We start from the raw sequence: 72,089 nt of genomic DNA, 5'->3' as shown, positions 1-72,089 counted from the left end.
CAATTGCAGTTACTACAGAAAGAGTGTTTCAGAACGGCTCAATCAAAAGTAAGGTTCAACTCTGTTAGTTGAATGCACAGAACAGAAAGAATTTTCACAGAATGCTACTGTGTAGTTTATATTTGAATATGTTCCTTTTTCCACTATTACCCTCTTAGCGCTCCGAATGTCCACTTGCATTTTCTACAGAAAGTGTGTTCAGAACTGCGCAATCAAAAGTATGGTTTAACTCTGTTAGCTTAATGAACATATCAGAAATAAGTTTCACACAATGCTTCTGTGTGGTTTTTATTTGAAGATATTATTTTTCCCAATAGAGGCCTCTTAGCGCTCAGAATGTCCAATTGCAGTTTCTACAGAAAGAGTGTTTCAGAAAGGCTCAATCAAAAGTAAGGTTCAACTCTGTTAGTTGAATGCACAGAACAGAAAGAAGTTTCATAAAATGCTTCTGTGTAGTTTATATTTGAACATATTCTTTTTTCCACTATTACCCACTTAGCGCTACGAATGTCCAGTTGCATTTTCTACAGACAGAGTGTTTCAAAACTGCTCAATCAAAAGTATGGTTTAACTCTGTTATCTGAATGCTCAGATCAGAAAGAAGTTTCACAGAATGCTTCTGTGTAGTTTATATTTCGATATATTACTTTTTCCACTACTACTCTCTTAGCGCTCCAAATGTCCAGTTGCATTTTCTACAGAAAGAGTGTTCAGATCTGCTCAATCAAAGGTATGGTTTAACTCTGTTAGCTGAATGCACAGATCAAAAAGAAGTTTCACAGAATGATTCTGTGTAGTTTATATTTGGAGACATTCCTTTTTCCACTATTACCCTCTTAGCGCTCCGAATCTCCACTTGCATTTTCTACAGAAAGACTGTTACAGAACGGCTCAATCAAAACTAAGGTTAAACTCTTTCAGTTGAACAAACTGAACAGAAAGAAGTTTCACACAATTCTTCTGTGTAGTTTTTATTTGTAGACATTCTTTTTCCCAATATAGGCCTCTTAGCGCTCAGAATGTCCAATTGCAGTTTCTACAGAAAGAGTGTTTCAGAACGGCTCAATCAAAAGTAAGGTTCAACTCTGTTAGTTGAATGCACAGAACAGAAAAAAGTTTCATACAATGCTTCTGTGTAGTTTATATTTGAACATATTCTTTTTTCCACTATTACCCACTTAGTGCTACGAATGTCCAGTTACATTTTCTACAGACAGAGTGTTTCAAAACTGCTCAATCAAAAGTATGGTTTAACTCTGTTAGCTGAATGCTCAGATCAGAAAGAAGTTTCACAGAATGCTTCTGTGTAGTTTATATTTGAATATATTCCTTTTTCCACTACTACGCTCTTAGCGATCCAAACCTCCAGTTGCATTTTCTACAGAAAGAGTGTTTCAGAACGGCTCAATCAAAACTAAGGTTTAACTCTGTTAGCTGAATGCACAGATCAGAAAGAAGTTTCACCGAATGATTCTGTGTAGTTTATATTTGAAGACATTCCTTTTTCCACTATTACCCTCTTAGCGCTCCGAATCTCCACTTGCATTTTCTACAAAAAGAGTGTTTCATAACTGCTCAATCAAAAATATGTTTTATCTCTGTTAACTGAATTTACAGATCAGAAATAAGTTGCACAGAATGCATCTGTGTAGTTTTTATTTGAAGATAATCTTTTTCCCAATGTAGGCCTCTTAGCGCTTAGCATGTCCAATTGCAGTTTCTATAGAAAGAGTGTTTGAGAACGGCTCAATCAAAAGTAAGGTTCAACTCTGTTAGTTGAATGCACAGAACAGAAAGAAGTTTCATACAATGCTTCTGTGTAGTTTATATTTGAACATATTCTTTTTTCCACTATTACCCACTTAGCACTACCAATGTCCAGTTGCATTTTCTACAGACAGAGTGTTTCAAAACTGCTCAATCAAAAGTATGGTTTAACTCTGTTAGCTGAATGCACAGATCAGGAATAAGTTTCACCGAATGATTCTGTGTAGTTTTTATTTGAAGACATTCATTTTTCCACTGTTACCCTCTTAGCGCTCCGAATCTCCACTTGCATTTTCTACAAAAAGAGTGTTTCATAACTGCTCAATCAAAAATATGTTTTATATCTGTTAACTGAATTTACAGATCAGAAATAAGTTTCACAGAATGCATCTGTGTAGCTTTTATTTGAAGATATTCTTTTTCCCAATGTAGGCCTCTTAGCGCTTAGCATGTCCAATTGCAGTTACTACAGAAAGAGTGTTTCAGAACGGCTCAATCAAAAGTAAGGTTCAACTCTGTTAGTTGAATGCACAGAACAGAAAGAATTTTCACAGAATGCTACTGTGTAGTTTATATTTGAATATGTTCCTTTTTCCACTATTACCCTCATAGCGCTCCGAATGTCCACTTGCATTTTCTACAGAAAGAGTGTTCAGAACTGCGCAATCAAAAGTATGGTTTAACTCTGTTAGCTTAATGAACATATCAGAAATAAGTTTCACACAATGCTTCTGTGTAGTTTTTATTTGAAGATATTATTTTTCCCAATAGAGGCCTCTTAGCGCTCAGAATGTCCAATTGCAGATTCTACAGAAAGAGTGTTTCAGAAAGGCTCAATCAAAAGTAAGGTTCAACTCTGTTAGTTGAATGCACAGAACAGAAAGAAGTTTCATACAATGCTTCTGTGTAGTTTATATTTGAACATATTCTTTTTTCCACTATTACCCACTTAGCGCTACGAATGTCCAGTTGCATTTTCTACAGACAGAGTGTTTCAAAACTGCTCAATCAAAAGTATGGTTTAACTCTGTTAGCTGAATGCTCAGATCAGAAAGAAGTTTCACAGAATGCTTCTGTGTAGTTTATATTTGGATATATTCCTTTTTCCACTACTACTCTCTTAGCGCTCCAAATGTCCAGTTGCATTTTCTACAGAAAGAGTGTTCAGATCTGCTCAATCAAAAGTATGGTTTAACTCTGTTAGCTGAATGCACAGATCAGAAAGAAGTTTCACAGAATGATTCTGTGTAGTTTATATTTGGAGACATTCCTTTTTCCACTATTACCCTCTTAGCGCTCCGAATCTCCACTTGCATTTTCTACAGAAAGACTGTTTCAGAACGGCTCAATCAAAACTAAGGTTCAACTCTTTTAGTTGAACAAACTGAACAGAAAGAAGTTTCACACAATTCTTCTGTGTAGTTTTTATTTGTAGACATTCTTTTTCCCAATATAGGCCTCTTAGCGCTCAGAATGTCCAATTGCAGTTTCTACAGAAAGAGTGTTTCAGAACGGCTCAATCAAAAGTAAGGTTCAACTCTGTTAGTTGAATGCACAGAACAGAAAGAAGTTTCATACAATGCTTCTGTGTAGTTTATATTTGAACATATTCTTTTTTCCACTATTACCCACTTAGCGCTACGAATGTCCAGTTGCATTTTCTACAGACAGAGTGTTTCAAAACTGCTCAATCAAAAGTATGGTTTAACTCTGTTAGCTGAATGCTCAGATCAGAAAGAAGTTTCACAGAATGCTTCTGTGTAGTGTATATTTGAATATATTCCTTTTTCCACTACTACGCTCTTAGCGCTCCAAATGTCCAGTTGCATTTTCTACAGAAAGAGTGTTCAGATCTGCTCAATCAAAAGTATGGTTTAACTCTGTTAGCTGAATGCACAGATCAGGAATAAGTTTCACCGAATGATTCTGTGTAGTTTATATTTGAAGACATTCATTTTTCCACTGTTACCCCCTTAGCGCTCCGAATCTCCACTTGCATTTTCTACAAAAAGAGTGTTTCATAACTGCTCAATCAAAAATATGTTTTATATATGTTAACTGAATTTACAGATCAGAAATAAGTTTCACAGAATGCATCTGTGTAGTTTTTATTTGAAGATATTCTTTTTCCCAATGTAGGCCTCTTAGCGCTTAGCATGTCCAATTGCAGTTACTACAGAAAGAGTGTTTCAGAACGGCTCAATCAAAAGTAAGGTTCAACTCTGTTAGTTGAATGCACAGAACAGAAAGAATTTTCACAGAATGCTACTGTGTAGTTTATATTTGAATATGTTCTTTTTCCACTATTACCCTCTTAGCGCTCCGAATGTCCACTTGCATTTTCTACAGAAAGAGTGTTCAGAACTGCGCAATCAAAAGTATGGTTTAACTCTGTTAGCTTAATGAACATATCAGAAATAAGTTTCACACAATGCTTCTGTGTAGTTTTTATTTGAAGATATTATTTTTCCCAATAGAGGCCTCTTAGCGCTCAGAATGTCCAATTGCAGTTTCTACAGAAAGAGTGTTTCAGAAAGGCTCAATCAAAAGTAAGGTTCACCTCTGTTAGTTGAATGCACAGAACAGAAAGAAGTTTCATACAATGCTTCTGTGTAGTTTATATTTGAACATATTCTTTTTTCCACTATTACCCACTTAGCGCTACGAATGTCCAGTTGCATTTTCTACAGACAGAGTGTTTCAAAACTGCTCAATCTAAAGTATGGTTTAACTCTGTTAGCTGAATGCTCAGATCAGAAAGAAGTTTCACAGAATGCTTCTGTGTAGTTTATATTTGAATATATTCCTTTTTCCACTACTACTCTCTTAGCGCTCCAAATGTCCAGTTGCATTTTCTACAGAAAGAGTGTTCAGATCTGCTCAATCAAAAGTATGGTTTAACTCTGTTAGCTGAATGCACAGATCAGAAAGAAGTTTCACAGAATGATTCTGTGTAGTTTATATTTGGAGACATTCCTTTTTCCACTATTACCCTCTTAGCGCTCCGAATCTCCACTTGCATTTTCTACAGAAAGACTGTTACAGAACGGCTCAATCAAAACTAAGGTTCAACTCTTTTAGTTGAACAAACCGAACAGAAAGAAGTTTCACACAATTCTTCTGTGTAGTTTTTATTTGTAGACATTCTTTTTCCCAATATAGGCCTCTTAGCGCTCAGAATGTCCAATTGCAGTTTCTACAGAAAGAGTGTTTCAGAACGGCTCAATCAAAAGTAAGGTTCAACTCTGTTAGTTGAATGCACAGAACAGAAAAAAGTTTCATACAATGCTTCTGTGTAGTTTATATTTGAACATATTCTTTTTTCCAGTATTACCCACTTAGTGCTACGAATGTCCAGTTGCATTTTCTACAGACAGAGTGTTTCAAAACTGCTCAATCAAAAGTATGGTTTAACTCTGTTAGCTGAATGCTCCGATCAGAAAGAAGTTTCACAGAATGCTTCTGTGTAGTTTATATATGAATATATTCCTTTTTCCACTACTACGCTCTTAGCGCTCCAAATCTCCAGTTGCATTTTCTACAGAAAGAGTGTTTCAGAACGGCTCAATCAAAACTAAGGTTCAACTCTTTTAGTTGAACAAACAGAACAGAAAGAAGTTTCACACAATTCTTCTGTGTAGTTTTTATTTGTAGACATTCTTTTTCCCAATATAGGCCTCTTGGCGCTCAGAATGTCCAATTGCAGTTTCTACAGAAAGAGTGTTTCAGAACGGCTCAATCAAAAGTAAGGTTCAACTCTGTTAGTTGAATGCACAGAACAGAAAGAAGTTTCATACAATGCTTCTGTGTAGTTTATATTTGAACATATTCTTTTTTCCACTATTACCCACTTAGCGCTACGACTGTCCAGTTGCATTTTCTACAGACAGAGTGTTTCAAAACTGCTCAATCAAAAGTATGGTTCAACTCTGTTAGTTGAATGCACAGAACAGAAAGAATTTTCACAGAATGCTACTGTGTAGTTTATATTTGAATATATTCCTTTTTCCACTATTACCCTCTTAGCGCTCCGAATGTCCACTTGCATTTTCTACAGAAAGAGTGTTCAGAACTGCGCAATCAAAAGTATGGTTTAACTCTGTTAGCTGAATGCACAGACCAGAAAGAAGTTTCACAGAATGATTCTGTGTAGTTTATATTTGGAGACATTCCTTTTTCCACTATTACCCTCTTAGCGCTCTGAATCTCCACTTGCATTTTCTACAGAAAGAGTGTTTCAGAACGGCTCAATCAAAACTAAGGTTCAACTCTTTTAGTTGAACAAACAGAACAGAAAGAAGTTTCACACAATTCTTCTGTGTAGTTTTTATTTGTAGACTTTTTTTTCCCAATATAGGCCTCTTAGCGCTCAGAATGTCCAATTGCAGTTTCTACAGAAAGAGTGTTTCAGAACGGCTCAATCAAAAGTAAGGTTCAACTCTGTTAGTTGAATGCACAGAACAGAAAGAAGTTTCATACAATGCTTCTGTGTAGTTTATATTTGAACATATTCTTTTTTCCACTATTACCCACTTAGCGCTACGAATGTCCAGTTGCATTTTCTACAGACAGAGTGTTTCAAAACTGCTCAATCAAAATTATGGTTTAACTCTGTTAGCTGAATGCTCAGATCAGAAAGAAGTTTCACAGAATGCTTCTGTGTAGTTTATATTTGAATATATTCCTTTTTCCACTACTACGCTCTTAGCGCTCCAAATGTCCAGTTGCATTTTCAACAGAAAGAGTGTTCAGATCTGCTCAATCAAAAGTATGGTTTAACTCTGTTAGCTGAATGCACAGATCAGAAAGAAGTTTCACCGAATGATTCTGTGTAGTTTATATTTGAAGACATTCCTTTTTCCACTATTACCCTCTTAGCGCTCCGAATCTCCACTTGCATTTTCTACAAAAAGTGTGTTTCATAACTGCTCAATCAAAAATATGTTTTATCTCTGTTAACTGAATTTACAGATCAGAAATAAGTTTCACAGAATGCATCTGTGTAGTTTTTATTTGAAGATATTCTTTTTCCCAATGTAGGCCTCTTAGCGCTTAGCATGTCCAATTGCAGTTTCTACAGAAAGAGTGTTTCAGAACGGCTCAATCAAAAGTAAGGTTCAACTCTGTTAGTTGAATGCACAGAACAGAAAGAATTTTCACAGAATGCTACTGTGTAGTTTATATTTGAATATATTCCTTTTTCCACTATTACCCTCTTAGCGCTCCGAATGTCCACTTGCATTTTCTACAGAAAGAGTGTTCAGAACTGCGCAATCAAAAGTATGGTTTAACTCTGTTAGCTTAATGAACATATCAGAAATAAGTTTCACACAATGCTTCTGTGTAGTTTTTATTTGAAGATATTATTTTTCCCAATATAGGCCTCTTAGCGCTCAGAATGTCCAATTGCAGTTTCTACAGAAAGAGTGTTTCAGAAAGGCTCAATCAAAAGTAAGGTTCAACTCTGTTAGTTGAATGCACAGAACAGAAAGTAGTTTCATACAATGCTTCTGTGTAGTTTATATTTGAACATATTCTTTTTTCCACTATTACCCACTTAGCGCTACGAATGTCCAGTTGCATTTTCTACAGACAGAGTGTTTCAAAACTGCTCAATCAAAAGTATGGTTTAACTCTGTTAGCTGAATGCTCACATCAGAAAGAAGTTTCACAGAATGCTTCTGTGTAGTTTATATTTGAATATATTCCTTTTTCCACTACTACGCTCTTAGCGCTCCAAATGTCCAGTTGCATTTTCTACAGAAAGAGTGTTCAGATCTGCTCAATCAAAAGTATGGTTTAACTCTGTTAGCTGAATGCACAGATCAGAAAGAAGTTTCACCGAATGATTCTGTGTAGTTTATATTTGAAGACATTCCTTTTTCCACTATTACCCTCTTAGCGCTCCGAATATCCACTTGCATTTTCTACAAAAAGAGTGTTTCATAACTGCTCAATCAAAAATATGTTTTATCTCTGTTAACTGAATTTACAGATCAGAAATAAGTTTCACAGAATGCATCTGTGTAGTTTTTATTTGAAGATATTCTTTTTCCCAATGTAGGCCTCTTAGCGCTTAGCATGTCCAATTGCAGTTTCTACAGAAAGAGTGTTTCAGAACGGCTCATTCAAAAGTAAGGTTCAACTCTGTTAGTTGAATGCACAGAACAGAAAGAGTTTTCACAGAATGCTACTGTGTAGTTTATATTTGAATATGTTCCTTTTTCCACTATTACCCTCTTAGCGCTCCGAATGTCCACTTGCATTTTCTACAGAAAGAGTGTTCAGAACTGCGCAATCAAAAGTATGGTTTAACTCTGTTAGCTTAATGAACATATCAGAAATAAGTTTCACACAATGCTTCTGTGTAGTTTTTATTTGAAGATATTATTTTTCCCAATAGAGGCCTCCTAGCGCTCAGAATGTCCAATTGCAGATTCTACAGAAAGAGTGTTTCAGAAAGGCTCAATCAAAAGTAAGGTTCAACTCTGTTCGTTGAATTCACAGAACAGAAAGAAGTTTCATACAATGCTTCTGTGTAGTTTATATTTGAACATATTCTTTTTTCCACTATTACCCACTTAGCGCTACGAATGTCCAGTTGCATTTTCTACAGACAGAGTGTTTCAAAACTGCTCAATCAAAAGTATGGTTTAACTCTGTTAGCTGAATGCTCAGATCAGAAAGAAGTTTCACAGAATGCTTCTGTGTAGTTTATATTTGGATATATTCCTTTTTCCACTACTACTCTCTTAGCGCTCCAAATGTCCAGTTGCATTTTCTACAGAAAGAGTGTTCAGATCTGCTCAATCAAAAGTATGGTTTAACTCTGTTAGCTGAATGCACAGATCAGAAAGAAGTTTCACAGAATGATTCTGTGTAGTTTATATTTGGAGACATTCCTTTTTCCACTATTACCCTCTTAGCGCTCCGAATCTCCACTTGCATTTTCTACAGAAAGAGTGTTTCAGAACGGCTCAATCAAAACTTAGGTTCAACTCTTTTAGTTGAACAAACAGAACAGAAAGAAGTTTCACACAATTCTTCTGTGTAGTTTTTATTTGTAGACATTCTTTTTCCCAATATAGGCCTCTTAGCGCTCAGAATGTCCAATTGCAGTTTCTACAGAAAGAGTGTTTCAGAACGGCTCAATCAAAAGTAAGGTTCAACTCTGTTAGTTGAATGCACAGAACAGAAAGAAGTTTCATACAATGCTTCTGTGTAGTTTATATTGGAACATATTCTTTTTTCCACTATTACCCACTTAGCGCTACGAATGTCCAGTTGCATTTTCTACAGACAGAGTGTTTCAAAACTGCTCAATCAAAAGTATGGTTTAACTCTGTTAGCTGAATGCTCACATCAGAAAGAAGTTTCACAGAATGCTTCTGTGTAGTTTATATTTGAATATATTCCTTTTTCCACTACTACGCTCTTAGCGCTCCAAATGTCCAGTTGCATTTTCTACAGAAAGAGTGTTCAGATCTGCTCAATCAAAAGTATGGTTTAACTCTGTTAGCTGAATGCACAGATCAGAAAGAAGTTTCACCGAATGATTCTGTGTAGTTTATATTTGAAGACATTCCTTTTTCCACTATTACCCTCTTAGCGCTCCGAATATCCACTTGCATTTTCTACAAAAAGAGTGTTTCATAACTGCTCAATCAAAAATATGTTTTATCTCTGTTAACTGAATTTACAGATCAGAAATATGTTTCACAGAATGCATCTGTGTAGTTTTTATTTGAAGATATTCTTTTTCCCAATGTAGGCCTCTTAGCGCTTAGCATGTCCAATTGCAGTTTCTACAGAAAGAGTGTTTCAGAACGGCTCAATCAAAAGTAAGGTTCAACTCTGTTAGTTGAATGCACAGAACAGAAAGAGTTTTCACAGAATGCTACTGTGTAGTTTATATTTGAATATGTTCCTTTTTCCACTATTACCCTCTTAGCGCTCCGAATGTCCACTTGCATTTTCTACAGAAAGAGTGTTCAGAACTGCGCAATCAAAAGTATGGTTTAACTCTGTTAGCTTAATGAACATATCAGAAATAAGTTTCACACAATGCTTCTGTGTAGTTTTTATTTGAAGATATTATTTTTCCCAATAGAGGCCTCTTAGCGCTCAGAATGTCCAATTGCAGATTCTACAGAAAGAGTGTTTCAGAAAGGCTCAATCAAAAGTAAGGTTCAACTCTGTTAGTTGAATGCACAGAACAGAAAGAAGTTTCATACAATGCTTCTGTGTAGTTTATATTTGAACATATTCTTTTTTCCACTATTACCCACTTAGCGCTACGAATGTCCAGTTGCATTTTCTACAGACAGAGTGTTTCAAAACTGCTCAATCAAAAGTATGGTTTAACTCTGTTAGCTGAATGCTCAGATCAGAAAGAAGTTTCACAGAATGCTTCTGTGTAGTTTATATTTGAATATATTCCTTTTTCCACTACTACGCTCTTAGCGATCCAAACCTCCAGTTGCATTTTCTACAGAAAGAGTGTTTCAGAACGGCTCAATCAAAACTAAGGTTCAACTCTTTTAGTTGAACAAACAGAACAGAAAGAAGTTTCACAAAATTCTTCTGTGTAGTTTTTATTTGTAGACATTCTTTTTCCCAATATAGGCCTCTTGGCGCTCAGAATGTCCAATTGCAGTTTCTACAGAAAGAGTGTTTCAGAACGGCTCAATCAAAAGTAAGGTTCAACTCTGTTAGTTGAATGCACAGAACAGAAAGAAGTTTCATACAATGCTTCTGTGTAGTTTATATTTGAACATATTCTTTTTTCCACTATTACCCACTTAGCGCTACGAATGTCCAGTTGCATTTTCTACAGACAGAGTGTTTCAAAACTGCTCAATCAAAAGTATGGTTTAACTCTGTTAGCTGAATGCTCAGATCAGAAAGAAGTTTCACAGAATGCTTCTGTGTAGTGTATATTTGAATATATTCCTTTTTCCACTACTACGCTCTTAGCGCTCCAAATGTCCAGTTGCATTTTCTACAGAAAGAGTGTTCAGATCTGCTCAATCAAAAGTATGGTTTAACTCTGTTAGCTGAATGCACAGATCAGGAATAAGTTTCACCGAATGATTCTGTGTAGTTTATATTTGAAGACATTCATTTTTCCACTGTTACCCCCTTAGCGCTCCGAATCTCCACTTGCATTTTCTACAAAAAGAGTGTTTCATAACTGCTCAATCAAAAATATGTTTTATATCTGTTAACTGAATTTACAGATCAGAAATAAGTTTCACAGAATGCATCTGTGTAGTTTTTATTTGAAGATATTCTTTTTCCCAATGTAGGCCTCTTAGCGCTTAGCATGTCCAATTGCAGTTACTACAGAAAGAGTGTTTCAGAACGGCTCAATCAAAAGTAAGGTTCAACTCTGTTAGTTGAATGCACAGAACAGAATGAATTTTCACAGAATGCTACTGTGTAGTTTATATTTGAATATGTTCTTTTTCCACTATTACCCTCTTAGCGCTCCGAAGGTCCACTTGCATTTTCTACAGAAAGAGTGTTCAGAACTGCGCAATCAAAAGTATGGTTTAACTCTGTTAGCTTAATGAACATATCAGAAATAAGTTTCACACAATGCTTCTGTGTAGTTTTTATTTGAAGATATTATTTTTCCCAATAGAGGCCTCTTAGCGCTCAGAATGTCCAATTGCAGTTTCTACAGAAAGAGTGTTTCAGAAAGGCTCAATCAAAAGTAAGGTTCAACTCTGTTAGTTGAATGCACAGAACAGAAAGAAGTTTCATACAATGCTTCTGTGTAGTTTATATTTGAACATATTCTTTTTTCCACTATTACCCACTTAGCGCTACGAATGTCCAGTTGCATTTTCTACAGACAGAGTGTTTCAAAACTGCTCAATCAAAAGTATGGTTTAACTCTGTTAGCTGAATGCTCAGATCAGAAAGAAGTTTCACAGAATGCTTCTGCGTAGTTTATATTTGAATATATTCCTTTTTCCACTACTACTCTCTTAGCGCTCCAAATGTCCAGTTGCATTTTCTACAGAAAGAGTGTTCAGATCTGCTCAATCAAAAGTATGGTTTAACTCTGTTAGCTGAATGCACAGATCAGAAAGAAGTTTCACAGAATGATTCTGTGTAGTTTATATTTGGAGACATTCCTTTTTCCACTATTACCCTCTTAGCGCTCCGAATCTCCACTTGCATTTTCTACAGAAAGACTGTTACAGAACGGCTCAATCAAAACTAAGGTTCAACTCTTTTAGTTGAACAAACCGAACAGAAAGAAGTTTCACACAATTCTTCTGTGTAGTTTTTATTTGTAGACATTCTTTTTCCCAATATAGGCCTCTTAGCGCACAGAATGTCCAATTGCAGTTTCTACAGAAAGAGTGTTTCAGAACGGCGCAATCAAAAGTAAGGTTCAACTCTGTTAGTTGAATGCACAGAACAGAAAAAAGTTTCATACAATGCTTCTGTGTAGTTTATATTTGAACATATTCTTTTTTCCACTATTACCCACTTAGTGCTACGAATGTCCAGTTGCATTTTCTACAGACAGAGTGTTTCAAAACTGCTCAATCAAAAGTATGGTTTAACTCTGTTAGCTGAATGCTCAGATCAGAAAGAAGTTTCACAGAATGCTTCTGTGTAGTTTATATATGAATATATTCCTTTTTCCACTACTACGCTCTTAGCGCTCCAAATCTCCAGTTGCATTTTCTACAGAAAGAGTGTTTCAGAACGGCTCAATCAAAACTAAGGTTCAACTCTTTTAGTTGAACAAACAGAACAGAAAGAAGTTTCACACAATTCTTCTGTGTAGTTTTTATTTGTAGACATTCTTTTTCCCAATATAGGCCTCTTGGCGCTCAGAATGTCCAATTGCAGTTTCTACAGCAAGAGTGTTTCAGAACGGCTCAATCAAAAGTAAGGTTCAACTCTGTTAGTTGAATGCACAGAACAGAAAGAAGTTTCATACAATGCTTCTGTGTAGTTTATATTTGAACATATTCTTTTTTCCACTATTACCCACTTAGTGCTACGACTGTCCAGTTGCATTTTCTACAGACAGAGTGTTTCAAAACTGCTCAATCAAAAGTATGGTTCAACTCTGTTAGTTGAATGCACAGAACAGAAAGAATTTTCACAGAATGCTACTGTGTAGTTTATATTTGAATATATTCCTTTTTCCACTATTACCCTCTTAGCGCTCCGAATGTCCACTTGCATTTTCTACAGAAAGAGTGTTCAGAACTGCGCAATCAAAAGTATGGTTTAACTCTGTTAGCTGAATGCACAGACCAGAAAGAAGTTTCACAGAATGATTCTGTGTAGTTTATATTTGGAGACATTCCTTTTTCCACTATTACCCTCTTAGCGCTCTGAATCTCCACTTGCATTTTCTACAGAAAGAGTGTTTCAGAACGGCTCAATCAAAACTAAGGTTCAACTCTTTTAGTTGAACAAACAGAACAGAAAGAAGTTTCACACAATTCTTCTGTGTAGTTTTTATTTGTAGACTTTTTTTTCCCAATATAGGCCTCTTAGCGCTCAGAATGTCCAATTGCAGTTTCTACAGAAAGAGTGTTTCAGAACGGCTCAATCAAAAGTAAGGTTCAACTCTGTTAGCTGAATGCTCACATCAGAAAGAAGTTTCACAGAATGCTTCTGTGTAGTTTATATTTGAATATATTCCTTTTTCCACTACTACTCTCTTAGCGCTCCAAATGTCCAGTTGTACTTTCTACAGAAAGAGTGTTCAGATCTGCTCAATCAAAAGTATGGTTTAACTCTGTTAGCTGAATGCACAGATCAGAAAGAAGTTTCACCGAATGATTCTGTGTAGTTTATATTTGAAGACATTCCTTTTTCCACTATTACCCTCTTAGCGCTCCGAATATCCACTTGCATTTTCTACAAAAAGAGTGTTTCATAACTGCTCAATCAAAAATATGTTTTATCTCTGTTAACTGAATTTACAGATCAGAAATAAGTTTCACAGAATGCATCTGTGTAGTTTTTATTTGAAGATATTCTTTTTCCCAATGTAGGCCTCTTAGCGCTTAGCATGTCCAATTGCAGTTTCTACAGAAAGAGTGTTTCAGAACGGCTCAATCAAAAGTAAGGTTCAACTCTGTTAGTTGAATGCACAGAACAGAAAGGGTTTTCACAGAATGCTACTGTGTAGTTTATATTTGAATATATTCCTTTTTCCACTATTACCCTCTTAGCGCTCCGAATGTCCACTTGCATTTTCTACAGAAAGAGTGTTCAGAACTGCGCAATCAAAAGTATGGTTTAACTCTGTTAGCTTAATGAACATATCAGAAATAAGTTTCACACAATGCTTCTGTGTAGTTTTTATTTGAAGATATTATTTTTCCCAATATAGGCCTCTTAGCGCTAAGAATGTCCAATTGCAGTTTCTACAGAAAGAGTGTTTCAGAAAGGCTCAATCAAAAGTAAGGTTCAACTCTGTTAGTTGAATGCACAGAACAGAAAGAAGTTTCATACAATGCTTCTGTGTAGTTTATATTTGAACATATTCTTTTTTCCACTATTACCCACTTAGCGCTACGAATGTCCAGTTGCATTTTCTACAGACAGAGTGTTTCAAAACTGCTCAATCAAAAGTATGGTTTAACTCTGTTAGCTGAATGCTCAGATCAGAAAGAAGTTTCACAGAATGCTTCTGTGTAGTTTATATTTGAATATATTCCTTTTTCCACTACTACTCTCTTAGCGCTCCAAATGTCCAGTTGCACTTTCTACAGAAAGAGTGTTCAGATCTGCTCAATCAAAAGTATGGTTTAACTCTGTTAGCTGAATGCACAGATCAGAAAGAAGTTTCACAGAATGATTCTGTGTAGTTTATATTTGGAGACATTCCTTTTTCCACTATTACCCTCTTAGCGCTCTGAATCTCCACTTGCATTTTCTACAGAAAGAGTGTTTCAGGACGGCTCAATCAAAACTAAGGTTCAACTCTTTTAGTTGAACAAACAGAACAGAAAGAAGTTTCACACAATTCTTCTGTGTAGTTTTTATTTGTAGACATTCTTTTTCCCAATATAGGCCTCTTAGCGCACAGAATGTCCAATTGCAGTTTCTACAGAAAGAGTGTTTCAGAACGGCTCAATCAAAAGTAAGGTTCAACTCTGTTAGTTGAATGCACAGAACAGAAAAAAGTTTCATACAATGCTTCTGTGTAGTTTATATTTGAACATATTCTTTTTTCCACTATTACCCACTTAGTGCTACGAATGTCCAGTTGCATTTTCTACAGACAGAGTGTTTCAAAACTGCTCAATCAAAAGTATGGTTTAACTCTGTTAGCTGAATGCTCAGATCAGAAAGAAGTTTCACAGAATGCTTCTGTGTAGTTTATATATGAATATATTCCTTTTTCCACTACTACGCTCTTAGCGCTCCAAATCTCCAGTTGCATTTTCTACAGAAAGAGTGTTTCAGAACGGCTCAATCAAAACTAAGGTTCAACTCTTTTAGTTGAACAAACAGAACAGAAAGAAGTTTCACACAATTCTTCTGTGTAGTTTTTATTTGTAGACATTCTTTTTCCCAATATAGGCCTCTTGGCGCTCAGAATGTCCAATTGCAGTTTCTACAGAAAGAGTGTTTCAGAACGGCTCAATCAAAAGTAAGGTTCAACTCTGTTAGTTGAATGCACAGAACAGAAAGAAGTTTCATACAATGCTTCTGTGTAGTTTATATTTGAACATATTCTTTTTTCCACTATTACCCACTTAGCGCTACGACTGTCCAGTTGCATTTTCTACAGACAGAGTGTTTCAAAACTGCTCAATCAAAAGTATGGTTCAACTCTGTTAGTTGAATGCACAGAACAGAAAGAATTTTCACAGAATGCTACTGTGTAGTTTATATTTGAATATATTCCTTTTTCCACTATTACCCTCTTAGCGCTCCGAATGTCCACTTGCATTTTCTACAGAAAGAGTGTTCAGAACTGCGCAATCAAAAGTATGGTTTAACTCTGTTAGCTGAATGCACAGACCAGAAAGAAGTTTCACAGAATGATTCTGTGTAGTTTATATTTGGAGACATTCCTTTTTCCACTATTACCCTCTTAGCGCTCTGAATCTCCACTTGCATTTTCTACAGAAAGAGTGTTTCAGAACGGCTCAATCAAAACTAAGGTTCAACTCTTTTAGTTGAACAAACAGAACAGAAAGAAGTTTCACACAATTCTTCTGTGTAGTTTTTATTTGTAGACTTTTTTTTCCCAATATAGGCCTCTTAGCGCTCAGAATGTCCAATTGCAGTTTCTACAGAAAGAGTGTTTCAGAACGGCTCAATCAAAAGTAAGGTTCAACTCTGTTAGCTGAATGCTCACATCAGAAAGAAGTTTCACAGAATGCTTCTGTGTAGTTTATATTTGAATATATTCCTTTTTCCACTACTACTCTCTTAGCGCTCCAAATGTCCAGTTGCACTTTCTACAGAAAGAGTGTTCAGATCTGCTCAATCAAAAGTATGGTTTAACTCTGTTAGCTGAATGCACAGATCAGAAAGAAGTTTCACCGAATGATTCTGTGTAGTTTATATTTGAAGACATTCCTTTTTCCACTATTACCCTCTTAGCGCTCCGAATATCCACTTGCATTTTCTACAAAAAGAGTGTTTCATAACTGCTCAATCAAAAATATGTTTTATCTCTGTTAACTGAATTTACAGATCAGAAATAAGTTTCACAGAATGCATCTGTGTAGTTTTTATTTGAAGATATTCTTTTTCCCAATGTAGGCCTCTTAGCGCTTAGCATGTCCAATTGCAGTTTCTACAGAAAGAGTGTTTCAGAACGGCTCAATCAAAAGTAAGGTTCAACTCTGTTAGTTGAATGCACAGAACAGAAAGAGTTTTCACAGAATGCTACTGTGTAGTTTATATTTGAATATATTCCTTTTTCCACTATTACCCTCTTAGCGCTCCGAATGTCCACTTGCATTTTCTACAGAAAGAGTGTTCAGAACTGCGCAATCAAAAGTATGGTTTAACTCTGTTAGCTTAATGAACATATCAGAAATAAGTTTCACACAATGCTTCTGTGTAGTTTTTATTTGAAGATATTATTTTTCCCAATAGAGGCCTCTTAGCGCTCAGAATGTCCAATTGCAGTTTCTACAGAAAGAGTGTTTCAGAAAGGCTCAATCAAAAGTAAGGTTCAACTCTGTTAGTTGAATGCACAGAACAGAAAGAAGTTTCATACAATGCTTCTGTGTAGTTTATATTTGAACATATTCTTTTTTCCACTATTACCCACTTAGCGCTACGAATGTCCAGTTGCATTTTCTACAGACAGAGTGTTTCAAAACTGCTCAATCAAAGGTATGGTTTAACTCTGTTAGCTGAATGCTCAGATCAGAAAGAAGTTTCACAGAATGCTTCTGCGTAGTTTATATTTGAATATATTCCTTTTTCCACTACTACTCTCTTAGCGCTCCAAATGTCCAGTTGCATTTTCTACAGAAAGAGTGTTCAGATCTGCTCAATCAAAAGTATGGTTTAACTCTGTTAGCTGAATGCACAGATCAGAAAGAAGTTTCACAGAATGATTCTGTGTAGTTTATATTTGGAGACATTCCTTTTTCCACTATTACCCTCTTAGCGCTCCGAATCTCCACTTGCATTTTCTACAGAAAGACTGTTACAGAACGGCTCAATCAAAACTAAGGTTCAACTCTTTTAGTTGAACAAACCGAACAGAAAGAAGTTTCACACAATTCTTCTGTGTAGTTTTTATTTGTAGACATTCTTTTTCCCAATATAGGCCTCTTAGCGCACAGAATGTCCAATTGCAGTTTCTACAGAAAGAGTGTTTCAGAACGGCTCAATCAAAAGTAAGGTTCAACTCTGTTAGTTGAATGCACAGAACAGAAAAAAGTTTCATACAATGCTTCTGTGTAGTTTATATTTGAACATATTCATTTTTCCACTATTACCCACTTAGTGCTACGAATGTCCAGTTGCATTTTCTACAGACAGAGTGTTTCAAAACTGCTCAATCAAAAGTATGGTTTAACTCTGTTAGCTGAATGCTCAGATCAGAAAGAAGTTTCACAGAATGCTTCTGTGTAGTTTATATATGAATATATTCCTTTTTCCACTACTACGCTCTTAGCGCTCCAAATCTCCAGTTGCATTTTCTACAGAAAGAGTGTTTCAGAACGGCTCAATCAAAACTAAGGTTCAACTCTTTTAGTTGAACAAACAGAACAGAAAGAAGTTTCACACAATTCTTCTGTGTAGTTTTTATTTGTAGACATTCTTTTTCCCAATATAGGCCTCTTGGCGCTCAGAATGTCCAATTGCAGTTTCTACAGAAAGAGTGTTTCAGAACGGCTCAATCAAAAGTAAGGTTCAACTCTGTTAGTTGAATGCAGAGAACAGAAAGAAGTTTCATACAATGCTTCTGTGTAGTTTATATTTGAACATATTCTTTTTTCCACTATTACCCACTTAGCGCTACGACTGTCCAGTTGCATTTTCTACAGACAGAGTGTTTCAAAACTGCTCAATCAAAAGTATGGTTCAACTCTGTTAGTTGAATGCACAGAACAGAAAGAATTTTCACAGAATGCTACTGTGTAGTTTATATTTGAATATATTCCTTTTTCCACTATTACCCTCTTAGCGCTCCGAATGTCCACTTGCATTTTCTACAGAAAGAGTGTTCAGAACTGCGCAATCAAAAGTATGGTTTAACTCTGTTAGCTGAATGCACAGACCAGAAAGAAGTTTCACAGAATGATTCTGTGTAGTTTATATTTGGAGACATTCCTTTTTCCACTATTACCCTCTTAGCGCTCTGAATCTCCACTTGCATTTTCTACAGAAAGAGTGTTTCAGAACGGCTCAATCAAAACTAAGGTTCAACTCTTTTAGTTGAACAAACAGAACAGAAAGAAGTTTCACACAATTCTTCTGTGTAGTTTTTATTTGTAGACTTTTTTTTCCCAATATAGGCCTCTTAGCGCTCAGAATGTCCAATTGCAGTTTCTACAGAAAGAGTGTTTCAGAACGGCTCAATCAAAAGTAAGGTTCAACTCTGTTAGCTGAATGCTCACATCAGAAAGAAGTTTCACAGAATGCTTCTGTGTAGTTTATATTTGAATATATTCCTTTTTCCACTACTACTCTCTTAGCGCTCCAAATGTCCAGTTGTACTTTCTACAGAAAGAGTGTTCAGATCTGCTCAATCAAAAGTATGGTTTAACTCTGTTAGCTGAATGCACAGATCAGAAAGAAGTTTCACCGAATGATTCTGTGTAGTTTATATTTGAAGACATTCCTTTTTCCACTATTACCCTCTTAGCGCTCCGAATATCCACTTGCATTTTCTACAAAAAGAGTGTTTCATAACTGCTCAATCAAAAATATGTTTTATCTCTGTTAACTGAATTTACAGATCAGAAATAAGTTTCACAGAATGCATCTGTGTAGTTTTTATTTGAAGATATTCTTTTTCCCAATGTAGGCCTCTTAGCGCTTAGCATGTCCAATTGCAGTTTCTACAGAAAGAGTGTTTCAGAACGGCTCAATCAAAAGTAAGGTTCAACTCTGTTAGTTGAATGCACAGAACAGAAAGGGTTTTCACAGAATGCTACTGTGTAGTTTATATTTGAATATATTCCTTTTTCCACTATTACCCTCTTAGCGCTCCGAATGTCCACTTGCATTTTCTACAGAAAGAGTGTTCAGAACTGCGCAATCAAAAGTATGGTTTAACTCTGTTAGCTTAATGAACATATCAGAAATAAGTTTCACACAATGCTTCTGTGTAGTTTTTATTTGAAGATATTATTTTTCCCAATATAGGCCTCTTAGCGCTAAGAATGTCCAATTGCAGTTTCTACAGAAAGAGTGTTTCAGAAAGGCTCAATCAAAAGTAAGGTTCAACTCTGTTAGTTGAATGCACAGAACAGAAAGAAGTTTCATACAATGCTTCTGTGTAGTTTATATTTGAACATATTCTTTTTTCCACTATTACCCACTTAGCGCTACGAATGTCCAGTTGCATTTTCTACAGACAGAGTGTTTCAAAACTGCTCAATCAAAAGTATGGTTTAACTCTGTTAGCTGAATGCTCAGATCAGAAAGAAGTTTCACAGAATGCTTCTGTGTAGTTTATATTTGAATATATTCCTTTTTCCACTACTACTCTCTTAGCGCTCCAAATGTCCAGTTGCACTTTCTACAGAAAGAGTGTTCAGATCTGCTCAATCAAAAGTATGGTTTAACTCTGTTAGCTGAATGCACAGATCAGAAAGAAGTTTCACAGAATGATTCTGTGTAGTTTATATTTGGAGACATTCCTTTTTCCACTATTACCCTCTTAGCGCTCTGAATCTCCACTTGCATTTTCTACAGAAAGAGTGTTTCAGGACGGCTCAATCAAAACTAAGGTTCAACTCTTTTAGTTGAACAAACAGAACAGAAAGAAGTTTCACACAATTCTTCTGTGTAATTTTTATTTGTAGACATTCTTTTTCCCAATATAGGCCTCTTAGCGCACAGAATGTCCAATTGCAGTTTCTACAGAAAGAGTGTTTCAGAACGGCTCAATCAAAAGTAAGGTTCAACTCTGTTAGTTGAATGCACAGAACAGAAAAAAGTTTCATACAATGCTTCTGTGTAGTTTATATTTGAACATATTCTTTTTTCCACTATTACCCACTTAGTGCTACGAATGTCCAGTTGCATTTTCTACAGACAGAGTGTTTCAAAACTGCTCAATCAAAAGTATGGTTTAACTCTGTTAGCTGAATGCTCAGATCAGAAAGAAGTTTCACAGAATGCTTCTGTGTAGTTTATATATGAATATATTCCTTTTTCCACTACTACGCTCTTAGCGCTCCAAATCTCCAGTTGCATTTTCTACAGAAAGAGTGTTTCAGAACGGCTCAATCAAAACTAAGGTTCAACTCTTTTAGTTGAACAAACAGAACAGAAAGAAGTTTCACACAATTCTTCTGTGTAGTTTTTATTTGTAGACATTCTTTTTCCCAATATAGGCCTCTTGGCGCTCAGAATGTCCAATTGCAGTTTCTACAGAAAGAGTGTTTCAGAACGGCTCAATCAAAAGTAAGGTTCAACTCTGTTAGTTGAATGCACAGAACAGAAAGAAGTTTCATACAATGCTTCTGTGTAGTTTATATTTGAACATATTCTTTTTTCCACTATTACCCACTTAGCGCTACGACTGTCCAGTTGCATTTTCTACAGACAGAGTGTTTCAAAACTGCTCAATCAAAAGTATGGTTCAACTCTGTTAGTTGAATGCACAGAACAGAAAGAATTTTCACAGAATGCTACTGTGTAGTTTATATTTGAATATATTCCTTTTTCCACTATTACCCTCTTAGCGCTCCGAATGTCCACTTGCATTTTCTACAGAAAGAGTGTTCAGAACTGCGCAATCAAAAGTATGGTTTAACTCTGTTAGCTGAATGCACAGACCAGAAAGAAGTTTCACAGAATGATTCTGTGTAGTTTATATTTGGAGACATTCCTTTTTCCACTATTACCCTCTTAGCGCTCTGAATCTCCACTTGCATTTTCTACAGAAAGAGTGTTTCAGAACGGCTCAATCAAAACTAAGGTTCAACTCTTTTAGTTGAACAAACAGAACAGAAAGAAGTTTCACACAATTCTTCTGTGTAGTTTTTATTTGTAGACTTTTTTTTCCCAATATAGGCCTCTTAGCGCTCAGAATGTCCAATTGCAGTTTCTACAGAAAGAGTGTTTCAGAACGGCTCAATCAAAAGTAAGGTTCAACTCTGTTAGCTGAATGCTCACATCAGAAAGAAGTTTCACAGAATGCTTCTGTGTAGTTTATATTTGAATATATTCCTTTTTCCACTACTACTCTCTTAGCGCTCCAAATGTCCAGTTGCACTTTCTACAGAAAGAGTGTTCAGATCTGCTCAATCAAAAGTATGGTTTAACTCTGTTAGCTGAATGCACAGATCAGAAAGAAGTTTCACCGAATGATTCTGTGTAGTTTATATTTGAAGACATTCCTTTTTCCACTATTACCCTCTTAGCGCTCCGAATATCCACTTGCATTTTCTACAAAAAGAGTGTTTCATAACTGCTCAATCAAAAATATGTTTTATCTCTGTTAACTGAATTTACAGATCAGAAATAAGTTTCACAGAATGCATCTGTGTAGTTTTTATTTGAAGATATTCTTTTTCCCAATGTAGGCCTCTTAGCGCTTAGCATGTCCAATTGCAGTTTCTACAGAAAGAGTGTTTCAGAACGGCTCAATCAAAAGTAAGGTTCAACTCTGTTAGTTGAATGCACAGAACAGAAAGAGTTTTCACAGAATGCTACTGTGTAGTTTATATTTGAATATATTCCTTTTTCCACTATTACCCTCTTAGCGCTCCGAATGTCCACTTGCATTTTCTACAGAAAGAGTGTTCAGAACTGCGCAATCAAAAGTATGGTTTAACTCTGTTAGCTTAATGAACATATCAGAAATAAGTTTCACACAATGCTTCTGTGTAGTTTTTATTTGAAGATATTATTTTTCCCAATATAGGCCTCTTAGCGCTAAGAATGTCCAATTGCAGTTTCTACAGAAAGAGTGTTTCAGAAAGGCTCAATCAAAAGTAAGGTTCAACTCTGTTAGTTGAATGCACAGAACAGAAAGAAGTTTCATACAATGCTTCTGTGTAGTTTATATTTGAACATATTCTTTTTTCCACTATTACCCACTTAGCGCTACGAATGTCCAGTTGCATTTTCTACAGACAGAGTGTTTCAAAACTGCTCAATCAAAAGTATGGTTTAAGTCTGTTAGCTGAATGCTCAGATCAGAAAGAAGTTTCACAGAATGCTTCTGTGTAGTTTATATTTGAATATATTCCTTTTTCCACTACTACTCTCTTAGCGCTCCAAATGTCCAGTTGCACTTTCTACAGAAAGAGTGTTCAGATCTGCTCAATCAAAAGTATGGTTTAACTCTGTTAGCTGAATGCACAGATCAGAAAGAAGTTTCACAGAATGATTCTGTGTAGTTTATATTTGGAGACATTCCTTTTTCCACTATTACCCTCTTAGCGCTCTGAATCTCCACTTGCATTTTCTACAGAAAGAGTGTTTCAGGACGGCTCAATCAAAACTAAGGTTCAACTCTTTTAGTTGAACAAACAGAACAGAAAGAAGTTTCACACAATTCTTCTGTGTAGTTTTTATTTGTAGACATTCTTTTTCCCAATATAGGCCTCTTAGCGCTCAGAATGTCCAATTGCAGTTTCTACAGAAAGAGTGTTTCAGAACGGCTCAATCAAAAGTAAGGTTCAACTCTGTTAGTTGAATGCACAGAACAGAAAAAAGTTTCATACAATGCTTCTGTGTAGTTTATATTTGAACATATTCTTTTTTCCACTATTACCCACTTAGTGCTACGAATGTCCAGTTGCATTTTCTACAGACAGAGTGTTTCAAAACTGCTCAATCAAAAGTATGGTTTAACTCTGTTAGCTGAATGCTCAGATCAGAAAGAAGTTTCACAGAATGCTTCTGTGTAGTTTATATATGAATATATTCCTTTTTCCACTACTACGCTCTTAGCGCTCCAAATCTCCAGTTGCATTTTCTACAGAAAGAGTGTTTCAGAACGGCTCAATCAAAACTAAGGTTCAACTCTTTTAGTTGAAAAAACAGAACAGAAAGAAGTTTCACACAATTCTTCTGTGTAGTTTTTATTTGTAGACATTCTTTTTCCCAATATAGGCCTCTTGGCGCTCAGAATGTCCAATTGCAGTTTCCACAGAAAGAGTGTTTCAGAACGGCTCAATCAAAAGTAAGGTTCAACTCTGTTAGTTGAATGCACAGAACAGAAAGAAGTTTCATACAATGCTTCTGTGTAGTTTATATTTGAACATATTCTTTTTTCCACTATTACCCACTTAGCGCTACGACTGTCCAGTTGCATTTTCTACAGACAGAGTGTTTCAAAACTGCTCAATCAAAAGTATGGTTCAACTCTGTTAGTTGAATGCACAGAACAGAAAGAATTTTCACAGAATGCTACTGTGTAGTTTATATTTGAATATATTCCTTTTTCCACTATTACCCTCTTAGCGCTACGAATGTCCACTTGCATTTTCTACAGAAAGAGTGCTCAGAACTGCGCAATCAAAAGTATGGTTTAACTCTGTTAGCTGAATGCACAGACCAGAAAGAAGTTTCACAGAATGATTCTGTGTAGTTTATATTTGGAGACATTCCTTTTTCCACTATTACCCTCTTAGCGCTCTGAATCTCCACTTGCATTTTCTACAGAAAGAGTGTTTCAGAACGGCTCAATCAAAACTAAGGTTCAACTCTTTTAGTTGAACAAACAGAACAGAAAGAAGTTTCACACAATTCTTCTGTGTAGTTTTTATTTGTAGACTTTTTTTTCCCAATATAGGCCTCTTAGCGCTCAGAATGTCCAATTGCAGTTTCTACAGAAAGAGTGTTTCAGAACGGCTCAATCAAAAGTAAGGTTCAACTCTGTAAGTTGAATGCACAGAACAGAAAGAAGTTTCATACAATACTTCTGTGTAGTTTATATTTGAACATATTCTTTTTTCCACTATTACCCACTTAGCGCTACGAATGTCCAGTTGCATTTTCTACAGACAGAGTGTTTCAAAACTGCTCAATCAAAAGTATGGTTTAACTCTGTTAGCTGAATGCTCAGATCAGAAAGAAGTTTCACAGAATGCTTCTGTGTAGTTTATATTTGAATATATTCCTTTTTCCACTAATACGCTCTTAGCGCTCCAAATGTCCAGTTGCATTTTCAACAGAAAGAGTGTTCAGATCTGCTCAATCAAAAGTATGGTTTAACTCTGTTAGCTGAATGCACAGATCAGAAAGAAGTTTCACCGAATGATTCTGTGTAGTTTATATTTGAATACATTCCTTTTTCCACTATTACCCTCTTAGCGCTCCGAATCTCCACTTGCATTTTCTACAAAAAGAGTGTTTCATAACTGCTCAATCAAAAATATGTTTTATCTCTGTTAACTGAATTTACAGATCAGAAATAAGTTTCACAGAATGCATCTGTGTAGTTTTTATTTGAAGATATTCTTTTTCCCAATGTAGGCCTCTTAGCGCTTAGCATGTCCAATTGCAGTTTCTACAGAAAGAGTGTTTCAGAACGGCTCAATCAAAAGTAAGGTTCAACTCTGTTAGTTGAATGCACAGAACAGAAAGAATTTTCACAGAATGCTACTGTGTAGTTTATATTTGAATATATTCCTTTTTCCACTATTACCCTCTTAGCGCTCCGAATGTCCACTTGCATTTTCTACAGAAAGAGTGTTCAGAACTGCGCAATCAAAAGTATGGTTTAACTCTGTTAGCTTAATGAACATATCAGAAATAAGTTTCACACAATGCTTCTGTGTAGTTTTTATTTGAAGATATTATTTTTCCCAATATAGGCCTCTTAGCGCTCAGAATGTCCAATTGCAGTTTCTAAAGAAAGAGTGTTTCAGAAAGGCTCAATCAAAAGTAAGGTTCAACTCTGTTAGTTGAATGCACAGAACAGAAAGTAGTTTCATACAATGCTTCTGTGTAGTTTATATTTGAACATATTCTTTTTTCCACTATTACCCACTTAGCGCTACGAATGTCCAGTTGCATTTTCTACAGACAGAGTGTTTCAAAACTGCTCAATCAAAAGTATGGTTTAACTCTGTTAGCTGAATGCTCAGATCAGAAAGAAGTTTCACAGAATGCTTCTGTGTAGTTTATATTTGAATATATTCCTTTTTCCACTACTACTCTCTTAGCACTCCAAATGTCCATTTGCATTTTCTACAGAAAGAGTGTTCAGATCTGCTGAATCAAAAGTATGGTTTAATTCTGTTAGCTGAATGCACAGATCAGAAAGAAGTTTCACAGAATGATTCTGTGTAGTTTATATTTGGAGACATTCCTTTTTCCACTATTACCCTCTTAGCGCTCCGAATCTCCACTTGCATTTTCTACAGAAAGAGTGTTTCAGAACGGCTCAATCAAAACTAAGGTTCAACTCTTTTAGTTGAACAAACAGAACAGAAAGAAGTTTCACACAATTCTTCTGTGTAGTTTTTATTTGTAGACTTTTTTTTCCCAATATAGGCCTCTTAGCGCTCAGAATGTCCAATTGCAGTTTCTACATAAAGAGTGTTTCAGAACGGCTCAATCAAAAGTAAGGTTCAACTCTGTTAGTTGAATGCACAGAACAGAAAGTAGTTTCATACAATGCTTCTGTGTAGTTTATATTTGAACATATTCTTTTTTCCACTATTACCCACTTAGCGCTACGAATGTCCAGTTGCATTTTCTACAGACAGAGTGTTTCAAAACTGCTCAATCAAAAGTATGGTTTAACTCTGTTAGCTGAATGCTCAGATCAGAAAGAAGTTTCACAGAATGCTTCTGTGTAGTTTATATTTGAATATATTCCTTTTTCCACTACTACGCTCTTAGCGCTCCAAATGTCCAGTTGCATTTTCAACAGAAAGAGTGTTCAGATCTGCTCAATCAAAAGTATGGTTTAACTCTGTTAGCTGAATGCACAGATCAGAAAGAAGTTTCACCGAATGATTCTGTGTAGTTTATATTTGAAGACATTCCTTTTTCCACTATTACCCTCTTAGCGCTCCGAATCTCCACTGGCATTTTCTTCAAAAAGTGTGTTTCATAACTGCTCAATCAAAAATATGTTTTATCTCTGTTAACTGAATTTACAGATCAGAAATAAGTTTCACAGAATGCATCTGTGTAGTTTTTATTTGAAGATATTCTTTTTCCCAATGTAGGCCTCTTAGCGCTTAGCATGTCCAATTGCAGTTTCTACAGAAAGAGTGTTTCAGAACGGCTCAATAAAAAGTAAGGTTCAACTCTGTTAGTTGAATGCACAGAACAGAAAGAATTTTCACAGAATGCTACTGTGTAGTTTATATTTGAATATATTCCTTTTTCCACTATTACCCTCTTAGCGCTCCGAATGTCCACTTGCATTTTCTACAGAAAGAGTGTTCAGAACTGCGCAATCAAAAGTATGGTTTAACTCTGTTAGCTTAATGAACATATCAGAAATAAGTTTCACACAATGCTTCTGTGTAGTTTTTATTTGAAGATATTATTTTTCCCAATATAGGCCTCTTAGCGCTCAGAATGTCCAATTGCAGTTTCTACAGAAAGAGTGTTTCAGAAAGGCTCAATCAAAAGTAAGGTTCAACTCTGTTAGTTGAATGCAGAGAACAGAAAGTAGTTTCATACAATGCTTCTGTGTAGTTTATATTTGAACATATTCTTTTTTCCACTATTACCCACTTAGCGCTACGAATGTCCAGTTGCATTTTCTACAGACAGAGTGTTTCAAAACTGCTCAATCAAAAGTATGGTTTAACTCTGTTAGCTGAATGCTCAGATCAGAAAGAAGTTTCACAGAATGCTTCTGTGTAGTTTATATTTGAATATATTCCTTTTTCCACTACTACTCTCTTAGCACTCCAAATGTCCAGTTGCATTTTCTACAGAAAGAGTGTTCAGATCTGCTGAATCAAAAGTATGTTTTAACTCTGTTAGCTGAATGCACAGATCAGAAAGAAGTTTCACAGAATGATTCTGTGTAGTTTATATTTGGAGACATTCCTTTTTCCACTATTACCCTCTTAGCGCTCCGAATCTCCACTTGCATTTTCTACAGAAAGAGTGTTTCAGAACGGCTCAATCAAAACTTAGGTTCAACTCTTTTATTTGAACAAACAGAACAGAAAGAAGTTTCACACAATTCTTCTGTGTAGTTTTTATTTGTAGACATTCTTTTTCCCAATATAGGCCTCTTAGCGCTCAGAATATCCAATTGCAATTTCTACAGAAAGAGTGTTTCAGAACGGCTCAATCAAAAGTAAGGTTCAACTCTGTTAGTTGAATGCACAGAACAGAAAGAAGTTTCATACAATGCTTCTGTGTAGTTTATATTGGAACATATTCTTTTTTCCACTATTACCCACTTAGCGCTACGAATGTCCAGTTGCATTTTCTACAGACAGAGTGTTTCAAAACTGCTCAATCAAAAGTATGGTTTAACTCTGTTAGCTGAATGCTCACATCAGAAAGAAGTTTCACAGAATGCTTCTGTGTAGTTTATATTTGAATATATTCCTTTTTCCACTACTACGCTCTTAGCGCTCCAAATGTCCAGTTGCATTTTCTACAGAAAGAGTGTTCAGATCTGCTCAATCAAAAGTATGGTTTAACTCTGTTAGCTGAATGCACAGATCAGAAAGAAGTTTCACCGAATGATTCTCTGTAGTTTATATTTGAAGACATTCCTTTTTCCACTATTACCCTCTTAGCGCTCCGAATATCCACTTGCATTTTCTACAAAAAGAGTGTTTCATAACTGCTCAATCAAAAATATGTTTTATCTCTGTTAACTGAATTTACAGATCAGAAATAAGTTTCACAGAATGCATCTGTGTAGTTTTTATTTGAAGATATTCTTTTTCCCAATGTAGGCCTCTTAGCGCTTAGCATGTCCAATTGCAGTTTCTACAGAAAGAGTGTTTCAGAACGGCTCAATCAAAAGTAAGGTTCAATTCTGTTAGTTGAATGCACAGAACAGAAAGAGTTTTCACAGAATGCTACTGTGTAGTTTATATTTGAATATATTCCTTTTTCCACTATTACCCTCTTAGCGCTCCGAATGTCCACTTGCATTTTCTACAGAAAGAGTGTTCAGAACTGCGCAATCAAAAGTATGGTTTAACTCTGTTAGCTTAATGAACATATCAGAAATAAGTTTCACACAATGCTTCTGTGTAGTTTTTATTTGAAGATATTATTTTTCCCAATATAGGCCTCTTAGCGCTCAGAATGTCCAATTGCAGTTTCTACAGAAAGAGTGTTTCAGAAAGGCTCAATCAAAAGTAAGGTTCAACTCTGTTAGTTGAATGCACAGAACAGAAAGTAGTTTCATACAATGCTTCTGTGTAGTTTATATTTGAACATATTCTTTTTTCCACTATTACCCACTTAGCGCTACGAATGTCCAGTTGCATTTTCTACAGACAGAGTGTTTCAAAACTGCTCAATCAAAAGTATGGTTTAACTCTGTTAGCTGAATGCTCAGATCAGAAAGAAGTTTCACAGAATGCTTCTGTGTAGTTTATATTTGAATATATTCCTTTTTCCACTACTACTCTCTTAGCACTCCAAATGTCCAGTTGCATTTTCTACAGAAAGAGTGTTCAGATCTGCTGAATCAAAAGTATGGTTTAACTCTGTTAGCTGAATGCACAGATCAGAAAGAAGTTTCACAGAATGATTCTGTGTAGTTTATATTTGGAGACATTCCTTTTTCCACTATTACCCTCTTAGCGCTCCGAATCTCCACTTGCATTTTCTACAGAAAGAGTGTTTCAGAACGGCTCAATCAAAACTTAGGTTCAACTCTTTTATTTGAACAAACAGAACAGAAAGAAGTTTCACACAATTCTTCTGTGTAGTTTTTATTTGTAGACATTCTTTTTCCCAATATAGGCCTCTTAGCGCTCAGAATGTCCAATTGCAGTTTCTACAGAAAGAGTGTTTCAGAACGGCTCAATCAAAAGTAAGGTTCAACTCTGTTAGTTGAATGCACAGAACAGAAAGAAGTTTCATACAATGGTTCTGTGTAGTTTATATTGGAACATATTCTTTTTTCCACTATTACCCACTTAGCGCTACGAATGTCCAGTTGCATTTTCTACAGAGAGAGTGTTTCAAAACTGCTCAATCAAAAGTATGGTTTAACTCTGTTAGCTGAATGCTCACATCAGAAAGAAGTTTCACAGAATGCTTCTGTGTAGTTTATATTTGAATATATTCCTTTTTCCACTACTACGCTCTTAGCGCTCCAAATGTCCAGTTGCATTTTCTACAGAAAGAGTGTTCAGATCTGCTCAATCAAAAGTATGGTTTAACTCTGTTAGCTGAATGCACAGATCAGAAAGAAGTTTCACCGAATGATTCTCTGTAGTTTATATTTGAAGACATTCCTTTTTCCACTATTACCCTCTTAGCGCTCCGAATATCCACTTGCATTTTCTACAAAAAGAGTGTTTCATAACTGCTCAATCAAAAATATGTTTTATCTCTGTTAACTGAATTTACAGATCAGAAATAAGTTTCACAGAATGCATCTGTGTAGTTTTTATTTGAAGATATTCTTTTTCCCAATGTAGGCCTCTTAGCGCTTAGCATGTCCAATTGCAGTTTCTACAGAAAGAGTGTTTCAGAACGGCTCAATCAAAAGTAAGGTTCAATTCTGTTAGTTGAATGCACAGAACAGAAAGAGTTTTCACAGAATGCTACTGTGTAGTTTATATTTGAATATATTCCTTTTTCCACTATTACCCTCTAAGCGCTCCGAATGTCCACTTGCATTTTCTACAGAAAGAGTGTTCAGAACTGCGCAATCAAAAGTATGGTTTAACTCTGTTAGCTTAATGAACATATCAGAAATAAATTTCACACAATGCTTCTGTGTAGTTTTTATTTGAAGATATTATTTTTCCCAATATAGGCCTCTTAGCGCTAAGAATGTCCAATTGCAGTTTCTACAGAAAGAGTGTTTCAGAAAGGCTCAATCAAAAGTAAGGTTCAACTCTGTTAGTTGAATGCACAGAACAGAAAGAAGTTTCATACAATGCTTCTGTGTAGTTTATATTTGAACATATTCTTTTTTCCACTATTACCCACTTAGCGCTACGAATGTCCAGTTGCATTTTCTACAGACAGAGTGTTTCAAAACTGCTCAATCAAAAGTATGGTTTAACTCTGTTAGCTGAATGCTCAGATCAGAAAGAAGTTTCACAGAATGCTTCTGTGTAGTTTATATTTGAATATATTCCTTTTTCCACTACTACTCTCTTAGCGCTCCAAATGTCCAGTTGCATTTTCTACAGAAAGAGTGTTCAGATCTGCTCAATCAAAAGTATGGTTTAACTCTGTTAGCTGAATGCACAGATCAGAAAGAAGTTTCACAGAATGATTCTGTGTAGTTTATATTTGGAGACATTCCTTTTTCCACTATTACCCTCTTAGCGCTCTGAATCTCCACTTGCATTTTCTACAGAAAGAGTGTTTCAGAACGGCTCAATCAAAACTAAGTTTCAACTCTTTTAGTTGAACAAACAGAACAGAAAGAAGTTTCACACAATTCTTCTGTGTAGTTTTTATTTGTAGACATTCTTTTTCCCAATATAGGCCTCTTAGCGCTCAGAATGTCCAATTGCAGTTTCTACAGAAAGAGTGTTTCAGAACGGCTCAATCAAAAGTAAGGTTCAACTCTGTTAGTTGAATGCACAGAACAGAAAGAAGTTTCCTACAATGCTTCTGTGTAGTTTATATTTGAACATATTCTCTTTTCCACTATTACCCACTTAGCGCTACGAATGTCCAGTTGCATTTTCTACAGACAGAGTGTTTCAAAACTGCTCAATCAAAAGTATGGTTTAACTCTGTTAGCTGAATGCTCAGATCAGAAAGAAGTTTCACAGAATGCTTCTGTGTAGTTTATATTTGAATATATTCCTTTTTCCACTAATACGCTCTTAGCGCTCCAAATGTCCAGTTGCATTTTCAACAGAAAGAGTGTTCAGATCTGCTCAATCAAAAATATGGTTTAACTCTGTTAGCTGAATGCACAGATCAGAAAGAAGTTTCACCGAATGATTCTGTGTAGTTTATATTTGAAGACATTCCTTTTTCCACTATTACCCTCTTAGCGCTCCGAATCTCCACTTGCATTTTCTACAAAAAGAGTGTTTCATAACTGCTCAATCAAAAATATGTTTTATCTCTGTTAACTGAATTTACAGATCAGAAATAAGTTGCACAGAATGCATCTGTGTAGTTTTTATTTGAAGATAATCTTTTTCCCAATGTAGGCCTCTTAGCGCTTAGCATGTCCAATTGCAGTTTCTACAGAAAGAGTGTTTCAGAACGGCTCAATCAAAAGTAAGGTTCAACTCTGTTAGTTGAATGCACAGAACAGAAGGAATTTTCACAGAATGCTACTGTGTAGTTTATATATGAATATATCCCTTTTTCCACTATTACCCTCTTAGCGCTCCGAATGTCCACTTGCATTTTCTACAGAAAGAGTGTTCAGAACTGCGCAATCAAAAGTATGGTTTAACTCTGTTAGCTTAATGAACATATCAGAAATAAGTTTCACACAATGCTTCTGTGTAGTTTTTATTTGAAGATATTATTTTTCCCAATATAGGCCTCTTAGCGCTCAGAATGTCCAATTGCAGATTCTACAGAAAGAGTGTTTCAGAAAGGCTCAATCAAAAGTAAGGTTCAACTCTGTTAGTTGAATGCACAGAACAGAAAGAAGTTTCATACAATGCTTCTGTGTAGTTTATATTTGAACATATTCTTTTTTCCACTATTACCCACTTAGCGCTACGAATGTCCAGTTGCATTTACTACAGACAGAGTGTTTCAAAACTGCTCAATAAAAAGTATGGTTTAACTCTGTTAGCTGAATGCTCAGATCAGAAAGAAGTTTCACAGAATGCTTCTGTGTAGTTTATATTTGGATATATTCCTTTTTCCACTACTACTCTCTTAGCGCTCCAAATGTCCAGTTGCATTTTCTACAGAAAGAGTGTTCAGATCTGCTCAATCAAAAGTATGGTTTAACTCTGTTAGCTGAATGCACAGATCAGAAAGAAGTTTCACAGAATGATTCTGTGTAGTTTATATTTGGAGACATTCCTTTTTCCACTATTACCCTCTTAGCGCTCCGAATCTCCACATGCATTTTCTACATAAGGAGTGTTTCAGAACGGCTCAATCAAAACTAAGGTTCAAATCTTTTAGTTGAACAAACAGAACAGAAAGAAGTTTCACACAATTCTTCTGTGTAGTTTTTATTTGTAGACATTCTTTTTCCCAATATAGGCCTCATAGCTCTCAGAATGTCCAATTGCAGTTTCTACAGAAAGAGTGTTTCAGAACGGCTCAATCAAAAGTAAGGTTCAACTCTGTTAGTTGAATGCACAGAACAGAAAGAAGTTTCATACAATGATTCTGTGTAGTTTATATATGAACATATTCTTTTTTCCACTATTACCCACTTAGCGCTACGAATGTCCAGTTGCATTTTCTACAGACAGACTGTTTCAAAACTGCTCAATCAAAAGTATGGTTTAACTCTGTTAGCTGAATGCTCAGATCAGAAAGAAGTTTCACAGAATGCTTCTGTGTAGTTTATATTTGAATATAATCCTTTTTCCACTAATACGCTCTTAGCGCTCCAAATGTCCAGTTGCATTTTCTACAGAAAGAGTGTTCAGATCTGCTCAATCAAAAGTATGGTTTAACTCTGTTAGCTGAATCCACAGATCAGAAAGAAGTTTCACCGAATGATTCTGTGTAGTTTATGTTTGAAGACATTCCTTTTTCCACTATTACCCTCTTAGCGCTCCGAATCTCCACTTTCATTTTCTACAAAAAGAGTGTTTCATAACTGCTCAATGAAAAATATGTTTTATCTCTGTTAACTGAATTTACAGATCAGAAATAAGTTGCACAGAATGCATCTGTGTAGTTTTTATTTGAAGATATTCTTTTTCCCAATGTAGGCCTCTTAGCGCTTAGCATGTCCAATTGCAGTTTCTACAGAAAGAGTGTTTCAGAACGGCTCAATCAAAACTAAGGTTCAACTCTTTTAGTTGAACAAACAGAACAGAAAGAAGTTTCACACAATTCTTCTGTGTAGTTTTTATTTGTAGACATTCTTTTTCCCAATATAGGCCTCTTAGCGCTCAGAATGTCCAATTGCAGTTTCTACAGAAAGAGTGTTTCAGAAAGGCTCAATCAAAAGTAAGGTTCAACTCTGCTAGTTGAATGCACAGAACAGAAAGAAGTTTCATACAATGCTTCTCTGTAGTTTATATTTGAACATATTCTTTTTTCCACTATTACCCACTTAGCGCTACGAATGTCCAGTTGCATTTTCTACAGACAGAGTTTTTCAAAACTACTCAATCAAAAGTATGGTTTAACTCTGTTAGCTGAATGCTCAGATCAGAAAGAAGTTTCACAGAATGCTTCTGTGTAGTTTATATTTGAATATATTCCTTTTTCCACTACTACTCTCTTAGCGCTCCAAATGTCCAGTTGCATTTTCTACAGAAAGAGTGTTCAGATCTGCTCAATCAAAAGTAATGTTTAATTCTGTTAGCTGAATGCACAGATCAGAAAGAAGTTTCATCGAATGATTCTGTGTAGTTTATATTTGGAGACATTCCTTTTTCCACTATTACCCTCTTAGCGCTCCGAATCTCCACTTGCATTTTCTACATAAAGAGTGTTTCAGAACGGCTCAATCAAAACTAAGGTTCAACTCTTTTAGTTGAACAAACAGAACAGAAAGAAGTTTCACACAATTCTTCTGTGTAGTTTTTAGTTGTAGACATTCTTTTTCCCAATATAGGCCTCTTAGCTCTCAGAATGTCCAATTGCAATTTCTACAGAAAGAGTGTTTCAGAACGGCTCAATGAAAAGTAAGGTTTAACTCTGTTAGTTGAATGCACAGAACAGAACGAAGTTTCATACAATGCTTCTCTGTAGTTTATATTTGAACATATGCTTTTTTCCACTATTACCCACTTAGCGCTACGAATGTCCAGTTGCATTTTCTACAGACAGAGTGTTTCAAAACTGCTCAATCAAAAGTATGGTTTAACTCTGTTAGCTGAATGCTCAGATCAGAAAGAAGTTTCACAGAATGCTTCTGTGTAGTTTATATTTGAATATATTCCTTTTTCCACTACTACGCTCTTAGCGCTCCAAATGTCCAGTTGCATTTTCTACAGAAAGAGTGCTCAGATCTGCTCAATCAAAAGTATGGTTTAACTCTGTTAGCTGAATGCACAGATCAGAAAAAAGTTTCACCGAATGATTCTGTGTAGTTTATATTTGAAGACATTCCTTTTTCCACTATTACCCTCTTAGCGCTCCGAATCTCCACTTGCATTTTCTACAAAAAGAGTGTTTCATAACTGCTCAATCAAAAATATGTTTTATCTCTGTTAACTGAAATTACAGATCAGAAATAACTTTCACAGAATGCATCTGTGTAGTTTTTATTTGAAGATATTCTTTTTCCCAATGTAGGCCTCTTAGCGCTTAGCATGTCCAATTGCAGTTTCTACAGAAAGAGTGTTTCAGAACCGCTCAATCAAAAGTAAGGTTCAACTCTGTTAGTTGAATGCACAGAACAGAAAGAAGTTTCATACAATGCTACTGTGTAGTTTATATTTGAATATATTCCTTTTTCCACTATTACCCTCTTAGCGCTCCGAATCTCCACTTGAATTTTCTACAGAAAGAGTGTTTCAGAACGGCTCAATCAAAACTAAGGTTCAACTCTTTTAGTTGAACAAACAGAACAGAAAGAAGTTTCACACAATTCTTCTGTGTAGTTTTTATTTGTAGACATTCTTTTTCCCAATATAGGCCTCTTAACGCTCAGAATGTCCAATTGCAGTTTCTACAGAAAGAGTGTTTCAGAACGGCTCAATCAAAAGTAAGGTTCAACTCTGTTAGTTGAATGCACAGAACAGAAAGAATTTTCACAGAATGCTACTGTGTAGTTTATATTTGCATATATTCCTTTTTCCACTATTACCCTCTTAGCGCTCCGAATGTCCACTTGCATTTTCTACAGAAAGAGTGTTCAGAACTTCGCAATCAAAAGTATGGTTTAACTCTGTTAGCTTAATGAACATATCAGAAATAAGTTTCACACAATGCTTCTGTGTAGTTTTTATTTGAAGATATTATTTTTCCCAATATAGGCCTCTTAGCGCTGAGAATGTCCAATTGCAGTTTCTACAGAAAGAGTGTTTCAGAAAGGCTCAATCAAAAGTAAGGTTCAACTCTGTTAGTTGAATGCACAGAACAGAAAGAAGTTTCATACAATGCTTCTGTGTAGTTTATATTTGAACATATTCTTTTTTCCACTATTACCCACTTAGCGCTACGAATGTCCAGTTGCATTTTCTACAGACAGAGTGTTTCAAAACTGCTCAATCAAAAGTATGGTTTAACTCTGTTAGCTGAATGCTCAGATCAGAAAGAAGTTTCACAGAATGCTTCTGTGTAGTTTATATTTGAATATATTCCTTTTTCCACTACTACTCTCTTAGCACTCCAAATGTCCAGTTGCATTTTCTACAGAAAGAGTGTTCAGATCTGCTGAATCAAAAGTATGGTTTAACTCTGTTAGCTGAATGCACAGATCAGAAAGAAGTTTCACAGAATGATTCTGTGTAGTTTATATTTGGAGACATTCCTTTTTCCACTATTACCCTCTTAGCGCTCCGAATCTCCACTTGCATTTTCTACAGAAAGAGTGTTTCAGAACGGCTCAATCAAAACTTAGGTTCAACTCTTTTATTTGAACAAACAGAACAGAAAGAAGTTTCACACAATTCTTCTGTGTAGTTTTTATTTGTAGACATTCTTTTTCCCAATATAGGCCTCTTAGCGCTCAGAATGTCCAATTGCAGTTTCTACAGAAAGAGTGTTTCAGAACGGCTCAATCAAAAGTAAGGTTCAACTCTGTTAGTTGAATGCACAGAACAGAAAGAAGTTTCATACAATGGTTCTGTGTAGTTTATATTGGAACATATTCTTTTTTCCACTATTACCCACTTAGCGCTACGAATGTCCAGTTGCATTTTCTACAGACAGAGTGTTTCAAAACTGCTCAATCAAAAGTATGGTTTAACTCTGTTAGCTGAATGCTCACATCAGAAAGAAGTTTCACAGAATGCTTCTGTGTAGTTTATATTTGAATATATTCCTTTTTCCACTACTACGCTCTTAGCGCTCCAAATGTCCAGTTGCATTTTCTACAGAAAGAGTGTTCAGATCTGCTCAATCAAAAGTATGGTTTAACTCTGTTAGCTGAATGCACAGATCAGAAAGAAGTTTCACCGAATGATTCTCTGTAGTTTATATTTGAAGACATTCCTTTTTCCACTATTACCCTCTTAGCGCTCCGAATATCCACTTGCATTTTCTACAAAAAGAGTGTTTCATAACTGCTCAATCAAAAATATGTTTTATCTCTGTTAACTGAATTTACAGATCAGAAATAAGTTTCACAGAATGCATCTGTGTAGTTTTTATTTGAAGATATTCTTTTTCCCAATGTAGGCCTCTTAGCGCTTAGCATGTCCAATTGCAGTTTCTACAGAAAGAGTGTTTCAGAACGGCTCAATCAAAAGTAAGGTTCAATTCTGTTAGTTGAATGCACAGAACAGAAAGAGTTTTCACAGAATGCTACTGTGTAGTTTATATTTGAATATATTCCTTTTTCCACTATTACCCTCTAAGCGCTCCGAATGTCCACTTGCATTTTCTACAGAAAGAGTGTTCAGAACTGCGCAATCAAAAGTATGGTTTAACTCTGTTAGCTTAATGAACATATCAGAAATAAATTTCACACAATGCTTCTGTGTAGTTTTTATTTGAAGATATTATTTTTCCCAATATAGGCCTCTTAGCGCTAAGAATGTCCAATTGCAGTTTCTACAGAAAGAGTGTTTCAGAAAGGCTCAATCAAAAGTAAGGTTCAACTCTGTTAGTTGAATGCACAGAACAGAAAGAAGTTTCATACAATGCTTCTGTGTAGTTTATATTTGAACATATTCTTTTTTCCACTATTACCCACTTAGCGCTACGAATGTCCAGTTGCATTTTCTACAGACAGAGTGTTTCAAAACTGCTCAATCAAAAGTATGGTTTAACTCTGTTAGCTGAATGCTCAGATCAGAAAGAAGTTTCACAGAATGCTTCTGTGTAGTTTATATTTGAATATATTCCTTTTTCCACTACTACTCTCTTAGCGCTCCAAATGTCCAGTTGCATTTTCTACAGAAAGAGTGTTCAGATCTGCTCAATCAAAAGTATGGTTTAACTCTGTTAGCTGAATGCACAGATCAGAAAGAAGTTTCACAGAATGATTCTGTGTAGTTTATATTTGGAGACATTCCTTTTTCCACTATTACCCTCTTAGCGCTCTGAATCTCCACTTGCATTTTCTACAGAAAGAGTGTTTCAGAACGGCTCAATCAAAACTAAGTTTCAACTCTTTTAGTTGAACAAACAGAACAGAAAGAAGTTTCACACAATTCTTCTGTGTAGTTTTTATTTGTAGACATTCTTTTTCCCAATATAGGCCTCTTAGCGCTCAGAATGTCCAATTGCAGTTTCTACAGAAAGAGTGTTTCAGAACGGCTCAATCAAAAGTAAGGTTCAACTCTGTTAGTTGAATGCACAGAACAGAAAGAAGTTTCCTACAATGCTTCTGTGTAGTTTATATTTGAACATATTCTCTTTTCCACTATTACCCACTTAGCGCTACGAATGTCCAGTTGCATTTTCTACAGACAGAGTGTTTCAAAACTGCTCAATCAAAAGTATGGTTTAACTCTGTTAGCTGAATGCTCAGATCAGAAAGAAGTTTCACAGAATGCTTCTGTGTAGTTTATATTTGAATATATTCCTTTTTCCACTAATACGCTCTTAGCGCTCCAAATGTCCAGTTGCATTTTCAACAGAAAGAGTGTTCAGATCTGCTCAATCAAAAATATGGTTTAACTCTGTTAGCTGAATGCACAGATCAGAAAGAAGTTTCACCGAATGATTCTGTGTAGTTTATATTTGAAGACATTCCTTTTTCCACTATTACCCTCTTAGCGCTCCGAATCTCCACTTGCATTTTCTACAAAAAGAGTGTTTCATAACTGCTCAATCAAAAATATGTTTTATCTCTGTTAACTGAATTTACAGATCAGAAATAAGTTGCACAGAATGCATCTGTGTAGTTTTTATTTGAAGATAATCTTTTTCCCAATGTAGGCCTCTTAGCGCTTAGCATGTCCAATTGCAGTTTCTACAGAAAGAGTGTTTCAGAACGGCTCAATCAAAAGTAAGGTTCAACTCTGTTAGTTGAATGCACAGAACAGAAGGAATTTTCACAGAATGCTACTGTGTAGTTTATATATGAATATATCCCTTTTTCCACTATTACCCTCTTAGCGCTCCGAATGTCCACTTGCATTTTCTACAGAAAGAGTGTTCAGAACTGCGCAATCAAAAGTATGGTTTAACTCTGTTAGCTTAATGAACATATCAGAAATAAGTTTCACACAATGCTTCTGTGTAGTTTTTATTTGAAGATATTATTTTTCCCAATATAGGCCTCTTAGCGCTCAGAATGTCCAATTGCAGATTCTACAGAAAGAGTGTTTCAGAAAGGCTCAATCAAAAGTAAGGTTCAACTCTGTTAGTTGAATGCACAGAACAGAAAGAAGTTTCATACAATGCTTCTGTGTAGTTTATATTTGAACATATTCTTTTTTCCACTATTACCCACTTAGCGCTACGAATGTCCAGTTGCATTTACTACAGACAGAGTGTTTCAAAACTGCTCAATAAAAAGTATGGTTTAACTCTGTTAGCTGAATGCTCAGATCAGAAAGAAGTTTCACAGAATGCTTCTGTGTAGTTTATATTTGGATATATTCCTTTTTCCACTACTACTCTCTTAGCGCTCCAAATGTCCAGTTGCATTTTCTACAGAAAGAGTGTTCAGATCTGCTCAATCAAAAGTATGGTTTAACTCTGTTAGCTGAATGCACAGATCAGAAAGAAGTTTCACAGAATGATTCTGTGTAGTTTATATTTGGAGACATTCCTTTTTCCACTATTACCCTCTTAGCGCTCCGAATCTCCACATGCATTTTCTACATAAGGAGTGTTTCAGAACGGCTCAATCAAAACTAAGGTTCAAATCTTTTAGTTGAACAAACAGAACAGAAAGAAGTTTCACACAATTCTTCTGTGTAGTTTTTATTTGTAGACATTCTTTTTCCCAATATAGGCCTCATAGCTCTCAGAATGTCCAATTGCAGTTTCTACAGAAAGAGTGTTTCAGAACGGCTCAATCAAAAGTAAGGTTCAACTCTGTTAGTTGAATGCACAGAACAGAAAGAAGTTTCATACAATGATTCTGTGTAGTTTATATATGAACATATTCTTTTTTCCACTATTACCCACTTAGCGCTACGAATGTCCAGTTGCATTTTCTACAGACAGACTGTTTCAAAACTGCTCAATCAAAAGTATGGTTTAACTCTGTTAGCTGAATGCTCAGATCAGAAAGAAGTTTCACAGAATGCTTCTGTGTAGTTTATATTTGAATATAATCCTTTTTCCACTAATACGCTCTTAGCGCTCCAAATGTCCAGTTGCATTTTCTACAGAAAGAGTGTTCAGATCTGCTCAATCAAAAGTATGGTTTAACTCTGTTAGCTGAATCCACAGATCAGAAAGAAGTTTCACCGAATGATTCTGTGTAGTTTATGTTTGAAGACATTCCTTTTTCCACTATTACCCTCTTAGCGCTCCGAATCTCCACTTTCATTTTCTACAAAAAGAGTGTTTCATAACTGCTCAATGAAAAATATGTTTTATCTCTGTTAACTGAATTTACAGATCAGAAATAAGTTGCACAGAATGCATCTGTGTAGTTTTTATTTGAAGATATTCTTTTTCCCAATGTAGGCCTCTTAGCGCTTAGCATGTCCAATTGCAGTTTCTACAGAAAGAGTGTTTCAGAACGGCTCAATCAAAACTAAGGTTCAACTCTTTTAGTTGAACAAACAGAACAGAAAGAAGTTTCACACAATTCTTCTGTGTAGTTTTTATTTGTAGACATTCTTTTTCCCAATATAGGCCTCTTAGCGCTCAGAATGTCCAATTGCAGTTTCTACAGAAAGAGTGTTTCAGAAAGGCTCAATCAAAAGTAAGGTTCAACTCTGCTAGTTGAATGCACAGAACAGAAAGAAGTTTCATACAATGCTTCTCTGTAGTTTATATTTGAACATATTCTTTTTTCCACTATTACCCACTTAGCGCTACGAATGTCCAGTTGCATTTTCTACAGACAGAGTTTTTCAAAACTACTCAATCAAAAGTATGGTTTAACTCTGTTAGCTGAATGCTCAGATCAGAAAGAAGTTTCACAGAATGCTTCTGTGTAGTTTATATTTGAATATATTCCTTTTTCCACTACTACTCTCTTAGCGCTCCAAATGTCCAGTTGCATTTTCTACAGAAAGAGTGTTCAGATCTGCTCAATCAAAAGTAATGTTTAATTCTGTTAGCTGAATGCACAGATCAGAAAGAAGTTTCATCGAATGATTCTGTGTAGTTTATATTTGGAGACATTCCTTTTTCCACTATTACCCTCTTAGCGCTCCGAATCTCCACTTGCATTTTCTACATAAAGAGTGTTTCAGAACGGCTCAATCAAAACTAAGGTTCAACTCTTTTAGTTGAACAAACAGAACAGAAAGAAGTTTCACACAATTCTTCTGTGTAGTTTTTAGTTGTAGACATTCTTTTTCCCAATATAGGCCTCTTAGCTCTCAGAATGTCCAATTGCAATTTCTACAGAAAGAGTGTTTCAGAACGGCTCAATGAAAAGTAAGGTTCAACTCTGTTAGTTGAATGCACAGAACAGAACGAAGTTTCATACAATGCTTCTCTGTAGTTTATATTTGAACATATGCTTTTTTCCACTATTACCCACTTAGCGCTACGAATGTCCAGTTGCATTTTCTACAGACAGAGTGTTTCAAAACTGCTCAATCAAAAGTATGGTTTAACTCTGTTAGCTGAATGCTCAGATCAGAAAGAAGTTTCACAGAATGCTTCTGTGTAGTTTATATTTGAATATATTCCTTTTTCCACTACTACGCTCTTAGCGCTCCAAATGTCCAGTTGCATTTTCTACAGAAAGAGTGCTCAGATCTGCTCAATCAAAAGTATGGTTTAACTCTGTTAGCTGAATGCACAGATCAGAAAAAAGTTTCACCGAATGATTCTGTGTAGTTTATATTTGAAGACATTCCTTTTTCCACTATTACCCTCTTAGCGCTCCGAATCTCCACTTGCATTTTCTACAAAAAGAGTGTTTCATAACTGCTCAATCAAAAATATGTTTTATCTCTGTTAACTGAAATTACAGATCAGAAATAACTTTCACAGAATGCATCTGTGTAGTTTTTATTTGAAGATATTCTTTTTCCCAATGTAGGCCTCTTAGCGCTTAGCATGTCCAATTGCAGTTTCTACAGAAAGAGTGTTTCAGAACCGCTCAATCAAAAGTAAGGTTCAACTCTGTTAGTTGAATGCACAGAACAGAAAGAAGTTTCATACAATGCTACTGTGTAGTTTATATTTGAATATATTCCTTTTTCCACTATTACCCTCTTAGCGCTCCGAATCTCCACTTGAATTTTCTACAGAAAGAGTGTTTCAGAACGGCTCAATCAAAACTAAGGTTCAACTCTTTTAGTTGAACAAACAGAACAGAAAGAAGTTTCACACAATTCTTCTGTGTAGTTTTTATTTGTAGACATTCTTTTTCCCAATATAGGCCTCTTAACGCTCAGAATGTCCAATTGCAGTTTCTACAGAAAGAGTGTTTCAGAACGGCTCAATCAAAAGTAAGGTTCAACTCTGTTAGTTGAATGCACAGAACAGAAAGAATTTTCACAGAATGCTACTGTGTAGTTTATATTTGCATATATTCCTTTTTCCACTATTACCCTCTTAGCGCTCCGAATGTCCACTTGCATTTTCTACAGAAAGAGTGTTCAGAACTTCGCAATCAAAAGTATGGTTTAACTCTGTTAGCTTAATGAACATATCAGAAATAAGTTTCACACAATGCTTCTGTGTAGTTTTTATTTGAAGATATTATTTTTCCCAATATAGGCCTCTTAGCGCTGAGAATGTCCAATTGCAGTTTCTACAGAAAGAGTGTTTCAGAAAGGCTCAATCAAAAGTAAGGTTCAACTCTGTTAGTTGAATGCACAGAACAGAAAGAAGTTTCATACAATGCTTCTGTGTAGTTTATATTTGAACATATTCTTTTTTCCACTATTACCCACTTAGCGCTACGAATGTCCAGTTGCATTTTCTACAGACAGAGTGTTTCAAAACTGCTCAATCAAAAGTATGGTTTAACTCTGTTAGCTGAATGCTCAGATCAGAAAGAAGTTTCACAGAATGCTTCTGTGTAGTTTATATTTGAATATATTCCTTTTTCCACTACTACTCTCTTAGCACTCCAAATGTCCAGTTGCATTTTCTACAGAAAGAGTGTTCAGATCTGCTGAATCAAAAGTATGGTTTAACTCTGTTAGCTGAATGCACAGATCAGAAAGAAGTTTCACAGAATGATTCTGTGTAGTTTATATTTGGAGACATTCCTTTTTCCACTATTACCCTCTTAGCGCTCCGAATCTCCACTTGCATTTTCTACAGAAAGAGTGTTTCAGAACGGCTCAATCAAAACTTAGGTTCAACTCTTTTATTTGAACAAACAGAACAGAAAGAAGTTTCACACAATTCTTCTGTGTAGTTTTTATTTGTAGACATTCTTTTTCCCAATATAGGCCTCTTAGCGCTCAGAATGTCCAATTGCAGTTTCTACAGAAAGAGTGTTTCAGAACGGCTCAATCAAAAGTAAGGTTCAACTCTGTTAGTTGAATGCACAGAACAGAAAGAAGTTTCATACAATGCTTCTGTGTAGTTTATATTGGAACATATTCTTTTTTCCACTATTACCCACTTAGCGCTACGAATGTCCAGTTGCATTTTCTACAGACAGAGTGTTTCAAAACTGCTCAATCAAAAGTATGGTTTAACTCTGTTAGCTGAATGCTCACATCAGAAAGAAGTTTCACAGAATGCTTCTGTGTAGTTTATATTTGAATATATTCCTTTTTCCACTACTACGCTCTTAGCGCTCCAAATGTCCAGTTGCATTTTCTACAGAAAGAGTGTTCAGATCTGCTCAATCAAAAGTATGGTTTAACTCTGTTAGCTGAATGCACAGATCAGAAAGAAGTTTCACCGAATGATTCTCTGTAGTTTATATTTGAAGACATTCCTTTTTCCACTATTACCCTCTTAGCGCTCCGAATATCCACTTGCATTTTCTACAAAAAGAGTGTTTCATAACTGCTCAATCAAAAATATGTTTTATCTCTGTTAACTGAATTTACAGATCAGAAATAAGTTTCACAGAATGCATCTGTGTAGTTTTTATTTGAAGATATTCTTTTTCCCAATGTAGGCCTCTTAGCGCTTAGCATGTCCAATTGCAGTTTCTACAGAAAGAGTGTTTCAGAACGGCTCAATCAAAAGTAAGGTTCAATTCTGTTAGTTGAATGCACAGAACAGAAAGAGTTTTCACAGAATGCTACTGTGTAGTTTATATTTGAATATATTCCTTTTTCCACTATTACCCTCTAAGCGCTCCGAATGTCCACTTGCATTTTCTACAGAAAGAGTGTTCAGAACTGCGCAATCAAAAGTATGGTTTAACTCTGTTAGCTTAATGAACATATCAGAAATAAATTTCACACAATGCTTCTGTGTAGTTTTTATTTGAAGATATTATTTTTCCCAATATAGGCCTCTTAGCGCTAAGAATGTCCAATTGCAGTTTCTACAGAAAGAGTGTTTCAGAAAGGCTCAATCAAAAGTAAGGTTCAACTCTGTTAGTTGAATGCACAGAACAGAAAGAAGTTTCATACAATGCTTCTGTGTAGTTTATATTTGAACATATTCTTTTTTCCACTATTACCCACTTAGCGCTACGAATGTCCAGTTGCATTTTCTACAGACAGAGTGTTTCAAAACTGCTCAATCAAAAGTATGGTTTAACTCTGTTAGCTGAATGCTCAGATCAGAAAGAAGTTTCACAGAATGCTTCTGTGTAGTTTATATTTGAATATATTCCTTTTTCCACTACTACTCTCTTAGCGCTCCAAATGTCCAGTTGCATTTTCTACAGAAAGAGTGTTCAGATCTGCTCAATCAAAAGTATGGTTTAACTCTGTTAGCTGAATGCACAGATCAGAAAGAAGTTTCACAGAATGATTCTGTGTAGTTTATATTTGGAGACATTCCTTTTTCCACTATTACCCTCTTAGCGCTCTGAATCTCCACTTGCATTTTCTACAGAAAGAGTGTTTCAGAACGGCTCAATCAAAACTAAGTTTCAACTCTTTTAGTTGAACAAACAGAACAGAAAGAAGTTTCACACAATTCTTCTGTGTAGTTTTTATTTGTAGACATTCTTTTTCCCAATATAGGCCTCTTAGCGCTCAGAATGTCCAATTGCAGTTTCTACAGAAAGAGTGTTTCAGAACGGCTCAATCAAAAGTAAGGTTCAACTCTGTTAGTTGAATGCACAGAACAGAAAGAAGTTTCCTACAATGCTTCTGTGTAGTTTATATTTGAACATATTCTCTTTTCCACTATTACCCACTTAGCGCTACGAATGTCCAGTTGCATTTTCTACAGACAGAGTGTTTCAAAACTGCTCAATCAAAAGTATGGTTTAACTCTGTTAGCTGAATGCTCAGATCAGAAAGAAGTTTCACAGAATGCTTCTGTGTAGTTTATATTTGAATATATTCCTTTTTCCACTAATACGCTCTTAGCGCTCCAAATGTCCAGTTGCATTTTCAACAGAAAGAGTGTTCAGATCTGCTCAATCAAAAATATGGTTTAACTCTGTTAGCTGAATGCACAGATCAGAAAGAAGTTTCACCGAATGATTCTGTGTAGTTTATATTTGAAGACATTCCTTTTTCCACTATTACCCTCTTAGCGCTCCGAATCTCCACTTGCATTTTCTACAAAAAGAGTGTTTCATAACTGCTCAATCAAAAATATGTTTTATCTCTGTTAACTGAATTTACAGATCAGAAATAAGTTGCACAGAATGCATCTGTGTAGTTTTTATTTGAAGATAATCTTTTTCCCAATGTAGGCCTCTTAGCGCTTAGCATGTCCAATTGCAGTTTCTACAGAAAGAGTGTTTCAGAACGGCTCAATCAAAAGTAAGGTTCAACTCTGTTAGTTGAATGCACAGAACAGAAGGAATTTTCACAGAATGCTACTGTGTAGTTTATATATGAATATATCCCTTTTTCCACTATTACCCTCTTAGCGCTCCGAATGTCCACTTGCATTTTCTACAGAAAGAGTGTTCAGAACTGCGCAATCAAAAGTATGGTTTAACTCTGTTAGCTTAATGAACATATCAGAAATAAGTTTCACACAATGCTTCTGTGTAGTTTTTATTTGAAGATATTATTTTTCCCAATATAGGCCTCTTAGCGCTCAGAATGTCCAATTGCAGATTCTACAGAAAGAGTGTTTCAGAAAGGCTCAATCAAAAGTAAGGTTCAACTCTGTTAGTTGAATGCACAGAACAGAAAGAAGTTTCATACAATGCTTCTGTGTAGTTTATATTTGAACATATTCTTTTTTCCACTATTACCCACTTAGCGCTACGAATGTCCAGTTGCATTTACTACAGACAGAGTGTTTCAAAACTGCTCAATAAAAAGTATGGTTTAACTCTGTTAGCTGAATGCTCAGATCAGAATGAAGTTTCACAGAATGCTTCTGTGTAGTTTATATTTGGATATATTCCTTTTTCCACTACTACTCTCTTAGCGCTCCAAATGTCCAGTTGCATTTTCTACAGAAAGAGTGTTCAGATCTGCTCAATCAAAAGTATGGTTTAACTCTGTTAGCTGAATGCACAGATCAGAAAGAAGTTTCACAGAATGATTCTGTGTAGTTTATATTTGGAGACATTCCTTTTTCCACTATTACCCTCTTAGCGCTCCGAATCTCCACATGCATTTTCTACATAAGGAGTGTTTCAGAACGGCTCAATCAAAACTAAGGTTCAAATCTTTTAGTTGAACAAACAGAACAGAAAGAAGTTTCACACAATTCTTCTGTGTAGTTTTTATTTGTAGACATTCTTTTTCCCAATATAGGCCTCATAGCTCTCAGAATGTCCAATTGCAGTTTCTACAGAAAGAGTGTTTCAGAACGGCTCAATCAAAAGTAAGGTTCAACTCTGTTAGTTGAATGCACAGAACAGAAAGAAGTTTCATACAATGATTCTGTGTAGTTTATATATGAACATATTCTTTTTTCCACTATTACCCACTTAGCGCTACGAATGTCCAGTTGCATTTTCTACAGACAGACTGTTTCAAAACTGCTCAATCAAAAGTATGGTTTAACTCTGTTAGCTGAATGCTCAGATCAGAAAGAAGTTTCACAGAATTCTTCTGTGTAGTTTATATTTGAATATAATCCTTTTTCCACTAATACGCTCTTAGCGCTCCAAATGTCCAGTTGCATTTTCTACAGAAAGAGTGTTCAGATCTGCTCAATCAAAAGTATGGTTTAACTCTGTTAGCTGAATCCACAGATCAGAAAGAAGTTTCACCGAATGATTCTGTGTAGTTTATGTTTGAAGACATTCCTTTTTCCACTATTACCCTCTTAGCGCTCCGAATCTCCACTTTCATTTTCTACAAAAAGAGTGTTTCATAACTGCTCAATGAAAAATATGTTTTATCTCTGTTAACTGAATTTACAGATCAGAAATAAGTTGCACAGAATGCATCTGTGTAGTTTTTATTTGAAGATATTCTTTTTCCCAATGTAGGCCTCTTAGCGCTTAGCATGTCCAATTGCAGTTTCTACAGAAAGAGTGTTTCAGAACGGCTCAATCAAAACTAAGGTTCAACTCTTTTAGTTGAACAAACAGAACAGAAAGAAGTTTCACACAATTCTTCTGTGTAGTTTTTATTTGTAGACATTCTTTTTCCCAATATAGGCCTCTTAGCGCTCAGAATGTCCAATTGCAGTTTCTACAGAAAGAGTGTTTCAGAAAGGCTCAATCAAAAGTAAGGTTCAACTCTGCTAGTTGAATGCACAGAACAGAAAGAAGTTTCATACAATGCTTCTCTGTAGTTTATATTTGAACATATTCTTTTTTCCACTATTACCCACTTAGCGCTACGAATGTCCAGTTGCATTTTCTACAGACAGAGTTTTTCAAAACTACTCAATCAAAAGTATGGTTTAACTCTGTTAGCTGAATGCTCAGATCAGAAAGAAGTTTCACAGAATGCTTCTGTGTAGTTTATATTTGAATATATTCCTTTTTCCACTACTACTCTCTTAGCGCTCCAAATGTCCAGTTGCATTTTCTACAGAAAGAGTGTTCAGATCTGCTCAATCAAAAGTAATGTTTAATTCTGTTAGCTGAATGCACAGATCAGAAAGAAGTTTCATCGAATGATTCTGTGTAGTTTATATTTGGAGACATTCCTTTTTCCACTATTACCCTCTTAGCGCTCCGAATCTCCACTTGCATTTTCTACATAAAGAGTGTTTCAGAACGGCTCAATCAAAACTAAGGTTCAACTCTTTTAGTTGAACAAACAGAACAGAAAGAAGTTTCACACAATTCTTCTGTGTAGTTTTTAGTTGTAGACATTCTTTTTCCCAATATAGGCCTCTTAGCTCTCAGAATGTCCAATTGCAATTTCTACAGAAAGAGTGTTTCAGAACGGCTCAATGAAAAGTAAGGTTCAACTCTGTTAGTTGAATGCACAGAACAGAACGAAGTTTCATACAATGCTTCTCTGTAGTTTATATTTGAACATATGCTTTTTTCCACTATTACCCACTTAGCGCTACGAATGTCCAGTTGCATTTTCTACAGACAGAGTGTTTCAAAACTGCTCAATCAAAAGTATGGTTTAACTCTGTTAGCTGAATGCTCAGATCAGAAAGAAGTTTCACAGAATGCTTCTGTGTAGTTTATATTTGAATATATTCCTTTTTCCACTACTACGCTCTTAGCGCTCCAAATGTCCAGTTGCATTTTCTACAGAAAGAGTGCTCAGATCTGCTCAATCAAAAGTATGGTTTAACTCTGTTAGCTGAATGCACAGATCAGAAAAAAGTTTCACCGAATGATTCTGTGTAGTTTATATTTGAAGACATTCCTTTTTCCACTATTACCCTCTTAGCGCTCCGAATCTCCACTTGCATTTTCTACAAAAAGAGTGTTTCATAACTGCTCAATCAAAAATATGTTTTATCTCTGTTAACTGAAATTACAGATCAGAAATAACTTTCACAGAATGCATCTGTGTAGTTTTTATTTGAAGATATTCTTTTTCCCAATGTAGGCCTCTTAGCGCTTAGCATGTCCAATTGCAGTTTCTACAGAAAGAGTGTTTCAGAACCGCTCAATCAAAAGTAAGGTTCAACTCTGTTAGTTGAATGCACAGAACAGAAAGAAGTTTCATAAAATGCTACTGTGTAGTTTATATTTGAATATATTCCTTTTTCCACTATTACCCTCTTAGCGCTCCGAATCTCCACTTGAATTTTCTACAGAAAGAGTGTTTCAGAACGGCTCAATCAAAACTAAGGTTCAACTCTTTTAGTTGAACAAACAGAACAGAAAGAAGTTTCACACAATTCTTCTGTGTAGTTTTTATTTGTAGACATTCTTTTTCCCAATATAGGCCTCTTAACGCTCAGAATGTCCAATTGCAGTTTCTACAGAAAGAGTGTTTCAGAACGGCTCAATCAAAAGTAAGGTTCAACTCTGTTAGTTGAATGCACAGAACAGAAAGAATTTTCACAGAATGCTACTGTGTAGTTTATATTTGCATATATTCCTTTTTCCACTATTACCCTCTTAGCGCTCCGAATGTCCACTTGCATTTTCTACAGAAAGAGTGTTCAGAACTTCGCAATCAAAAGTATGGTTTAACTCTGTTAGCTTAATGAACATATCAGAAATAAGTTTCACACAATGCTTCTGTGTAGTTTTTATTTGAAGATATTATTTTTCCCAATATAGGCCTCTTAGCGCTGAGAATGTCCAATTGCAGTTTCTACAGAAAGAGTGTTTCAGAAAGGCTCAATCAAAAGTAAGGTTCAACTCTGTTAGTTGAATGCACAGAACAGAAAGAAGTTTCATACAATGCTTCTGTGTAGTTTATATTTGAACATATTCTTTTTTCCACTATTACCCACTTAGCGCTACGAATGTCCAGTTGCATTTTCTACAGACAGAGTGTTTCAAAACTGCTCAATCAAAAGTATGGTTTAACTCTGTTAGCTGAATGCTCAGATCAGAAAGAAGTTTCACAGAATGCTTCTGTGTAGTTTATATTTGAATATATTCCTTTTTCCACTACTACTCTCTTAGCACTCCAAATGTCCAGTTGCATTTTCTACAGAAAGAGTGTTCAGATCTGCTGAATCAAAAGTATGGTTTAACTCTGTTAGCTGAATGCACAGATCAGAAAGAAGTTTCACAGAATGATTCTGTGTAGTTTATATTTGGAGACATTCCTTTTTCCACTATTACCCTCTTAGCGCTCCGAATCTCCACTTGCATTTTCTACAGAAAGAGTGTTTCAGAACGGCTCAATCAAAACTTAGGTTCAACTCTTTTATTTGAACAAACAGAACAGAAAGAAGTTTCACACAATTCTTCTGTGTAGTTTTTATTTGTAGACATTTTTTTTCCCAATATAGGCCTCTTAGCGCTCAGAATGTCCAATTGCAGTTTCTACAGAAAGAGTGTTTCAGAACGGCTCAATCAAAAGTAAGGTTCAACTCTGTTAGTTGAATGCACAGAACAGAAAGAAGTTTCATACAATGCTTCTGTGTAGTTTATATTGGAACATATTCTTTTTTCCACTATTACCCACTTAGCGCTACGAATGTCCAGTTGCATTTTCTACAGACAGAGTGTTTCAAAACTGCTCAATCAAAAGTATGGTTTAACTCTGTTAGCTGAATGCTCACATCAGAAAGAAGTTTCACAGAATGCTTCTGTGTAGTTTATATTTGAATATATTCCTTTTTCCACTACTACGCTCTTAGCGCTCCAAATGTCCAGTTGCATTTTCTACAGAAAGAGTGTTCAGATCTGCTCAATCAAAAGTATGGTTTAACTCTGTTAGCTGAATGCACAGATCAGAAAGAAGTTTCACCGAATGATTCTCTGTAGTTTATATTTGAAGACATTCCTTTTTCCACTATTACCCTCTTAGCGCTCCGAATATCCACTTGCATTTTCTACAAAAAGAGTGTTTCATAACTGCTCAATCAAAAATATGTTTTATCTCTGTTAACTGAATTTACAGATCAGAAATAAGTTTCACAGAATGCATCTGTGTAGTTTTTATTTGAAGATATTCTTTTTCCCAATGTAGGCCTCTTAGCGCTTAGCATGTCCAATTGCAGTTTCTACAGAAAGAGTGTTTCAGAACGGCTCAATCAAAAGTAAGGTTCAATTCTGTTAGTTGAATGCACAGAACAGAAAGAGTTTTCACAGAATGCTACTGTGTAGTTTATATTTGAATATATTCCTTTTTCCACTATTACCCTCTTAGCGCTCCGAATGTCCACTTGCATTTTCTACAGAAAGAGTGTTCAGAACTGCGCAATCAAAAGTATGGTTTAACTCTGTTAGCTTAATGAACATATCAGAAATAAGTTTCACACAATGCTTCTGTGTAGTTTTTATTTGAAGATATTATTTTTCCCAATATAGGCCTCTTAGCGCTAAGAATGTCCAATTGCAGTTTCTACAGAAAGAGTGTTTCAGAAAGGCTCAATCAAAAGTAAGGTTCAACTCTGTTAGTTGAATGCACAGAACAGAAAGAAGTTTCATACAATGCTTCTGTGTAGTTTATATTTGAACATATTCTTTTTTCCACTATTACCCACTTAGCGCTACGAATGTCCAGTTGCATTTTCTACAGACAGAGTGTTTCAAAACTGCTCAATCAAAAGTATGGTTTAACTCTGTTAGCTGAATGCTCAGATCAGAAAGAAGTTTCACAGAATGCTTCTGTGTAGTTTATATTTGAATATATTCCTTTTTCCACTACTACTCTCTTAGCGCTCCAAATGTCCAGTTGCATTTTCTACAGAAAGAGTGTTCAGATCTGCTCAATCAAAAGTATGGTTTAACTCTGTTAGCTGAATGCACAGATCAGAAAGAAGTTTCACAGAATGATTCTGTGTAGTTTATATTTGGAGACATTCCTTTTTCCACTATTACCCTCTTAGCGCTCTGAATCTCCACTTGCATTTTCTACAGAAAGAGTGTTTCAGAACGGCTCAATCAAAACTAAGTTTCAACTCTTTTAGTTGAACAAACAGAACAGAAAGAAGTTTCACACAATTCTTCTGTGTAGTTTTTATTTGTAGACATTCTTTTTCCCAATATAGGCCTCTTAGCGCTCAGAATGTCCAATTGCAGTTTCTACAGAAAGAGTGTTTCAGAACGGCTCAATCAAATGTAAGGTTCAACTCTGTTAGTTGAATGCACAGAACAGAAAGAAGTTTCCTACAATGCTTCTGTGTAGTTTATATTTGAACATATTCTCTTTTCCACTATTACCCACATAGCGCTACGAATGTCCAGTTGCATTTTCTACAGACAGAGTGTTTCAAAACTGCTCAATCAAAAGTATGGTTTAACTCTGTTAGCTGAATGCTCAGATCAGAAAGAAGTTTCACAGAATGCTTCTGTGTAGTTTATATTTGAATATATTCCTTTTTCCACTAATACGCTCTTAGCGCTCCAAATGTCCAGTTGCATTTTCAACAGAAAGAGTGTTCAGATCTGCTCAATCAAAAATATGGTTTAACTCTGTTAGCTGAATGCACAGATCAGAAAGAACTTTCACCGAATGATTCTGTGTAGTTTATATTTGAAGACATTCCTTTTTCCACTATTACCCTCTTAGCGCTCCGAATCTCCACTTGCATTTTCTACAAAAAGAGTGTTTCATAACTGCTCAATCAAAAATATGTTTTATCTCTGTTAACTGAATTTACAGATCAGAAATAAGTTGCACAGAATGCATCTGTGTAGTTTTTATTTGAAGATAATCTTTTTCCCAATGTAGGCCTCTTAGCGCTTAGCATGTCCAATTGCAGTTTCTACAGAAAGAGTGTTTCAGAACGGCTCAATCAAAAGTAAGGTTCAACTCTGTTAGTTGAATGCACAGAACAGAAAGAATTTTCGCAGAATGCTACTGTGTAGTTTATATTTGAATATATCCCTTTTTCCACTATTACCCTCTTAGCGCTCCGAATGTCCACTTGCATTTTCTACAGAAAGAGTGTTCAGAACTGCGCAATCAAAAGTATGGTTTAACTCTGTTAGCTTAATGAACATATCAGAAATAAGTTTCACACAATGCTTCTGTGTAGTTTTTATTTGAAGATATTATTTTTCCCAATATAGGCCTCTTAGCGCTCAGAATGTCCAATTGCAGATTCTACAGAAAGAGTGTTTCAGAAAGGCTCAATCAAAAGTAAGGTTCAACTCTGTTAGTTGAATGCACAGAACAGAAAGAAGTTTCATACAATGCTTCTGTGTAGTTTATATTTGAACATATTCTTTTTTCCACTATTACCCACTTAGCGCTACGAATGTCCAGTTGCATTTACTACAGACAGAGTGTTTCAAAACTGCTCAATCAAAAGTATGGTTTAACTCTGTTAGCTGAATGCTCAGATCAGAAAGAAGTTTCACAGAATGCTTCTGTGTAGTTTATATTTGAATATATTCCTTTTTCCACTACTACTCTCTTAGCGCTCCAAATGTCCAGTTGCATTTTCTACAGAAAGAGTGTTCAGATCTGCTCAATCAAAAGTATGGTTTAACTCTGTTAGCTGAATGCACAGATCAGAAAGAAGTTTCACAGAATGATTCTGTGTAGTTTATATTTGGAGACATTCCTTTTTCCACTATTACCCTCTTAGCGCTGCGAATCTCCACATGCATTTTCTACATAAAGAGTGTTTCAGAACGGCTCAATCAAAACTAAGGTTCAACTCTTTTAGTTGAACAAACAGAACAGAAAGAAGTTTCACACAATTCTTCTGTGTAGTTTTTATTTGTAGACATTCTTTTTCCCAATATAGGCCTCTTAGCTCTCAGAATGTCCAATTGCAGTTTCTACAGAAAGAGTGTTTCAGAACGGCTCAATCAAAAGTAAGGTTCAACTCTGTTAGTTGAATGCACAGAACAGAAAGAAGTTTCATACAATGATTCTGTGTAGTTTATATATGAACATATTCTTTTTTCCACTATTACCCACTTAGCGCTACGAATGTCCAGTTGCATTTTCTACAGACAGACTGTTTCAAAACTGCTCAATCAAAAGTATGGTTTAACTCTGTTAGCTGAATGCTCAGATCAGAAAGAAGTTTCACAGAATGCTTCTGTGTAGTTTATATTTGAATATAATCCTTTTTCCACTAATACGCTCTTAGCGCTCCAAATGTCCAGTTGCATTTTCTACAGAAAGAGTGTTCAGATCTGCTCAATCAAAAGTATGGTTTAACTCTGTTAGCTGAATCCACAGATCAGAAAGAAGTTTCACCGAATGATTCTGTGTAGTTTATGTTTGAAGACATTCCATTTTCCACTATTACCCTCTTTGCGCTCCGAATCTCCACTTTCATTTTCTACAAAAAGAGTGTTTCATAACTGCTCAATGAAAAATATGTTTTATCTCTGTTAACTGAATTTACAGATCAGAAATAAGTTGCACAGAATGCATCTGTGTAGTTTTTATTTGAAGATATTCTTTTTCCCAATGTAGGCCTCTTAGCGCTTAGCATGTCCAATTGCAGTTTCTACAGAAAGAGTGTTTCAGAACGGCTCAATCAAAACTAAGGTTCAACTCTTTTAGTTGAACAAACAGAACAGAAAGAAGTTTCACACAATTCTTCTGTGTAGTTTTTATTTGTAGACATTCTTTTTCCCAATATAGGCCTCTTAGCGCTCAGAATGTCCAATTGCAGTTTCTACAGAAAGAGTGTTTCAGAAAGGCTCAATCAAAAGTAAGGTTCAACTCTGCTAGTTGAATGCACAGAACAGAAAGAAGTTTCATACAATGCTTCTCTGTAGTTTATATTTGAACATATTCTTTTTTCCACTATTACCCACTTAGCGCTACGAATGTCCAGTTGCATTTTCTACAGACAGAGTTTTTCAAAACTGCTCAATCAAAAGTATGGTTTAACTCTGTTAGCTGAATGCTCACATCAGAAAGAAGTTTCACAGAATGCTTCTGTGTAGTTTATATTTGAATATATTCCTTTTTCCACTACTACGCTCTTAGCGCTCCAAATGTCCAGTTGCATTTTCTACAGAAAGAGTGTTCAGATCTGCTCAATCAAAAGTATGGTTTAACTCTGTTAGCTGAATGCACAGATCAGAAAGAAGTTTCACCGAATGATTCTCTGTAGTTTATATTTGAAGACATTCCTTTTTCCACTATTACCCTCTTAGCGCTCCGAATATCCACTTGCATTTTCTACAAAAAGAGTGTTTCATAACTGCTCAATCAAAAATATGTTTTATCTCTGTTAACTGAATTTACAGATCAGAAATAAGTTTCACAGAATGCATCTGTGTAGTTTTTATTTGAAGATATTCTTTTTCCCAATGTAGGCCTCTTAGCGCTTAGCATGTCCAATTGCAGTTTCTACAGAAAGAGTGTTTCAGAACGGCTCAATCAAAAGTAAGGTTCAATTCTGTTAGTTGAATGCACAGAACAGAAAGAGTTTTCACAGAATGCTACTGTGTAGTTTATATTTGAATATATTCCTTTTTCCACTATTACCCTCTTAGCGCTCCGAATGTCCACTTGCATTTTCTACAGAAAGAGTGTTCAGAACTGCGCAATCAAAAGTATGGTTTAACTCTGTTAGCTTAATGAACATATCAGAAATAAGTTTCACACAATGCTTCTGTGTAGTTTTTATTTGAAGATATTATTTTTCCCAATATAGGCCTCTGAGCGCTAAGAATGTCCAATTGCAGTTTCTACAGAAAGAGTGTTTCAGAAAGGCTCAATCAAAAGTAAGGTTCAACTCTGTTAGTTGAATGCACAGAACAGAAAGAAGTTTCATACAATGCTTCTGTGTAGTTTATATTTGAACATATTCTTTTTTCCACTATCACCCACTTAGCGCTACGAATGTCCAGTTGCATTTTCTACAGACAGAGTGTTTCAAAACTGCTCAATCAAAAGTATGGTTTAACTCTGTTAGCTGAATGCTCAGATCAGAAAGAAGTTTCACAGAATGCTTCTGTGTAGTTTATATTTGAATATATTCCTTTTTCCACTACTACTCTCTTAGCGCTCCAAATGTCCAGTTGCATTTTCTACAGAAAGAGTGTTCAGATCTGCTCAATCAAAAGTATGGTTTAACTCTGTTAGCTGAATGCACAGATCAGAAAGAAGTTTCACAGAATGATTCTGTGTAGTTTATATTTGGAGACATTCCTTTTTCCACTATTACCCTCTTAGCGCTCTGAATCTCCACTTGCATTTTCTACAGAAAGAGTGTTTCAGAACGGCTCAATCAAAACTAAGTTTCAACTCTTTTAGTTGAACAAACAGAACAGAAAGAAGTTTCACACAATTCTTCTGTGTAGTTTTTATTTGTAGACATTCTTTTTCCCAATATAGGCCTCTTAGCGCTCAGAATGTCCAATTGCAGTTTCTACAGAAAGAGTGTTTCAGAACGGCTCAATCAAAAGTAAGGTTCAACTCTGTTAGTTGAATGCACAGAACAGAAAGAAGTTTCCTACAGTGCTTCTGTGTAGTTTATATTTGAACATATTCTCTTTTCCACTATTACCCACTTAGCGCTACGAATGTCCAGTTGCATTTTCTACAGACAGAGTGTTTCAAAACTGCTCAATCAAAAGTATGGTTTAACTCTGTTAGCTGAATGCTCAGATCAGAAAGAAGTTTCACAGAATGCTTCTGTGTAGTTTATATTTGAATATATTCCTTTTTCCACTAATACGCTCTTAGCGCTCCAAATGTCCAGTTGCATTTTCAACAGAAAGAGTGTTCAGATCTGCTCAATCAAAAATATGGTTTAACTCTGTTAGCTGAATGCACAGATCAGAAAGAAGTTTCACCGAATGATTCTGTGTAGTTTATATTTGAAGACATTCCTTTTTCCACTATTACCCTCTTAGCGCTCCGAATCTCCACTTGCATTTTCTACAAAAAGAGTGTTTCATAACTGCTCAATCAAAAATATGTTTTATCTCTGTTAACTGAATTTACAGATCAGAAATAAGTTGCACAGAATGCATCTGTGTAGTTTTTATTTGAAGATAATCTTTTTCCCAATGTAGGCCTCTTAGCGCTTAGCATGTCCAATTGCAGTTTCTACAGAAAGAGTGTTTCAGAACGGCTCAATCAAAAGTAAGGTTCAACTCTGTTAGTTGAATGCACAGAACAGAAAGAATTTTCACAGAATGCTACTGTGTAGTTTATATTTGAATATATCCCTTTTTCCACTATTACCCTCTTAGCGCTCCGAATGTCCACTTGCATTTTCTACAGAAAGAGTGTTCAGAACTGCGCAATCAAAAGTATGGTTTAACTCTGTTAGCTTAATGAACATATCAGAAATAAGTTTCACACAATGCTTCTGTGTAGTTTTTATTTGAAGATATTATTTTTCCCAATATAGGCCTCTTAGCGCTCAGAATGTCCAATTGCAGATTCTACAGAAAGAGTGTTTCAGAAAGGCTCAATCAAAAGTAAGGTTCAACTCTGTTAGTTGAATGCACAGAACAGAAAGAAGTTTCATACAATGCTTCTGTGTAGTTTCTATTTGAACATATTCTTTTTTCCACTATTACCCACTTAGCGCTACGAATGTCCAGTTGCATTTACTACAGACAGAGTGTTTCAAAACTGCTCAATCAAAAGTATGGTTTAACTCTGTTAGCTGAATGCTCAGATCAGAAAGAAGTTTCACAGAATGCTTCTGTGTAGTTTATATTTGAATATATTCCTTTTTCCACTACTACGCTCTTAGCGCTCCAAAAGTCCAGTTGCATTTTCTACAGAAAGAGTGTTCAGATCTGCTCAATCAAAAGTATGGTTTAACTCTGTTAGCTGAATGCACAGATCAGAAAGAAGTTTCACAGAATGATTCTGTGTAGTTTATATTTGGAGACATTCCTTTTTCCACTATTACCCTCTTAGCGCTCCGAATCTCCACATGCATTTTCTACATAAAGAGTGTTTCAGAACGGCTCAATCAAAACTAAGGTTCAACTCTTTTAGTTGAACAAACAGAACAGAAAGAAGTTTCACACAATTCTTCTGTGTAGTTTTTATTTGTAGACATTCTTTTTCCCAATATAGGCCTCTTAGCTCTCAGAATGTCCAATTGCAGTTTCTACAGAAAGAGTGTTTCAGAACGGCTCAATCAAAAGTAAGGTTCAACTCTGTTAGTTGAATGCACAGAACAGAAAGAAGTTTCATACAATGCTTCTGTGTAGTTTATATTTGAACATATTCTTTTTTCCACTATTACCCACTTAGCGCTACGAATGTCCAGTTGCATTTTCTACAGACAGAGTGTTTCAAAACTGCTCAATCAAAAGTATGGTTTAACTCTGTTAGCTGAATGCTCAGATCAGAAAGAAGTTTCACAGAATGCTTCTGTGTAGTTTATATTTGAATATATTCCTTTTTCCACTACTACGCTCTTAGCGCTCCAAATGTCCAGTTGCATTTTCTACAGAAAGAGTGTTCAGATCTGCTCAATCAAAAGTATGGTTTAACTCTGTTAGCTGAATCCACAGATCAGAAAGAAGTTTCACCGAATGATTCTGTGTAGTTTATGTTTGAAGACATTCCTTTTTCCACTATTACCCTCTTAGCGCTCCGAATCTCCACTTGCATTTTCTACAAAAAGAGTGTTTCATAACTGCTCAATGAAAAATATGTTTTATCTCTGTTAACTGAATTTACAGATCAGAAATAAGTTGCACAGAATGCATCTGTGTAGTTTTTATTTGAAGATATTCTTTTTCCCAATGTAGGCCTCTTAGCGCTTAGCATGTCCAATTGCAGTTTCTACAGAAAGAGTGTTTCAGAACGGCTCAATCAAAACTAAGGTTCAACACTTTTAGTTGAACAAACAGAACAGAAAGAAGTTTCACACAATTCTTCTGTGTAGTTTTCAATTGTAGACATTCTTTTTCCCAATATAGGCCTCTTAGCGCTCAGAATGTCCAATTGCAGTTTCTACAGAAAGAGTGTTTCAGAAAGGCTCAATCAAAAGTAAGGTTCAACTCTGTTAGTTGAATGCACAGAACAGAAAGAAGTTTCATACAATGCTTCTCTGTAGTTTATATTTGAACATATTCTTTTTTCCACTATTACCCACTTAGCGCTACGAATGTCCAGTTGCATTTTCTACAGACAGAGTGTTTCAAAACTGCTCAATCAAAAGTATGGTTTAACTCTGTTAGCTGAATGCTCAGATCAGAAAGAAGTTTCACAGAATGCTTCTGTGTAGTTTATATTTGAATATATTCCTTTTTCCACTACTACTCTCTTAGCGCTCCAAATGTCCAGTTGCATTTTCTACAGAAAGAGTGTTCAGATCTGCTCAATCAAAAGTAATGTTTAAATCTGTTAGCTGAATGCACAAATCAGAAAGAAGTTTCACCGAATGATTCTGTGTAGTTTATATTTGGAGACATTCCTTTTTCCACTATTACCCTCTTAGCGCTCCGAATCTCCACTTGCATTTTCTACATAAAGAGTGTTTCAGAACGGCTCAATCAAAACTAAGGTTCAACTCTTTTAGTTGAACAAACAGAACAGAAAGAAGTTTCACACAATTCTTCTGTGTAGTTTTTAGTTGTAGACATTCTTTTTCCCAATATAGGCCTCTTAGCTCTCAGAATGTCCAATTGCAGTTTCTACAGAAAGAGTGTTTCAGAACGGCTCAATGAAAAGTAAGGTTCAACTCTGTTAGTTGAATGCACAGAACAGAAAGAAGTTTCATACAATGCTTCTCTGTAGTTTATATTGAACATATTCTTTTTTCCACTATTACCCACTTAGCGCTACGAATGTCCAGTTGCATTTTCTACAGACAGAGTGTTTCAAAACTGCTCAATCAAAAGTATGGTTTAACTCTGTTAGCTGAATGCTCAGATCAGAAAGAAGTTTCACAGAATGCTTCTGTGTAGTTTATATTTGAATATATTCCTTTTTCCACTACTACGCTCTTAGCGCTCCAAATGTCCAGTTGCATTTTCTACAGAAAGAGTGTTCAGATCTGCTCAATCAAAAGTATGGTTTAACTCTGTTAGCTGAATGCACAGATCAGAAAGAAGTTTCACCGAATGATTCTGTGTAGTTTATATTTGAAGACATTCCTTTTTCCACTATTACCCTCTTAGCGCTCCGAATCTCTACTTGCATTTTCTACAAAAAGAGTGTTTCATAACTGCTCAATCAAAAATATGTTTTATCTCTGTTAACTGAAATTACAGATCAGAAATAACTTTCACAGAATGCATCTGTGTAGTTTTTATTTGAAGATATTCTTTTTCCCAATGTAGGCCTCTTAGCGCTTAGCATGTCCAATTGCAGTTTCTACAGAAAGAGTGTTTCAGAACCGCTCAATCAAAAGTAAGGTTCAACTCTGTTAGTTGAATGCACAGAACAGAAAGAATTTTCATACAATGCTACTGTGTAGTTTATATTTGAATATATTCCTTTTTCCACTATTACCCTCTTAGCGCTCCGAATCTCCACTTGCATTTTCTACAGAAAGAGTGTTTCAGAACGGCTCAATCAAAACTAAGGTTCAACTCTTTTAGTTGAACAAACAGAACAGAAAGAAGTTTCACACAATTCTTCTGTGTAGTTTTTATTTGTAGACATTCTTTTTCCCAATATAGGCCTCTTAACGCTCAGAATGTCCAATTGCAGTTTCTACAGAAAGAGTGTTTCAGAACGGCTCAATCAAAAGTAAGGTTCAACTCTGTTAGTTGAATGCACAGAACAGAAAGAATTTTCACAGAATGCTACTGTGTAGTTTATATTTGAATATATTCCTTTTTCCACTATTACCCTCTTAGCGCTCCGAATGTCCACTTGCATTTTCTACAGAAAGAGTGTTCAGAACTGCGCAATCAAAAGTATGGTTTAACTCTGTTAGCTTAATGAACATATCAGAAATAAGTTTCACACAATGCTTCTGTGTAGTTTTTATTTGAAGATATTATTTTTCCCAATATAGGCCTCTTAGCGCTCAGAATGTCCAATTGCAGATTCTACAGAAAGAGTGTTTCAGAAAGGCTCAATCAAAAGTAAGGTTCAACTCTGTTAGTTGAATGCACAGAACAGAAAGAAGTTTCATACAATGCTTCTGTGTAGTTTCTATTTGAACATATTCTTTTTTCCACTATTACCCACTTAGCGCTACGAATGTCCAGTTGCATTTACTACAGACAGAGTGTTTCAAAACTGCTCAATCAAAAGTATGGTTTAACTCTGTTAGCTGAATGCTCAGATCAGAAAGAAGTTTCACAGAATGCTTCTGTGTAGTTTATATTTGAATATATTCCTTTTTCCACTACTACGCTCTTAGCGCTCCAAAAGTCCAGTTGCATTTTCTACAGAAAGAGTGTTCAGATCTGCTCAATCAAAAGTATGGTTTAACTCTGTTAGCTGAATGCACAGATCAGAAAGAAGTTTCACAGAATGATTCTGTGTAGTTTATATTTGGAGACATTCCTTTTTCCACTATTACCCTCTTAGCGCTCCGAATCTCCACATGCATTTTCTACATAAAGAGTGTTTCAGAACGGCTCAATCAAAACTAAGGTTCAACTCTTTTAGTTGAACAAACAGAACAGAAAGAAGTTTCACACAATTCTTCTGTGTAGTTTTTATTTGTAGACATTCTTTTTCCCAATATAGGCCTCTTAGCTCTCAGAATGTCCAATTGCAGTTTCTACAGAAAGAGTGTTTCAGAACGGCTCAATCAAAAGTAAGGTTCAACTCTGTTAGTTGAATGCACAGAACAGAAAGAAGTTTCATACAATGCTTCTGTGTAGTTTATATTTGAACATATTCTTTTTTCCACTATTACCCACTTAGCGCTACGAATGTCCAGTTGCATTTTCTACAGACAGAGTGTTTCAAAACTGCTCAATCAAAAGTATGGTTTAACTCTGTTAGCTGAATGCTCAGATCAGAAAGAAGTTTCACAGAATGCTTCTGTGTAGTTTATATTTGAATATATTCCTTTTTCCACTACTACGCTCTTAGCGCTCCAAATGTCCAGTTGCATTTTCTACAGAAAGAGTGTTCAGATCTGCTCAATCAAAAGTATGGTTTAACTCTGTTAGCTGAATCCACAGATCAGAAAGAAGTTTCACCGAATGATTCTGTGTAGTTTATGTTTGAAGACATTCCTTTTTCCACTATTACCCTCTTAGCGCTCCGAATCTCCACTTGCATTTTCTACAAAAAGAGTGTTTCATAACTGCTCAATGAAAAATATGTTTTATCTCTGTTAACTGAATTTACAGATCAGAAATAAGTTGCACAGAATGCATCTGTGTAGTTTTTATTTGAAGATATTCTTTTTCCCAATGTAGGCCTCTTAGCGCTTAGCATGTCCAATTGCAGTTTCTACAGAAAGAGTGTTTCAGAACGGCTCAATCAAAACTAAGGTTCAACACTTTTAGTTGAACAAACAGAACAGAAAGAAGTTTCACACAATTCTTCTGTGTAGTTTTCAATTGTAGACATTCTTTTTCCCAATATAGGCCTCTTAGCGCTCAGAATGTCCAATTGCAGTTTCTACAGAAAGAGTGTTTCAGAAAGGCTCAATCAAAAGTAAGGTTCAACTCTGTTAGTTGAATGCACAGAACAGAAAGAAGTTTCATACAATGCTTCTCTGTAGTTTATATTTGAACATATTCTTTTTTCCACTATTACCCACTTAGCGCTACGAATGTCCAGTTGCATTTTCTACAGACAGAGTGTTTCAAAACTGCTCAATCAAAAGTATGGTTTAACTCTGTTAGCTGAATGCTCAGATCAGAAAGAAGTTTCACAGAATGCTTCTGTGTAGTTTATATTTGAATATATTCCTTTTTCCACTACTACTCTCTTAGCGCTCCAAATGTCCAGTTGCATTTTCTACAGAAAGAGTGTTCAGATCTGCTCAATCAAAAGTAATGTTTAAATCTGTTAGCTGAATGCACAAATCAGAAAGAAGTTTCACCGAATGATTCTGTGTAGTTTATATTTGGAGACATTCCTTTTTCCACTATTACCCTCTTAGCGCTCCGAATCTCCACTTGCATTTTCTACATAAAGAGTGTTTCAGAACGGCTCAATCAAAACTAAGGTTCAACTCTTTTAGTTGAACAAACAGAACAGAAAGAAGTTTCACACAATTCTTCTGTGTAGTTTTTAGTTGTAGACATTCTTTTTCCCAATATAGGCCTCTTAGCTCTCAGAATGTCCAATTGCAGTTTCTACAGAAAGAGTGTTTCAGAACGGCTCAATGAAAAGTAAGGTTCAACTCTGTTAGTTGAATGCACAGAACAGAAAGAAGTTTCATACAATGCTTCTCTGTAGTTTATATTGAACATATTCTTTTTTCCACTATTACCCACTTAGCGCTACGAATGTCCAGTTGCATTTTCTACAGACAGAGTGTTTCAAAACTGCTCAATCAAAAGTATGGTTTAACTCTGTTAGCTGAATGCTCAGATCAGAAAGAAGTTTCACAGAATGCTTCTGTGTAGTTTATATTTGAATATATTCCTTTTTCCACTACTACGCTCTTAGCGCTCCAAATGTCCAGTTGCATTTTCTACAGAAAGAGTGTTCAGATCTGCTCAATCAAAAGTATGGTTTAACTCTGTTAGCTGAATGCACAGATCAGAAAGAAGTTTCACCGAATGATTCTGTGTAGTTTATATTTGAAGACATTCCTTTTTCCACTATTACCCTCTTAGCGCTCCGAATCTCTACTTGCATTTTCTACAAAAAGAGTGTTTCATAACTGCTCAATCAAAAATATGTTTTATCTCTGTTAACTGAAATTACAGATCAGAAATAACTTTCACAGAATGCATCTGTGTAGTTTTTATTTGAAGATATTCTTTTTCCCAATGTAGGCCTCTTAGCGCTTAGCATGTCCAATTGCAGTTTCTACAGAAAGAGTGTTTCAGAACCGCTCAATCAAAAGTAAGGTTCAACTCTGTTAGTTGAATGCACAGAACAGAAAGAATTTTCATACAATGCTACTGTGTAGTTTATATTTGAATATATTCCTTTTTCCACTATTACCCTCTTAGCGCTCCGAATCTCCACTTGCATTTTCTACAGAAAGAGTGTTTCAGAACGGCTCAATCAAAACTAAGGTTCAACTCTTTTAGTTGAACAAACAGAACAGAAAGAAGTTTCACACAATTCTTCTGTGTAGTTTTTATTTGTAGACATTCTTTTTCCCAATATAGGCCTCTTAACGCTCAGAATGTCCAATTGCAGTTTCTACAGAAAGAGTGTTTCAGAACGGCTCAATCAAAAGTAAGGTTCAACTCTGTTAGTTGAATGCACAGAACAGAAAGAATTTTCACAGAATGCTACTGTGTAGTTTATATTTGAATATATTCCTTTTTCCACTATTACCCTCTTAGCGCTCCGAATGTCCACTTGCATTTTCTACAGAAAGAGTGTTCAGAACTGCGCAATCAAAAGTATGGTTTAACTCTGTTAGCTTAATGAACATATCAGAAATAAGTTTCACACAATGCTTCTGTGTAGTTTTTATTTGAAGATATTATTTTTCCCAATATAGGCCTCTTAGCGCTGAGAATGTCCAATTGCAGTTTCTACAGAAAGAGTGTTTCAGAAAGGCTCAATCAAAAGTAAGGTTCAACTCTGTTAGTTGAATGCACAGAACAGAAAGAAGTTTCATACAATGCTTCTGTGTAGTTTATATTTGAACATATTCTTTTTTCCACTATTACCCACTTAGCGCTACGAATGTCCAGTTGCATTTTCTACAGACAGAGTGTTTCAAAACTGCTCAATCAAAAGTATGGTTTAACTCTGTTAGCTGAATGCTCAGATCAGAAAGAAGTTTCACAGAATGCTTCTGTGTAGTTTATATTTGAATATATTCCTTTTTCCACTACTACTCTCTTAGCGCTCCAAATGTCCAGTTGCGTTTTCTACAGAAAGAGTGTTCAGATCTGCTCAATCAAAAGTATGGTTTAACTCTGTTAGCTGAATGCACAGATCAGAAAGAAGTTTCACAGAATGATTCTGTGTAGTTTATATTTGGAGACATTCCTTTTTCCACTATTACCCTCTTAGCGCTCCCAATCTCCACTTGCATTTTCTACAGAAAGATTGTTTCAGAACGGCTCAATCAAAACTAAGGTTCAACTCTTTTAGTTGAACAAACAGAACAGAAAGAAGTTTCACACAATTCTTCTGTGTAGTTTTTATTTGTAGACATTCTTTTTCCCCATATAGGCCTCTTAGCGCTCAGAATGTCCAATTGCAGTTTCTACAGAAAGAGTGTTTCAGAACGGCTCAATCAAAAGTAAGGTTCAACTCTGTTAGTTGAATGCACAGAACAGAAAGAAGTTTCATACAATGCTTCTGTGTAGTTTATATTTGAACATATTCTTTTTTCCACTATTACCCACTTAGCGCTACGAATGTCCAGTTGCATTTTCTACAGACAGAGTGTTTCAAAACTGCTCAATCAAAAGTATGGTTTAACTCTGTTAGCTGAATGCTCAGATCAGAAAGAAGTTTCACAGAATGCTTCTGTGTAGTTTATATTTGAATATATTCCTTTTTCCACTACTACGCTCTTAGCGCTCCAAATGTCCAGTTGCATTTTCTACAGAAAGAGTGTTCAGATCTGCTCAATCAAAAGTATGGTTTAACTCTGTTAGCTGAATGCACAGATCAGAAAGAAGTTTCACCGAATGATTCTGTGTAGTTTATATTTGAAGACATTCCTTTTTCCACTATTACCCTCTTAGCGCTCCGAATCTCCACTTGCATTTTCTACAGAAAGAGTGTTTCAGAACGGCTCAATCAAAACTAAGGTTCAACTCTTTTAGTTGAACAAACAGAACAGAAAGAAGTTTCACACAATTCTTCTGTGTAGTTTTTATTTGTAGACATTCTTTTTCCCAATATAGGCCTCTTAACGCTCAGAATGTCCAATTGCAGTTTCTACAGAAAGAGTGTTTCAGAACGGCTCAATCAAAAGTAAGGTTCAACTCTGTTAGTTGAATGCACAGAACAGAAAGAATTTTCACAGAATGCTACTGTGTAGTTTATATTTGAATATATTCCTTTTTCCACTATTACCCTCTTAGCGCTCCGAATGTCCACTTGCATTTTCTACAGAAACAGTGTTCAGAACTGCGCAATCAAAAGTATGGTTTAACTCTGGTAGCTTAATGAACATATCAGAAATAAGTTTCACACAATGCTTCTGTGTAGTTTTTATTTGAAGATATTATTTTTCCCAATATAGGCCTCTTAGCGCTCAGAATGTCCAATTGCAGTTTCTACAGAAAGAGTGTTTCAGAAAGGCTCAATCAAAAGTAAGGTTCAACTCTGTTAGTTGAATGCACAGAACAGAAAGAATTTTCATACAATGCTTCTGTGTAGTTTATATTTGAACATATTCTTTTTTCCACTATTACCCACTTAGCGCTACGAATGTCCAGTTGCATTTTCTACAGACAGAGTGTTTCAAAACTGCTCAATCAAAAGTATGGTTTAACTCTGTTAGCTGAATGCTCAGATCAGAAAGAAGTTTCACAGAATGCTTCTGTGTAGTTTATATTTGAATATATTTCTTTTTCCACTACTACGCTCTTAGCGCTCCAAATGTCCAGTTGCATTTTCTACAGAAAGAGTGTTCAGATCTGCACAATCAAAAGTATGGTTTAACTCTGTTAGCTGAATGCACAGATCAGAAAGAAGTTTCACAGAATGATTCTGTGTAGTTTATATTTGGAGACATTCCTTTTACCACTATTACCCTCTTAGCACTCCGAATCTCCACTTGCATTTTCTACAGAAAGAGTGTTTCAGAACGGCTCAATCAAAACTAAGGTTCAACTCTTTTAGTTGAACAAACAGAACAGAAAGAAGTTTCACACAATTCTTCTGTGTAGTTTTTATTTGTAGACATTCTTTTTCCCCATATGGGCCTCTTAGCGCTCAGAATGTCCAATTGCAGTTTCTACAGAAAGAGTGTTTCAGAACGGCTCAATCAAAAGTAAGGTTCAACTCTGTTAGTTGAATGCACAGAACAGAAAGAAGTTTCATTCAATGCTTCTGTGTAGTTTATATTTGAACATATTCTTTTTTCCACTATTACCCACTTAGCGCTACGAATGTCCAGTTGCATTTTCTATAGACAGAGTGTTTCAAAACTGCTCAATCAAAAGTATGGTTTAATTCTGTTAGCTGAATGCTCAGATCAGAAAGAAGTTTCACAGAATGCTTCTGTGTAGTTTATATTTGAATATATTACTTTTTCCACTACTACGCTCTTAGCGCTCCAAATGTCCAGTTGCATTTTCTACAGAAAGAGTGTTCAGATCTGCTCAATCAAAAGTATGGTTTAACTCTGTTAGCTGAATGCACAGATCAGAAAGAAGTTTCACCGAATGATTCTGTGTAGTTTATATTTGAAGATATTCCTTTTTCCACTATTACCCTCTTAGCGCTCCGAATCTCCACTTCCATTTTCTACAAAAAGAGTGTTTCATAACTGCTCAATCAAAAATATGTTTTATCTCTGTTAACTGAAATTACAGATCAGAAATAAGTTTCACAGAATGCATCTGTGTAGTTTTTATTTGAAGATATTCTTTTTCCCAATGTAGGCCTCTTAGCGCTTAGCATGTCCAATTGCAGTTTCTACAGAAAGAGTGTTTCAGAACGGCTCAATCAAAAGTAAGTTTCAACTCTGTTAGTTGAATGCACAGAACAGAAAGTATTTTCACAGAATGCTACTGTGTAGTTTATATTTGAATATATTCCTTTTTCCACTATTACCCTCTTAGCGCTCGGAATGTCCACTTGCATTTTCTACAGAAAGAGTGTTCAGAACTGCGCAATCAAAAGTATGGTTTAACTCTGTTAGCTTAATGAACATATCAGAAATAAGTTTCACACAATGCTTCTGTGTAGTTTTTATTTGAAGATATTATTTTTCCCAATAGAGGCCTCTTAGCGCTCAGATGTCCAATTGCAGTTTCTACAGAAAGAGTGTTTCAGAAAGGCTCAATCAAAAGTAAGGTTCAACTCTGTTAGTTGAATGCACAGAACAGAAGAAGTTTCATACAATGCTTCTGTGTAGTTTATATTTGAACATATTCTTTTTTCCACTATTACCCACTTAGCGCTACGAATGTCCAGTTGCATTTTCTACAGAGTGTTTCAAAACTGCTCAATCAAAAGTATGGTTTAACTCTGTTAGCTGAATGCTCAGATCAGAAAGAAGTTTCACAGAATGCTTCTGTGTAGTTTATATTTGAATATATTCCTTTTTCCACTACTACTCTCTTAGCGCTCCAAATGTCCAGTTGCATTTTCTACAGAAAGAGTGTTCAGATCTGCTCAATCAAAAGTATGGTTTAACTCTGTTAGCTGAATGCACAGATCAGAAAGAAGTTTCACAGAATGATTCTGTGTAGTTTATATTTGGAGACATTCCTTTTTCCACTATTACCCTCTTAGCGCTCCGAATCTCCACTTGCATTTTCTACATAAAGAGTGTTTCAGAACGGCTCAATCAAAACTAAGGTTCAACTCCTTTAGTTGAACAAACAGAACAGAAAGAAGTTTCACACAATTCTTCTGTGTAGTTTTTATTTGTAGACATTCTTTTTCCCAATATAGGCCTCTTAGCTCTCAGAATGTCCAATTGCAGTTTCTACAGAAAGAGTGTTTCAGAACGGCTCAATCAAAAGTAAGGTTCAACTCTGTTAGTTGAATGCACAGAACAGAAAGAAGTTTCATACAATGCTTCTGTGTAGTTTATATTTGAACATATTCTTTTTTCCACTATTACCCACTTAGCGCTACGAATGTCCAGTTGCATTTTCTACAGACAGAGTGTTTCAAAACTGCTCAATCAAAAGTATGGTTTAACTCTGTTAGCTGAATGCTCAGATCAGAAAGAAGTTTCACAGAATGCTTCTGTGTAGTTTATATTTGAATAGATTCCTTTATCCACTACTACGCTCTTAGCGCTCCAAATGTCCAGTTGCATTTTCTACAGAAAGAGTGTTCAGATCTGCTCAATCAAAAGTATGGTTTAACTCTGTTTGCTGAATGCACAGATCAGAAAGAAGTTTCACCGAATGATTCTGTGTAGTTTATATTTGAAGACATTCCTTTTTCCACTATTACCCTCTTAGCGCTCCGAATCTCCACTTGCATTTTCTACAGAAAGAGTGTTTCAGAACGGCTCAATCAAAACTAAGGTTCAACTCTTTTAGTTGAACAAACAGAACAGAAAGATGTTTCACACAATTCTTCTGTGTAGTTTTTATTTGTAGACATTCTTTTTCCCAATATAGGCCTCTTAACGCTCAGAATGTCCAATTGCAGTTTCTACAGAAAGAGTGTTTCAGAACGGCTCAATCAAAAGTAAGGTTCAACTCTGTTAGTTGAATGCACAGAACAGAAAGAATTTTCACAGAATGCTACTGTGTAGTTTATATTTGAATATATTCCTTTTTCCACTATTACCCTCTTAGCGCTCCGAATGTCCACTTGCATTTTCTACAGAAAGAGTGTTCAGAACTGCGCAATCAAAAGTATGGTTTAACTCTGTTAGCGGAATGCACAGATCAGAAAGAAGTTTCACAGAATGATTCTGTGTAGTTTATATTTGGAGACATTCCTTTTTCCACTATTACCCTCTTAGCGCTCCGAATCTCCACTTGCATTTTCTACAGAAAGAGTGTTTCAGAACGGCTCAATCAAAACAAAGGTTCAACTCTTTTAGTTGAACAAACAGAACAGAAAGAAGGTTCACACAATTCTTCTGTGTAGTTTTTATTTGTAGACATTCTTTTTCCCCATATAGGCCTCTTAGCGCTCAGAATGTCCAATTGCAGTTTCTACAGAAAGAGTGTTTCAGAACGGCTCAATCAAAAGTAAGGTTCAACTCTGTTAGTTGAATGCACAGAACAGAAAGAAATTTCATTCAATGCTTCTGTGTAGTTTATATTTGAACACATTCCTTTTTCCACTATTACCCTCTTAGCGCTCCGAATCTCCACTTGCATTTTCTACAAAAAGAGTGTCTCATAACTGCTCAATCAAAAATATGTTTTATCTCTGTTAACTGAATTTACAGATCAGAAATAAGTTTCACAGAATGCATCTGTGTAGTTTTTATTTGAAGATATTCTTTTTCCCAATGTAGGCCTCTTAGCGCTTAGTATGTCCAATTGCAGTTTCTACAGAAAGAGTGTTTCAGAACCGCTCAATCAAAAGTAAGGTTCAACTCTGTTAGTTGAATGCACAGAACAGAAAGAAGTTTCATACAATGCTACTGTGTAGTTTATATTTGAATATATTCCTTTTTCCACTATTACCCTCTTAGCGCTCCGAATCTCCACTTGCATTTTCTACAGAAAGAGTTTTTCAGAACGGCTCAATCAAAACTAAGGTTCAACTCTTTTAGTTGAACAAACAGAACAGAAAGAAGTTTCACACAATTCTTCTGTGTAGTTTTTATTTGTAGACATTCTTTTTCCCAATATAGGCCTCTTAACGCTCAGAATGTCCAATTGCAGTTTCTACAGAAAGAGTGTTTCAGAACGGCTCAATCAAAAGTAAGGTTCAACTCTGTTAGTTGAATGCACAGAACAGAAAGAATTTTCACAGAATGCTACTGTGTAGTTTATATTTGAATATATTCCTTTTTCCACTATTACCCTCTCAGCGCTCCGAATGTCCACTTGCATTTTCTACAGAAAGAGTGTTCAGAACTGCGCAATCAAAAGTATGGTTTAACTCTGTTAGCTTAATGAACATATCAGAAATAAGTTTCACACAATGCTTCTGTGTAGTTTTTATTTGAAGATATTATTTTTCCCAATATTGGCCTCTTAGCGCTCAGAATGTCCAATTGCAGTTTCTACAGAAAGAGTGTTTCAGAAAGGCTCAATCAAAAGTAAGGTTCAACTCTGTTAGTTGAATGCACAGAACAGAAAGATGTTTCATACAATGCTTCTGTGTAGTTTATATTTGAACATATTCTTTTTTCCACTATTACCCACTTAGCGCTACGAATGTCCAGTTGCATTTTCTACAGACAGAGTGTTTCAAAACTGCTCAATCAAAAGTATGGTTTAACTCTGTTAGCTGAATGCTCAGATCAGAAAGAAGTTTCACAGAATGCTTCTGTGTAGTTTATATTTGAATATATTCCTTTTTCCACTACTACTCTCTTAGCGCTCCAAATGTCCAGTTGCGTTTTCTACAGAAAGAGTGTTCAGATCTGCTCAATCAAAAGTATGGTTTAACTCTGTTAGCTGAATGCACAGATCAGAAAGAAGTTTCACAGAATGATTCTGTGTAGTTTATATTTGGAGACATTCCTTTTTCCACTATTACCCTCTTAGCGCTCCGAATCTCCACTTGCATTTTCTACAGAAAGATTGTTTCAGAACGGCTCAATCAAAACTAAGTTTCAACTCTTTTAGTTGAACAAACAGAACAGAAAGAAGTTTCACACAATTCTTCTGTGTAGTTTTTATTTGTAGACATTCTTTTTCCCCATATAGGCCTCTTAGCGCTCAGAATGTCCAATTGCAGTTTCTACAGAAAGAGTGTTTCAGAACGGCTCAATCAAAAGTAAGGTTCAACTCTGTTAGTTGAATGCACAGAACAGAAAGTAGTTTCATACAATGCTTCTGTGTAGTTTATATTTGAACATATTCTTTTTTCCACTATTACCCACTTAGCGCTACGAAAGTCCAGTTGCATTTTCTACAGACAGAGTGTTTCAAAACTGCTCAATCAAAAGTATGGTTTAACTCTGTTAGCTGAATGCTCAGATCAGAAAAAAGTTTCACAGAATGCTTCTGTGTAGTTTATATTTGAATATATTCCTTTTTCCACTACTACGCTCTTAGCGCTCCAAATGTCCAGTTGCATTTTCTACAGAAAGAGTGTTCAGATCTGCTCAATCAAAAGTATGGTTTAACACTGTTAGCTGAATGCACAGATCAGAAAGAAGTTTCACCGAATGATTCTGTGTAGTTTATATTTGAAGACATTCCTTTTTCCACTATTACCCTCTTAGCGCTCCGAATCTCCACTTGCATTTTCTACAGAAAGAGTGTTTCAGAAACGCTCAATCAAAACTAAGGT

Source organism: Symphalangus syndactylus, chromosome 7, assembly GCF_028878055.3.
Source record: "Symphalangus syndactylus isolate Jambi chromosome 7, NHGRI_mSymSyn1-v2.1_pri, whole genome shotgun sequence".
NCBI lineage: Eukaryota > Metazoa > Chordata > Mammalia > Primates > Hylobatidae > Symphalangus > Symphalangus syndactylus.
Note: the sequence above shows the minus strand (reverse complement) of the source record.